We start from the raw sequence: 72,089 nt of genomic DNA, 5'->3' as shown, positions 1-72,089 counted from the left end.
TTGAAGACCACAAAGATGAATATAGTAGCTTGTCAAATAAGTTGATATATGTAAATAAGAATGTACTAAACACTGTACAGAAAATAGTATGATATATTCATGGTTTTATATATATATGTGTATATATACATATATATATATAGAGAGAGAGAGACAATAATGAAAAATGAAAGACACATAATAGGACTATTATGGATATAATTGGTATAAAATTGCTTTATTGTCTTTATATTTATTTATATATTTTTCACATTTTCTGCTTCTTTTTGTTTAACTGAAAAAGACAAACAGATTCCCTCATAGAGTCTCTCATTCATCTTTTTCTGCTTTAATTCACTTAGCATAATATATTCTAGTTCCATCCACATTGTTGAAAATGGCAAGATTTCTTTTTTTGATCACCGAGTAGTATTCCATTGTGTGTATGTGCGTGTGTGTGCGTGTGTGTGTGTGTGTGTGTGTGTGTGTGTGTATAACCTCTTCTTTATCTATTTATAAGTTGATGGTTATGTGGGATCTTTCCATAATTTGGCTATTGTTGATAGTGCTCTATAAACATTGGGTATGATGTGCCCCTTCAAATCAGCATTTTTGTATCCTTTGGATAAATACATAGCAGTGCAATTGCTGAGTCATAGGGGGGTTTATATTTTTTATTTTTTTGCGAAACCTCCATACTGTTTCCCAGAGTGGTTGCACCAGTTTGCATTCCCACCAACAGTGCAAAAGGGCTCCCCTTTCTCCATATCCTCACCGCATGTTGTTTCCTGAGTTAATTTTAGTTATTCTGACAGGTGCGAGGTGTTATCTCATTGTGGTTTTGATTTGTATTTCCCTGGTGATGAGTGATGTTGAGCAATCTTTTCATGTGTCTGTTAGCCATCTGCATATCTTATTTGGAAAAGTGTCTATTCATGACTTCTGCCCATTTCATCATTGGAGTATTTGGTTTTTTTGGTGTTCAGTTTGGTAACTTCTTCATACATTTCGGTTACTAACCCTTATCTGATATGTCATTTGTAAATATCTTCTCCCATTCTGTTGATTGCCTTTTTAGTTTTGTTGATTGATTCCGTCAACATACAGAAGCTTTTCATCTTGATGAGGTCCCAATAGTTCATTTGCTTTTGTTTCCCTTGCCTCAGGAGACATATCTAGTAAGAAGTTACTGCGGCTGAGGTCAGAGAGGTTGCTGCCTGTTTTCTCCTGTAGGATTTTGATTGTTTCTTATTTCACATTTAGGTATTTCATACATTTTGATTTTTTTTGTGTGTATGGTGTAAGAAAGTGGTCCAATTTCATTCTTCTGCAAATCACTGTCCAGTTTTCCCAGCACCATTTTCTGAAGTGACTGTCTTTTTTGCATTGGATACTCTTTCTTGCTTTGTTGAAGATTAGCTGGCCATACATTTATGGGTCCATTTCTGTATTATCTATTCTGGTCCATTAATATATGTGTTTATTTTTGTGGCAGTACTATACTGTCTTGATGATTACAGCTTTGTAAAACAGCTTAAAGTCTGGAAATGTGACGCCTCCAGTTTTCCTTTGATTTTTCAACATTACTTCGGCTATTTGGGGTCTTTTTTAGTTCCCTAAAATTTTGGGATTGTTTGTTCTAGCTCTGTGAAGAATGCTGGTGTTGTTTTGATAGGAATTGCATTTAATGTGTAGATTGCTTTGCGTAGTATCGACATTTTAACAATGTACGTTCTTCTGATCCATAAGCATGGAATGCTTTAACATTTCTTTGTGTTTTCAATTTCTCTCATGAGCTTTCTATAATTTTCAGCATACAGATATTTCACCTCTTTGATTAGGTTTAGTCCTGGGTATCTTATTGTTTTGGGTGCAATTTGGGATCGATTGCTTGATTTCTCTTTCTGCTGCTTCATTATTGGTGTATACAGATGCAACCAATTTCTGCATGTTGATTTTACATCATGCAACTTTGATTAATTCAATTATCACTTCTAGCAGTTTTTTGGTGAAATATTTTTGGTTTTCCATGTAGAGTATCACATCACGTCATCTGCAAAGTGTCAAAGTTTAACTTCTTCTTTGCAAATTTGAATGGCTTTTATTTATTTTTATTTTCTGATTGCCGAGGAAAGGACTTCCAGTACTATATAGAACAATAGTGGTAAGAGAGGACATCCCTGTCATGTTCCTGACCTCATGGGGAAAGCTTTCCATTTTTCCCCATTAAGGATGATATTTGCTGTGGGCCTTTCATAATGGCTTTTATGATGTTGAGGTATGTTCCTTCTACCCCTTTTTTCTTGAGGGTTTTTATCAAGAAAGAATGCTGTATTTTGTCAAATGTTTTTTTTCTGCATCTATTGTAAGGACATTTGTTTGTTTATTTGAACAAATTATAGATGAGAATTTCTCTAATCTGGGGAAGGAAATAGGCATTCAAGTCCAAGAGGCACAGAGAATTACTTTCAAAACCAACAAAAACAATGAACACCATGACATATTATAGTGAAACTTGCAACATATAAATATAAAAAGAAAATTCTAAAAGTAGCTAGGAACAAAATGTCCTTAACCTAACAATGGTTGACTCATAAGGTAAGTAGCAGATCTCTCCATTGGAATTTGGCAAGCCAGAAGGGAGTGGCAGAAAATATTCAATGTGCTGAACAGGAAAAATATGCAGCCAAGAATTCTTTATCCAGCAAGGCTCTCACTCAGAATAGAAGGAGAGAGATAGACTTTCCAGACAAATAAAAACTAAAGGAGTTCATGACCACTAAACTAGTCCTGCAAGAAATTTTAGGGGGACTCTCTGAGTGAAGAAAAAAAAACACACCAAAGCAGCAAAGACTACAAAGACCAGAGAACATCACCAAAAACACCATTTCCACATAACACAATGATACTAAATTCAAATCTTTCAATAATCACTCTGAATGTAAATGGTCTAAATGCTCCAATCAAAAGGCATAGGGTAGGGGGACCTGGGTGGCTCAATTGGTTAGCATCCAACTTGCCTCAGTTCATTATCTCGTGGTTCTTGAGTACGAGCCCTGTGTTAGGCTCTGTGCTGACAACTCAGAGGCTGGAACCTGCTTTGGATTCTGTGTCTTCCTCTCTATCCGCCCCTCCCCTACTCTCACTTGGTCTTTCAAAAATAAATAAGCATTTAAAAAATTTTAAAAAATATGATATCACAATGAATTAAAAAAACCAATATCCATCAATATGCTGCCTACAGGAGACTCATTTTAGACCTAAAGACACCTGCAGATTGAAAGTCAGGGGATGGAGAATCATGTATCATTGTAATGGACTTCAAAAGAAGGCCAGAGTAGCCATATTTATATCAGACAACCTAGATTTTAAAACAAAGACTGTAACAAGTGGAAAAGAAAGGCATTATATCATAATTAAGAGGTCTATCCATTAAGAAGATGTAAAAATTGTAAATATATATGCCCCCAACTTGGAGATATCCACATATATAAATCAATCACAAACATAAAAAACCCACTGATAATAATACCGTCATAGTAGATTTTAAACCAACTTACAGTAATGGACAGATCATCCAAACAGAAAATCAGCAAGGAAACAATGGCTTTGAATAACAACTGAAGCAGATGGAGTTAGCAGATATATTCAGAACATTTCATCCAAAAGCAGCAGAATACACACTCTTCTTGATAGCACATGGAATGTTCTCCAGAATAGATCACATACTAGGTCACAAATCAGCCCTCAACAGGTACAAAAAGACTGAAATCATACTATGCATATTTCAAATCATAAAGCTATGAAACTTGAAATCATCAAAGAAAAAATTTGGAAACCACTACAATACATTGAGGTTAAGGAACATTCTACTAAAGAATGAATGGGTTAACCAGGAAATTAAAGTATAAATAAAAAATAACATGGAAGCAAATGAAAATGAAAACACGTCATCCAAACACTTGGGATGCGTTAAGTCCAGGTGTAAGAGGCAAATACATTGCAATTCAGGCCTATTTGAAGAAGCAAAAAAGGTCCCAAATACACAATTTAACCTTACAATTAAAGGAGCTAGAAAAGGAGCAGCAAATCAAGCCCAAAGCCAGCAGAAGAGGGAGATAATAAAGATTAGAACAGAAACAAATGGTATACATACAAAAAAACAAGAAGAGATCAATGAAACTAAAAACTGGTTTTTGAAAAAGTAAACAAAATTGAGAAACACCATGCCAGACTTATCAAAAAAGACGACCCAAATAGGTAAAATCATGAATAATGAGGAGATCACAACCAACACCACAAAAAAAATCAAACAATCAAAAGAGAATATGATGAAAAATTATATGCTGACAAACTGGACAAGATGAAGAAATGGACAAATTCCTAGATACTCACACACTACCAAAACTCAAACAGGAAGAACAGAAAAATTTGTTGTGGCTTTAATGTTAATTTTAGGACCACAAATACATACTGCACAATTGTAATGTACCACAGTCCAACTGCAATACATGGGTGACACTCATGGACCACAGTTAGTGATACAAATATCACATTAGTGAAACTTCCATTTCCTTCCATTTACCTTCTCCCCACTCTGGTGTTGGTGCTGTTTTAGATTAATGTCTGCTGTTATCTACTGAGATAACATATTCAACAAGGTATTGTTATTACTTTCACTGTGTATGGTCATTTACCTTGTAGAGACATTTATGGAATGGAAATTGTTTTCAATCTCTTCCTGTTTCATTTTGTATAGCTATCGCTCCATGTTCACTAATGTTTTCTTCTTCACTGACATCTCTGCAAGTAATACCATCCAGTGCATTTTTTCAGCCGAGAAGTAGAATAGTTCAATTCCATATTTCAATTTAGATTTTAACAATTCTACTGTGGCCCTACTTAACCATTGTAGTGCAGCAGTACTACCTCTTCTGATGACCAAGGTAAATTACTTACAAGATAGTGACACCTTTCATTGTCATGATGTCTCTGGGAAAGGAAAACATAAAGTGATTGAGTCGCAGTGAAGCTTGAGGTTAATAGAAATCTTACTGCATCACTGGTGAAAGCATATCCCAGAACTTCTGGAACTAGAGAGCCTGAAGCTGTGGGAAAAGAAAGCATAAATTCTACAAGTGTTTTATAGAGTTTGAAGACATACAGAGAATATCCGTGTTCTTAACCCTACAGATTCTGTTTACTGGGAACAAAATTACATCTAATGTCATTAAATAAGAGTATACACTACATCCTAGAGGATGCCATCTCAAGACACCAGGATACAATCTAAACACCGTGATGCTCAAAGTCAGTCTTAATATAAAATGATGCAGGGCATGATGGACACCTACATCTCCATAGTCAATTGAACCTCCATGGTCAGATGGTCCATACCTATGGGGTTTAGTAGAATGTCAGTGGCTAATTTCCAACTCATGCATAGTTCTCTGCTGCACATGGCATACACATGCTATGATCCTGTGAAACTACATTGTGACTCTCCTATTAGAATGTGGAAAAAAACTAATGAATGGTTTATTTCTCAGGAGAGATAACTTTAATACTGTATGATTAACCTGGATAAATGGCCCTAGGGGTAAGGCTACTTTTACTTTGTTCTAGATCTGATAAGATGCCTCCCCTGAACTAAGTTTACAAAACTGGAAACCTCATGTCGATCAATAAATATTATATACAAGTTGGAATACACTGCCTCTAAAACTTGGAGAAGACTACCAGACATTATGCTTTCTTCTTAGTGGCACAGCGATGGTACAAGATGCAATACTTTAACTTTTAAGGAGATGCCTCAGCATCCTTGCCCTGGATAAACTCTCCAAAATTTCACAAATGTGGCAAGACCCTGCCATCCTAAATGATAATGGTTTTTGTCCTCACACTTGATTCGTCACAGTGGCTTAATCTGGGAAGAAAAAAGTGTTGTTTGTCCTATGCCCTATCTTAGGAATATTGAAAATTTCACTTAACTTCTCTTTAAGTAAGTGCACATCACATGTCCTTGACCTAAATTTTTGGTCTGCCTTTAACCAGCCATGATTACAATGTTATAATTAAATTAGAGCTTTTATTTTCTAGTGTAAAACAATTATAGCATCTTAGTCCAGTGTATGTGTAACAGTGCCACACTATCAACGGAGACTCCAAAACCCCATGTATGTATGTTCATTTTTAAATAATTTCTCCCAAAATGTCTGTAAAAATTCCTCACACATTTATACTCCAGAAAGACTAAATAATAAAAGGATGTGTGCCATTATAGTCCCATTTTCCTTCCAATCCATCCTTTTTCCATTCTATAAATTTTCTCTTATTACAGGAAGCCCTGATTCATGAAGACTGCATTTCCAGCACCCTAGCATTTCTTGACCTCCAGATGGTTACAAATGGATACCACTGTTAGATTAATATAGGGTGGGAGGAAAAGAAAACGAATACACACACACACACACACACACACACACACACACACACACACTCTGCCTTAGCCCAAATATCTTCAGTAGTTCTCTGGCTCATTCTAGAACTCAGCAACACTTCCATGGCTCTAGCTCTCCTCGTGAAATTGGCCACTACATTTCCCACCTTTGTGTATAAGCCGTTATACTCAGAATAATCATCTCCCAAAGAGGTCCACACCCTAATATTGGAACTTGTGAATATGTCACCTTACATGGTAAATTGAACTTTGACAATATGATTATTTATAAACCTTGAAATAGGGAGGTTATCCTAGTTAATGTGGGTGGCCTCAATGAAATGCATGAGTTTTTAAAAGCATTGAACTCTTCATGGATCTAGAGAAAGAAAAAAGAAATCCAGAAAGGATGGATCTTGAGGAGGATTTGATTCAATATTTCTGGCTTCGAAGAGGAAGAAGATGTGACCAAAGAATACAGGCAATGTATAGAAAGTGAGAATAATGTCTGACAAAGATCAGCAAGGAAGTGGAAATGTTATTCTACAAACACCTGGAACTAAAGTTGGCCCTCAGCCAGGCTGAGTCTGGGAGTAGTTTCTTCCCCCAAAGCCAATAAGGAATATCGTCCTGCCAACAACTTCATTGTATCCCAGAGAGAGAAAAGTTGGATTTCAGACTTATCCAACTATGAGGTAAGAAATTTGGGTTGGATGAAGCTTCTAGTTTTGGGGAAATTTTTTGAGGGAGAAGAAGAAAATGAATGCATGTCATTACCCTGGGGCTGTGGTAAGACTGTGTCTTCTCTTGCTGCTCCAGATTGGATTTGGTGGTAGATTCCATTTGATGTTCATCTTTGGTTTCCCCAAACATTTCCTATTAGCATCTCAGCCTTCATGTCACTAGTTTAATGAATTAAACTCCTCCTGCTTTGTATATGTTTAACTGATAGCACTGAACTGTAAATATTTATGGTACTTAATGCTAGTATAACAACAACACTATTGCAATTAGACCTGAGGAAATATGGAGCTGAGGATAGGCAAAGTGCTTGACTCTACCAGAAGTCAGCTCCTCTAAAGAATTTTCACCAGTAGCTGCCTGTTAATACTATTTACTTTCATGTTATTTGCCACTTCTGTCACATGGCAGGCTTCACAATGCCACTTAATGAATTCAGACATCTGTTTTGAATGAGGAATGGGGGAAGACTACTCAGCGGAGTCTCTTACACTGTCTGTACTAACTGCTAAACTGGTGAGGAAAATTAAACAGTGATTGCCACAGTGTAGTGAGATGCAGCTTTGTGGACAGGGTTGGAGACTCCATGGAAGTTGATAGACACCCCATCCCACAAAATGAGCTTTGGGGGCACCTGGGTGGCTCAGACAGTTAGGCCACTGACTCCTGATTTTGGCTCATGTCGTTATCTCACAGTTGTAAGATCAAGTCCCACATTGGAGTCTGTGCTAAGCATGCAAACTACTTGGGATTCTCTCTATCCCTCTCTCTCTCTGCACCTCAACTGCTCCTGCTTACTCTCTCAAAATAAATAAATAAACTATAAAAAAAATAAGAAAATGATCTTTCATTTTCAAGAAAGAAGGAAGGGTCATGTTTGGGAAACTATAACAAATTCTGCTATATCCAGTTGTCATCACTGTTTTTCAACATTACTGTCACCTTTTAGTTAATGGAATAAGGCACAGGAAATGTATAAGAAGAAAAAAAAAGTTATTAATGTCTGTAGATCATTTTGCCAGTACCTTCAAGAAAATAGGACACTGAACTGGCAAAAAAAAAATGACAAAAGAGATTTCCACAATGATACCATGTACCACATAAATATATAATAAATGGAAACAATAGCAATAAAGCAAATTATGTTAAAGAAAAAGATCATAGAATAGGAAAGTAGGAAATATGCAAAATTACACTGAACAAAAAATATGTTACCAAGATTAGAAGATTAGAATGTATTGTATCATAAAAGTAGGCAGACATTTAGAATGACATTAAAATCCTTCTGGATGAAAGACTCAATTTTGTAATTCTGTTCATTTTTTTCTACTTTTCTTATAGGTTTAATACTGTGATATTAAGATACCAATGGAACTTGTTTTAACTTTAGAAAATATATTTATTTAATTCAGAATAAAATATATAAGAATAAGCAAGAACACTCTGAATGAATAAAGCAATGATAACAGATTTGCCCTTCCATACATTAAATATACTGTAAACTAATGACTAGTAAAGTAAGTAGTAACACCACAAAAATTATCCAGGAAAACAAAACAGGAAATGAGTACTCCCAAAGAAGAGCCTGATTTATGAGCAAATTTGAAAGGTAATAAACAAAGCATAACAAATTCTTAGTGGAATGAATTATTATTTAATTGGAATGATGAAATTTATTTCACATTATTTCTGAAAAGTTCAGAAAGATTTGAGTTTATGTGAAAATCTCAGCCTTAATACAATGTAAAATAAAAATAATCTAGATCATTTATATTTTTCCTAAATATCACATTTATGAATGCTTTTTGTAGAAAACAAACTACTACAAAAGAAAGAACATCATATAAAATTCTCATTATTCAACTCTAGTCCTATCTCTCCACTGCCTGAGTATGGATTATTGCCTTTAAAGTATTATCAATTTTATAGGTGAAAAATGGTATCTTCTTTCTGCAATGTCAAAAGTCTTTTTTAACAATCCCAATTACTTTCTTACTACTGGTCTCTGAGGAATCTAAAACAATCAAATGAGTTCTCTCCTTTGTGCCTCCTACCAAGAGATACACTTATATACTGCTGTCTTTTGAAGTCCAGAGAAGAAAATAAGTCACTGGATGATGAAGATTAAGTACCCATTTCATACGGATGTTACCTCTGAAGTCCAAGTGCAAACTGGTAGGTTACATAATCTTGACATGCTACTCTATCTACATACCACATCGATCACATTATTCTCATTAATAACATTAAATGTATCCATAAGTGTTGAAACAGTGCCAAATGAAACTGAGAGGAAGGCTCAATGGATTTCAAAAATTAATCTGGAACAAACATAATCTTGCTACAATTGGAAAAAAAATACAAAAATCAGAAAACACTATACCAATGATTATTGGAAATTAGATTATAATAGCAGTCCAAGCCAATAAATTATTCTTAGACTAAAGAAATCTGGGTATGTTCAAATTCTTCGGTTATACTTATCAGTTTGAATGATTTTATTCTTTAAATTATAGCAGAAATATTGAGAAAGTGCCTTTGTTGTTTTAGAAATGCAATTATTTTTAAAAGAGACAAATGACAGAAATGTGAGGATAAAACGCCTGATTCAGAGCTTTGAAAATCATAGAATGTCACCACTCATAAAATATTGATGCCATCATTATACTTGTTAGGGATTGCTAGAAAAGCTTATGAGAAAATTCAACTTTCCTATGGTAACAGTCTGAAAATGGCCAAATAGTTAAAACACTGAGATAGCATCTTGTCTAGGACTCTGTCTTTGCCACACCCATGTGCACCTGCAAGTAAACCTATTAAGTGCTTCAAGGAAACACAGAAAGTCCAGGGGCTATAGTGCAGATGAGATCATTGTTCTACAGTTAAGAGTACAAGGCACAAAGAAGAAATACAGATTCACACCTGTGAATGAGAACTATCAAAGATGTGCATTTCCTGTTTTATTACCTTCTGAAAGAAGGACGTTTTTATGCTACTTTGGATGATAGTGTCAAACATAATGGAAAATTATGGGCCGTTACAAGAACTGTGTGTCTTGGTGACAGTAACCATGCAGAGAAAAGAGCATATGATTAAGTATTCACTATGGTTACCCAGATATACAATTTTAAAATTTTGAACTATGTAACTAAAAGATTACATGTATCCCCAAATCACGTATATTCTTTTGTTTTTTTTTTTTTGTTTTGTTTTGTTTTGTTTTGTTTGGTGACAATCTGTATTAGCCTTTGGTCTAGGCTCTCATAAAAGCAAGGAAAAGACTGAAGATGAACAACTTGCCTGAAATAAGACTTGAAAAAAAGAGCTAAAATCATCCAAACAAGGAAGGTCTTAACCAGGTGAATTTATATAGAATGAGCACTGACCTATTCCCTTTATTTGTGTGTCTTTTTTAAAAGTTCATTTAGCTTGCCTGAATCCACCTCAGTCAGCAACATATCTCTGACTTTTTTTCCATCTTTGACAAAGTCAGAGATTGAAAGAACTTTAAGGGAAATAATTGTGAAGAAGGATAGATCCAAGGAGGCTAAGTAACCCAAGATAGTACTCTTTTCAAAGAATATATCACATTTAAAGTCTTGTTAAATCATATTTACAAAGGTAAATGATTCACCTTACTCTTTACCCCTCACTAATGGAGGAAAGTGGAACAAGATTTAGGTGTTTCTATATACTTATATCTGTGAAGTCATATGACCTAGAAAGAATATCAGATAAAAATAGATCTTTGTTCATGTTTGCAACAACTGGAGAAGAATGCACAGTTGGGACACACTTTACGTCTGATCACGTGAACTGAAGAGTCTGGCAACGTGTAGATGAGTATCTGTGGTTTTGACAGTCTAGTCTAAATAACTTAATCTTTCCTCAGTAATTGGGTTTGATCTCAGTTAATTAGATAACTGTCTCAACATGCAACTTTCTATCAACAATATGCTCATGGTCTATAATCAGTTCTTTTCAAGAATCATAATGCACTTCATATAATTTCAGCAATATTTATGGCAAATTTTTACTGCCTTTTGAGAATTTCATAAAAATGTGTCAGTAAATGCACCTCCTGCAAGTGATAAAAATCACTTTTGCTGATGCCTTCCAAAGTCTTCTCTATTATTCTAGTAACTTATGAATTCACACAGTCTGCTCTACAGCTGAACAAGGGAGAGGTTTTCTCAAATACCTAACTGACCTTGCCCCTATTAATCAACATACATATTTCATTTAGTAGGCTCAATTCCTTCCACTATCAACTGTCATGTGGTCCTGTGAAATACCTCCTGCTAAATATCTATGAAGTAGTCATCGTGTCATACATTTGTTTGCCTGCATAAGAGATAGGATGGAAATAAAGACAAGGTTTACAGACTTGCCAGTCCCTATGACATCCTGTGTGTGTTTTTTTTTTCTCTTCTAGGCAACTTCTGAAATTCATTACAAGGATGAATGGATCTCCTGAACAACAGATCAAGTGTGTCTGAGTTCATCTTGCTGGGACTTTACACTTCTCAAGAAATTCAAATATTCTTTTTTGCAGTCTTCTTCCTTGTCTATGTAGCCATCATAGTAGGAAACCTCCTCATTGTGATCTCTGTGATAGTTGATATGCATCTTCACTCCCCCATGTATTTCTTTCTGGCAAATTTATCATTTTTTGATTTATGTCTTTCTTCTGTTACAACTCCCAAAGTGATTGCAGACCTCCTTAGAAAACACAAGACCATCTCCCTGTGGGGCTGCATGGCTCAGATGTTTTTTGTGCACTTCTTTGGGGGTGGAGAGATGTCTCTTCTGATAGCTATGGCCATAGACAGGTATGTTGCCATATGCAAGCCCTTGCAGTATCAGACCATCATGAATCACAGGGTGCTCATCGGGTTTCTGCTGCTCTCATGGGCAATTGGATCCATACATACCACAAGCCAGATGGTTTTCACGGTAGGTTTACCTTTCTGTGGTCCCAATGTTGTGGACAGCATTTTCTGTGACCTTCCCCTGGTCATCAAGCTTGCCTGCACTGAGACCTATATCCTAGAGCTCTTGGTGATTGCAAATAGTGGACTCCTGTCCCTGATCTGCTTCATTCTCCTGCTCATATCCTACATTGTCATGCTGGTCACCATCTGGCAGCACTCCTCCAGTGCATCCTCTAAGGCAGTGTCCACACTGTCTGCTCACATCACTGTGGTCACTCTCTTCTTTGGCCCCACTATCTTCATCTATGTTTTCCCGTTCAAGAGTTACTCTGCAGATAAGTTTCTTTCTGTTTTTTACTCTATAATCACTCCCCTCCTTAATCCAATTATTTATACTCTGAGGAATCAAGAAATGAAAGCAGCCATTAAGAGACTCACAAGCTATCATATTGGTTCCTGGCTCACTTTCTAAATAAGTCTGTAACAGCTGACTGTTTTGTGTTGTCTGCTATTTGGGGTTTTGAATCTTAAATACTTAGCAGAAAAATTAAAATAAAATATTAAATAGTATCAACACTCTTCCCTCAGAATTAATGGAATATTTAAGATCAGTTTTATTAAAAATCTAATGGAAAATATTCATAGAACAGATTCAATACATAAATAAGTGTACACTCATTATTTCCTTTTACTTCCTTGTCCTAGAATTCAGGGAAACAACCCTGATCAATGTTTAAAGTATCTAATCATATGTCTTTTTTCAAAAGCTTTATCAATTTGCAATGGCTTAGTATATAAAAATATGTTTAGTTTCAATTTTTATTTATAAAGTTGTATTTTGGGAGTTGAGAAGATGGTGGCGTAGGACGACGCTGGGCTCACCGCGTCCTGCTGATCACTTAGATTCCACCCACACCTGCCTAAATAACCAAGAAAACCACCAGAAGACTAGCAGAATGGACTCTCTGGAGCCAAGCATAGACAAGAGGCCCATGGAAGAGGGTAGGAAGGGTGGAGAGGCGGGTGCACTACATGGACTGGTGGGAGGGAGCCAGGGTGGTAGAGTGGCAACCCGCCTGGCAAGGCAGAGCCCCCGAGTCTGACTTGCAAAAGCAGAGGGGCTGGACTGCGTGAGTTCTGACAGCCAGAGGGACTTAACATCTGGAATGCTAAAAGTCAACAGCTCTGCTTGGAGAGCGGGAGGGCGAGAGGACACCGGGAGGGAGAGGTGTTGGGCCCCGGAAGACAGACCTCAGCTTAGCGGGGAACAAAGGGGCTGGGAAGCACCATCTCCCTCTCCCAGCCCCCAGCCGAAATCCCAAAGGGAACCAGTTCCCATCACTGAACTTGCTTGCACTGCGCAAACACCCAACGCTGTGCTTCTGTGGATCCATCCCTCCAACAGATCTGCCTCCCTCCTGGTGCTGCAGGGCCCCTCCCACAGGGGAACACCGAAGGCAAAGCGAGCTGAGCCTGCCCCACCCGTCCCTGTGCACCTTGCAGATCCACCCTGGCTAATACGCCAGATCCCATAGAAGTAGTACCACAAGCCTGGCAGTGTACAAGTAGCCCAGACAGAGGCCACACCACTGCAAAGTGAGTCCTGCCCCTGGGAGAGGGGAAGATAAGGTACACACCAGTCTGACTGTGGCCCCAGTGGTGGGCTGGGGGCAGACATCGGGTCTGACTGCGGCCCCACCAACCAGCACAAGTTACTCTAGACAGCACAGGGGAAGAGCCCTGCAGTTCCATGCCACTCCAGGGACTATCCAAAATGACGAAATAGAAGAATTCTCCTCCAAAGAAACTCCAGGAATTAGTGACAGCTAACGAACTGATCAAAAACTATTTAAGCAATGTAACAGAACGAGAATTTAGAACAATAGTCATAAAATTAATTGCTGGGCTTGAAAACAGTATAGAGGACAGCAGAAAATCTACTGTAGAGATCAAGGGACTAAGAAACAGTCATAAGGAGCTAAAAATGCTATAAATGAGGTGCAAAATAAAATGGAGGTGACCGCAGCTCAGATTGAAGAGGCAGAGGAGAGAATAGGTGATTTAGAAGATAAAATTATGGAAAAAGAGGAAGCTGAGAAAAAGATAGATAAAAAAATCCAGGAGTATGAGGGGAGAATTAGAGAACTAAGTGATGCAATCAAGCACAACAATATGCGTATAATAGGGATTCCAGAAGAGGAAGAGAGAGAGAAAGGGGCTCAAGGTGTACTTGAACAAATCATAGTTGAGAACTTGCCTGATCTGGGGAAGGAAACAGGCATTGAAATCCAAGAGGCACAGAGAACTCCCTTCAGACATAACTTGAATCGATCTTCTGCACAACATATCATAGTGAAACTGGCAAAATACAAGGATAAAGAGAGAATTCTGAAAGCAGCTAGGGATAAACACGCTCTAACATATAAAGGAAGACCAGTAGGACTAGTGACAGATCTATGGACTGAAATTTGGCAGGCCAGAAAGAAATGGCAGGAAATCTTCAATGTGATGAACAGAAAAAAATATGCAGTCAAGAATCCTTTATCCAGCAAGTCTGTCATTCAGAATAGAAGGAGAGCTAAAGGTCTTCCCAAGCAAACAAAAACTGAAGGAATTCATCACCACTAAACCAGCCCTACAAGAGATCCTAAGGGGGATCCTGTGAGACAAAGTACCAGAGACATCACTACAAGCATGAAACCTACAGACATCACAATGATTCTAAACCCATATCTTTCTATAATAAATAAATAAATAATAAATAAATAAATAGATAAATAAATAAATGTCTATGTGCTGAATATGGGAGCCCCCAAATATATAAAACAAATTAATCACAAACATAAGCAACCTTATTGATAAGAATGTGGTAATTGCGGGGGACTTTAATACTCCACTTACAACAATGGATAGATCATCTAGACACAGGATCAATAAAGAAACAAGGGCCCTGAATGATACATTGGACCAGATGGACTTGACAGATATATTTAGAACTCTGCATCCCAAAGCAACAGAATATACTTTCTTCTTGAGTGCACATGGAACATTCTCCAAGATAGATCACATACTGGGTCACAAAACAGCCCTTCATACGTATAAAAAAATTGAGATCATACCATGCACACTTTCAGACCACAGTGCTATGAAGCTTGAAATCCACCACAGGAAAAAGTCTGGAAAACCTCCAAAAGCATGGAGGTTAAAGAACACCCTACTAAAGAATGAATGGGTCAACCAGGCAATTAGAGAAGAAATTTAAAAATACAGGGAAACAAATAAAAATGAAAATAAAATAACCTAAATGCTTCGGGATGCAGCAAAGGCAGTCCTGAGAGGAAAATACATTGCAATCCAGGCCTATCTTAAGAAACAAGAAAAATACAAAATACAAAATACAAAAATCTAACAGCACACCTAAAGGAAATAGAAGCAGAACAGCAAAGACACCCCAAACCCAGCAGAAGAAGAGAAATTATAAAGATCAGAGCAGAAATAAGCAATACAGAATCTAAAAAAACAAAAACAAAAACTGTAGAGCATATCAATGAAAGCAAGAGTTTGTTTTTTTGAAAAAATAAACAAAATTGATAAACCTCTAGCCAGGCTTCTCAAAAAGAAAAGGGAGATGACCCAAACAGATAAAATCATGAATGAAAATGGAATTCTTACAACCAATCCCTCAGAAATACAAGCAATTATCAGGGGATACTATGAAAAATTATATGCCAAGACACTGGACAACCTGGAAGAAATGGACAAATTCCTAAGCACCCACGCACTTCCAAAACTCAAACAGGAAGAAATAGAAAACTTGAACAGACCCATAACCAGCGAAGAAATTGAATCAGTTATCAAAAATCTCCCAACAAATAAGAGTCCAGGACAAGATGGTTTCCCAGGGGAATTCTACCAGACATTTAAAGCAGAGATAACATCTATCCTTCTCAAGCTGCTCCAAAAATAGAAAGGGAAGGAAAACTTCCAGACTCATTCTATGAAGCCAGCATTACTTTGATTCCTAAACCAGATAGAGACCCAGCAGAAAAAAAAAAAAAAAAAAAAGAACTACAGGCCAATATCCCTGACGAATATGGATGCAAAAACTCTCAATAAGATACTAGCAAATCGAATTCAACAGCATATAAAAAGAATTATAAAGTTGTATTTTTTAAGTTTATTTGGAGAAAGACAGACAACATGATTGGGGAGGGGCAGAGAGAGAGGGAGATAGAGAATCCCATGCAGTCTCTGCACTGTCAGTGCAAAGCCCGATGCAGGGCTTGAACTCATCTAAAGTTGCATTTATAACTTATTCTTGTTAAAATATCTATTACTATTTGTCAACCATATGGAGTCTGCACAGAGGTATTGTGATTTGAATGAGGATAAGAACACTTTCTCACTATATATCCTCAATACGCTAATCATCTTTATAATTTAAAAAATATGCAGAAAAATATATTTTCCAACATCTTTAGTATTCAAATAATTTTTGAAGAATCAGTATCAACTAAAATGCTAAAAACTAAAACCATGAACTGCTTAACATAGCTTGCTCAACCAGATAACATGTCGATGTTTTTTCAGCTGGAATAAGTCATTCATGAAACATCTAGAAAAATATTTACTAGGTACCAAGCACTGCCCAAAGCAATACAGATACGTGATTATAGACAGAGACCTGATGCCTGTTCCGGAGAGAATATCAAAGGGGAGGGGATCTGTGTTAGGTGTGGTGGTTTCAGAAGATCACTTTAAGAGGAGACATTTATACCAACACATTAAGCAAGCTCTAGAGTTAGACATCTGAGCAGGGGAAAGAGTACATCAGTAAAAGGGCCAGTGTAAATAGACATTGTGATGTGACAAAGAGTTTTAGGTTTTAAAGGTAGACCTTGTGAAGGAGACTTATGAATAAATGAGAGAAGACATATGCTGAGATATTATAGAAAGGAAGAGACCAGAGTTTTCAGGCACAGTGGATTCCTTTTTATCGTCAAGGTAAAGCCAATGAAGTGTTTTGAGAAAGGGAGGGATGGGATCCAGCAAACATTATAGTTTGCCATACATCCGTACTCTTAAGTAGAAAATACAATGCAGCAAAAGTGAGAGCAGAGGAAGAGTTAGTAGTCTGCTTCAGATAGTAAGCCTGTATTTATTAAGTAATACAGTGAGTCTGTGGAAACTGTAAAGATTTCCAAAGGAAAATAGAAAACCTAAAATTATCCAAACATCTTGGGGGCCACCTCTTTTGACGTCTTTTAAAAATTTTTATGTTTCCCTTTTAAAAATATTTAATTTTTTTTATTTTTATATGAATTTTTAAATTTGCATATAGTTGACACACATATTACATTAGTTTCAGGTATACAACATAGTGATTAGACAAATTTATACAGTATGCTCCTATGCTCACCAGAATTGTAGCTCCATCTGTCACCATAAATAACTATTATAATATCATTGACTATATTTCTTATGCTGTTTCTTTTATTCCTGTGACTTGTTTTTTCCATACCTGGAAGCCTGTATCTCCCACTCACCTTCACCTATTTTGCCCATCCCCCCACCTGCCTCACCTATGGCAGCCATCAGTTTGTTCTCTGTATTTATATCTCTAATTCTGCTCTTTGTTGTTGTTTTTTATTCATTTGGGTTTGTGTGTGTGTGTGTGTGTGTGTGTGTGTGTGTGTGCATGTTGATTACACATGAGTGAAATCTTACGGTGTTTGTCTTTCTCTGTCTGACTTATTTCACTTAACATGACACCTTCTAAGTCCATCCATGCTGTTGCAAATGGCAAGACTCCATTCTTTTTTATGGCTATAATATTACAGTGTGTATATACTATATCTTCCTTATCCATTCATCTAGTGATAGACACTTTGGTTGCTTCCATATGTTGGCTATTATATATAATACTGCAATAAATTTAGAAGTACATAAATCTTTTCAAATTAGTTTTTTGAATTTTCTTTGTTTAAACACCAAACAGTGGAAGTACTGGCTAATATGTTAATCCTATTTTTAATTTTCTGAGGTATCTCCATACTGTTTCCACAGTGGCTGGCTGCACCAGTTTGCATTCCCATCAACAGTGCAGAAGTGTTCCTCTTTCTCTGTATCCTAGCCAACATCAGTGATTCCTGAGTTGTATTCTGACAGGTATGAGGTGTTATCTCATTGTGGTTTTGATTTGTATTTCACTGGTGATGAGTGATTTTGAGCATCTTTTCATGTGTCTGTTAGCCATCTGGATATCTTCCTTAGAAAAATGTCTATTAATGTCTTCTGCCCATTTATTCACTGTATTATTTGGGTTTTTTGGTGTTCAGTTTGGTAAGTTCTTTATAGATTTTGGATTCTAACCTTTTATCCAATATGATATTTGCAATTATCTTCTCCCATTCCACCATGTGCCTTTAGTTTCTTTTTTTTTTAATTCCTTAGTTGTGCTGAAGCTTTTTATCTTGATGAGGTCCCAATAGTTCATTTTTGCTTTTGTTTCCCTTGCCTTGGGAGACATGTCTAGTAAGAAGTTGCTGTGGCCGAGATCAAAGAGGCTGCTGTTTGCTCCTGTAGGATTTTTATGCTTTCCGGTCTCACATTTAGGTATTTCATCCATTTTGAATTAATTTTTGGGTATGGTGTAAGAAAGTGGTCCAGTTTCATTCTTCTTCATGTCACTGTCCAGTTTTCCCAGTGCCGTTTGCTGAAGTTACTGTCTTTTTTGCATTGCATACTCTTTCTTGCTTTGTCAAAGATTAGTTGGCCATATATTTGTGGGCCCATTTCTGGGTTCTTTATTCTGGTTCATTAATCTATGTGTCTGTTTTTGTGGCAGTACCATAGTGTCTTGATTATTACAGCTCTGTAATACAGCTTCAAGTCTGCAATTGTGATGCCTCAAGCTTTGCTTTTCTTTTTCAACGTGACTTTGGCTATTCAGGATCTTTTCTAGTTTCACAAAATTTTAGGATTTTTTGCTCTAGCTCCGTGAAGAATGCTGGTGTTATTTTGATAGGGAGTGCATTGAATGCATAGATTGCTTTGAGTAATATAAACATTTTAACAATGTTTGTTCTTCTGATCCATGAACATGGAATGTTTTAACATTTCTTTGTGTCCTCTTCAATTTCCTTCATGAGCTTTCTGTAATTTTCAGTGTACTGATCTTTTACCTCTTTGGGTAGGTTTATTCCTAGGTATCTTATTGTTTTTGGTGCAGTTGTAAATGCGATAAATTCCTTGATTTCTCTTTCTTCTGCTTCATTACTGGTGTATAGAGACACAATCAATTTCTGTACATTGATATTATACACTGAGACTTTGATGAGTTCACACATCAGTTCTAGCAGTTTTGGGTGGAGGCTTTTGGGCTTTCCATGTAGAGTACCATGTCATCTGCAAAGAGTGAAAGTTTGACTTCTTTTTGCCAATTTGCATGCCTTTTATTTCTTTGTGCTGTCTGATTGCTGAGTCAAGGACTTCCCATACTATATTGAACAACAGTGGTGAGAGGAGACATCCCAGGCAAGTCCCAGACCTTACGGGGAAAGCTCTCTGTTTTCCCCATGAGGATGATATGAGCTGTTGGCCTTTCATATATGGCTTTTATGATGTTAAGGTATGTTCCTTCTACCCCTTCTTTTCTTAAGAGTTTTTATCAAGAAAGAATGCTGTATTTTGCCAAATGCTTTTCTGCATCTTTTGAAAGGAGCATATGGTTCTTATCCTTCCTTTCATTAATGTGGTGTATTATGTTGATTGATTTGCAGATAATGAACCAGCCCTGCTTCCCAAGATGAAATCCCACTTGATTATGGTGAATAATTCTTTTAATGTGCTGTTGAATTCAATTTGCTAGTATCTTGTTCAGAATTTTTGCATACAGATTCATCAGGAATATTGGCCTACAATTCACCTTTTTAGTGGGATCTTTTTCTGGTTTTGGAATCAAGGTAATGCTGGCTTCACAGAATGAGTTTTGAAGCTTTCCTTCCATTTCTGTTTTCTGTTCTCCAGTTCTGTTTTCTTCCATTTCTGAACAGTTTGAAAAGAATAGGTATTAACTCTTCTTTAAATCATTGGTAGAATTCCCTTAGGAAGCCATCTGGACCTGGACTATTATTGTTGACAGATTTTTGATAACGGATTCAATTTCTTAGCCGATTACTGACAGAGGGAGGACTTAAGTTAGTGGGGAAGTAGGGGGCTCTGGACTTCCTACGTCCCTCAAAGAAAGCTGTTGAGGTCAGATTACTTGGAATACTCAGGAAATGTACCTGCAGAGTGGTAGAAAGATCTCCACCATTGGAGGAGCCAGCTTGACACATGTGAGGTACATGGATGGGAGTTGGGGAATGTAAAACGGTGGAGCCATGAAAGGGAGCAGCCTATTTCATAGATAGAAAAAAAAAGTAGAGGTGTTGCGATAGTGCAGCATTGAGTTAGCACAAGAGGAAAACCTCTCTGGACCAGAGACTGGGAGCGAGACTGGGAGCACTGTGTCCCAGTTCTTTTTTTTTTTTTTTTTTTTTTTTGGCAAACAGCATGTGGAGCTGAAACTCTGAGATTTTCGAAGTGTGTGACTTTCTCTGGAGTGGAGCTGTGGTGTGTGCTCCTGGAAAGGAGGGAGCTGGCCGGGAGTGCCTACCCTGTTATAACAAATTCCAGGATGCACTGGGAAAGAACAGTCCCCTTCCTGGAGTACTTTGGAACAAGCTTTATTGACTCCTCAAGGACAAAAGACCCTGCAGGTGCCAGCCAAAGGCCTTTCATCAGCAGTGTGAGGGGCTCTTCTGGAGTAGAGGGGCCAGTCCACCTTGTGCTGGGTCCTTTAAGACTTTGGGTTTTGAATCCCATCCATGCACCAATAAGAAGGCAGAGGATAGTTGTGGTGCAGGGCATGCTGACTGCCTTCGCAATTCTGTAAGGCTGCCTGAATACCAGGGTTTGAGATCCCAGGTTCACTGAGAGATTGGGGTAGCATCATTTTCCCTTCAACACCAACACAGTGGGACTTTAGAGAGCAACACAGTGGCCCCCACTGTTCGTGGGACCTGCTTACACCGAACCCTGCCACTGGGTGCCTGGCAACTGCTTATAAACTGTAGAAAGACTGACTCCAAGTCAATACAGCTGGCCTCTTCTTCAGACCAGCAAAGCCACCATCCCCCGGGGACCAACAGGCAACACTTTTTCTTTTTCTTTTTTTTCCACTTAGTTATTTTTTCTTTTGGAATCAGGTTCATAGTTTCTGATTTGTTTTTGTTTTTGCTTTTGTCATTTCTTTTTATCTTTTCCTTTCTTTCTTTCTTTTTTTGTATCAGGCCTTTTTATTCTTTTCCTTTACCTTCTTTTTCTTCTGTATTTATTTCCCTTTCTTTTTCCTTGGAATCAGCTTTATAGTTTTTTATTCTGTTTGGTTTTCTTTTTTTCCCCTTCCTTTTCTTTTTTATGGGATCAGGCTTCCTCCAGGCTTTTCTCCCCCAAGGTTACTTCACAAACAAATCGAAGAACATCTAGTTACAGGTCCAAACACTCCACCACAGCAAGCAAGGAGGAGATCGCAGAGGGCTAACTGGTGGGAAAGAACAGCCAAAACACAACAGCAGAGCACACACATCATACACCAGAAACACTTCCTGGACTGCCAGGCCTGGACAGGGTATTAAGCCTCTTTAATCAGCAGTACTATCAGGTGCAGCAAACATAACAAGCTTTTAAAACATTCAAAAGAAAGGAACTTAGTCAAAACGACAAGATGGAGGAATATTCCCTAAAAGAAAGGTCAAGAAGAAATCACAACCAGGGACTTTCTCAAAAGTATATCCTGACCACTAAACCAGCCCTGCAAGAAATTTTAGGGGGACTCTATGGGTGGAGGGAAAAAAAGACCAAAGAAGGAAAGACTACAAAGATCAGAGAACATCAAACAATATACCTGAACAAGAATTTAGAATAACAGTCAGAAGACTACTAGGTGGGTTTGAAAAAATCATAGAAGATACCAGAGAAACCCTTCCTGCAGAAACCAAAGACCTAAGAACTAGTCAAGATGAATTTAAAAATGCTATAACTGAGATGCAAACTGACGATATAATTACAATAAGGATGAGGAATCTGAGTTCAGAATAGGTGATATAGAAGATAAAATCATGGAAATAAGAAGATGGAAAGAAAACTATTAGATCAAAATGACAGCCTTGGAGAACCCAGCAATTCCATAAAGTGAAATAATATCTATATCGTAGGAGTCCCAGAAGAGCAGGGAAAGGGGGCAGAATGATTAAACAAGTTCTAGCAGAGAAGTTCCCTAATCTCGGGAAGGAAAAAGCCATCCAAGTCAAACAAGCACAGAGAATTCCCTTCAAAATCAACAAAAACAGGTGAACACCATGACATATAATAGTGAAACTTATTATAAAAAGAGAATTCTGAAAGTAGTTGGGAACAAAAGGTCCTTAACTGAGAAGGGTAAACACATAAGGTTAGTATCAGACCTCTTCAGTGAAATGTGGCAGGACAGAAGGGAGTGGCAGGAAATATTCAATTGTTTAATTGGAAAGTATGCCACCAAGAATCCTTTTAACCACTGAGGCTATGATTCAGAAGAAGGAGAGAGAAAGACTTTCCAAGACAAACAAAAACCAAAGGAGTTCATGACAACTAAACCAGCCTTGCAAGAAATTTTAGGGGGACTCTCTGAGTGGAGAAAAAAAAAGACCAAAGCAGGAAAGACAACAAAGACCAGAGAATACCACCGGATGTACCAACTCTATAGGTAACACAATGGCACTAAATTCAATAATCACTCTGAATGTAAATAGTCTAAATGCTCCAAAAAAAGAAATAGGGTATCAGAATGGACAAAAACAAACAAAACAAAACAAAATAAGATCCATCTATATGCTGCCTACAAGAGACTCATTTTATACTAAGACAACTGCAGGTTGAAAGTAAGGGGATAGAGAACCATGTATCATGCTAATGGACTTCAAAAGAAGGTCATAGTAGCCATACTCATATCAGACAGCCTAGATTTTAAAACAACTACTGTAACAAGTGATGAAGAAGGGCATTATATCATAATTAAGTGATCTATCCATCAAAGATCTAACAATTGTAAATATTTATGGCCCTAACTTAGAGGACCCAAATATATAAATAAATTATTCACAAACATAAAGAAATTTATTGATAATAATACCATAGTAGTAGGAGACTTTAATAACCAACTTGAAGCAATGGATATACCATCTAAGCAGAAAATCAACAAGGAAACAATGGCTTTGAGTAACACACTGGACCAGATGGACTTAGCAACACATAGCAACAAGAAATACATATTCTTGTTGAGTACACATGGAACATTCTCTAGGAGAGATCACATACTAGGTCACAAATCAGCCTTCAATGGGTACAAAATGAGTGACATCATACCAGGCATATTTTCAAGTCATAATGCTAAGAAACTTGACATCACCACAAGAAAAAATTTGCAAAGCCCTCAATACATGGAGGTTAAGGAAGATCCTACTGAAGAATGAATGTATTAACCAGGAAATTAAAGAATAAATTTAAAAAATACATGGAAGTAAATGAAAATGAAAATATGACACTCTAAATCCTTGGGATGCAGCAAAGGCAGTCACAGAGAAAAATACACTTCAAATCATATCTAGCTCAAGAAGAAAGCAAGTTCCCAAATGCACAACCTAACCTTATACCTAAAGGAACTAGAAAAGGAGCAGCAAATAAATCCCAAAGCCATCAGAAGACGGGAAAAAATAAAGTTTAGAGCAGAAACAAACGATAAAGATGAAAAAAAAATCAGAACAGATCAGTGAAACTAAACACTGGTTTTTGAAAAAGTAAACAAAATTGAGAAACACCATGCCAGACTTATCAAAAAAGAGGACCCATATAAAATCATGAATAAATGAGGAGAGATCACAACCAACAGCACAAAAATTCAAACAATCAAAAGAGAATATGATGAAAAATTATATGCTGACAAACTGGACAAGATGAAGAAATGGACAAATTCCTAGATACTCACACACTACCAAAACTCAAACAGGAAGAACAGAAAAATTTGTTGTGGCTTTAATGTTAATTTTAGGACCACAAATACATACTGACCATTGTGATGTACCACAGTCCAACTGCAATACATGGGTGACACTCATGGACCACAGTTAGTGATACAAATATCACATTAGTGAAACTTCCATTTCCTTCCATTTACCTTCTCCCCACTCTGGTGTTGGTGCTGTTTTAGATTTATGTCTGCTGTTATCTACTGAGATAACACATTCAACAAGGTATTGTTATTACTTTCACTGTGTATGGTCATTTACCTTGTAGAGACATTTATGGAATGGAAATTGTTTTCAATCTCTTCCTGTTTCATTTTGTATAGCTATCGCTCCATGTTCACTAATGTTTTCTTCTTCACTGACATCTCTGCAAGTAATACCATCCAGTGCATTTTTTCAGCCGAGAAGTAGAATAGTTCAATTCCATATTTCAATTTAGATTTTAACAATTCTACTGTGGCCCTACTTAACCATTGTAGTGCAGCAGTACTACCTCTTCTGATGACCAAGGTAAATTACTTACAAGATAGTGACACCTTTCATTGTCATGATGTCTCTGGGAAAGGAAAACATAAAGTGATTGAGTCGCAGTGAAGCTTGAGGTTAATAGAAATCTTACTGCATCACTGGTGAAAGCATATCCCAGAACTTCTGGAACTAGAGAGCCTGAAGCTGTGGGAAAAGAAAGCATAAATTCTACAAGTGTTTTATAGAGTTTGAAGACATACAGAGAATATCCGTGTTCTTAACCCTACAGATTCTGTTTACTGGGAACAAAATTACATCTAATGTCATTAAATAAGAGTATACACTACATCCTAGAGGATGCCATCTCAAGACACCAGGATACAATCTAAACACCGTGATGCTCAAAGTCAGTCTTAATATAAAATGATGCAGGGCATGATGGACACCTACATCTCCATAGTCAATTGAACCTCCATGGTCAGATGGTCCATACCTATGGGGTTTAGTAGAATGTCAGTGGCTAATTTCCAACTCATGCATAGTTCTCTGCTGCACATGGCATACACATGCTATGATCCTGTGAAACTACATTGTGACTCTCCTATTAGAATGTGGAAAAAAACTAATGAATGGTTTATTTCTCAGGAGAGATAACTTTAATACTGTATGATTAACCTGGATAAATGGCCCTAGGGGTAAGGCTACTTTTACTTTGTTCTAGATCTGATAAGATGCCTCCCCTGAACTAAGTTTACAAAACTGGAAACCTCATGTCGATCAATAAATATTATATACAAGTTGGAATACACTGCCTCTAAAACTTGGAGAAGACTACCAGACATTATGCTTTCTTCTTAGTGGCACAGCGATGGTACAAGATGCAATACTTTAACTTTTAAGGAGATGCCTCAGCATCCTTGCCCTGGATAAACTCTCCAAAATTTCACAAATGTGGCAAGACCCTGCCATCCTAAATGATAATGGTTTTTGTCCTCACACTTGATTCGTCACAGTGGCTTAATCTGGGAAGAAAAAAGTGTTGTTTGTCCTATGCCCTATCTTAGGAATATTGAAAATTTCACTTAACTTCTCTTTAAGTAAGTGCACATCACATGTCCTTGACCTAAATTTTTGGTCTGCCTTTAACCAGCCATGATTACAATGTTATAATTAAATTAGAGCTTTTATTTTCTAGTGTAAAACAATTATAGCATCTTAGTCCAGTGTATGTGTAACAGTGCCACACTATCAACGGAGACTCCAAAACCCCATGTATGTATGTTCATTTTTAAATAATTTCTCCCAAAATGTCTGTAAAAATTCCTTACACATTTGTACTCCAGAAAGACTAAATAATAAATGGATGTGTGCCATTATAGTCCCATATTCCATCCAATCCATTCTTTTCGTTTCTACAAATTTGCTCTTACTATAGGAAGCCCTAATGCATGAAGACTTCATTTCCAGCACCCTAACATTTCCTGACCTTCAGATAGTTACAAATGGGTATCACTGTTAGATTAATACAGGGTGGGAGGAAAAGAAAACGAAGAATACACACACACACACACACACACACACACACACACACACACACTGTCTTAGCCCAAATATCTGTAGTAGTTCTCTGGCTCAGTCTGGAACTCAGCAACACTTCCATGACTCTAGCCCTCCTAGTGAAATTGGTCACTACATTTCTCACTTTTGTATATAAGGCATCATGCACAAAATAATGGTCTCCCAAAGAAGTCCATACCCTTATCATGGAACCTGTGAATATGTTACCTTACATGGCAAACAGAAATTTGACAATATGATTGTTTATAAACCTTCAGATGGGTAGATTATCCTGGGTAATCTTGTGGCTTCAATGTACTGCCTGAGTATTTAAAAGTATTGAACTTTTCATGGATCCAGAGAAAGAAAAAAAGAATCCAGGAAGGATGAATCTTGAGAAGGCTTTCATCCACTGTTCCTGGCTTTGAAGAGGAAGAAGATATGACCAAAGAATACATGCAGTGTCTAGAAAGTGAGAATAACCCCTGACTAAAAATCAGCAAGGAAATGGAGATGTTATTCTAAAAACACCTAGAACTAAAGTTGGCCCTTAGCCAGTATGAGTCTGGGAACAGTTTCCTCCCTCAAAGCCTCCAGTAAGAAATATTGTCCTACCAACAACTTCATTGTATCCCAGAGAGAAAAAAGTTGGATTTTGGACTTATACAACTAGGAGATAAGAAATTTGGGTTGGATGAAGCTTCTAGTTTTTGGGAAATTGTTTGAAGGAGAAGAAGAAAATGAATACATGTCATTACCCTGGGGCTGTGGTAAGACTGTGTCTTCTCTTGCCCCTCCAGATTAGATTTGGTGGTAGATTCCAGTTGATGTTCATCTTTGGTTTCCCTGAACATTTCCTGTTAGCATCTCAGCCTTCATGTCATTAGACATGTTCACTTCATGTTACTAAGTAGTTAAACTCCTGTTTTATGTATGTAGAATGCTAACCTGACAGCATTGAACTGTAAACATTTATAGTACTTTATGTTAGTATAACAACTAACACTATTCCAATTAGACCCGAGAAAATATAGAGGTGGGGAGAGGCAAAGTGCGTGACTCTATCAGAAGTCAGCCCCTCTAAAGAATTTTCACCAAGTAGCCAGCTGAAAATACTGTTTACTTTCATGTTATTTGCCACTTTTATCACATGGCAGGCTTCACAATGCCACTTAATGAATCAGACATCTGTTACTAAAGAAGAATGGGAGAAGGCTACTCAGCAGTCTGTTACACAGTCTATACCAATTATTAAACTGGTCACTGGTGAGGAAAATGAAGAACAGTGGATGGCTCAAGGTAGTGAGATGCAGTGTTCTGGACAGGGTTGGAGACTCCATGGAAGTGCATAGATGCCTCATACCATGAATGAGCAATGGGGCACCTGGGTGGTCAGACAATTAAGCCATCGACTTCTGATTAAAGCTCATGTCATTATCTCCCAGTCATGAGACCAAGCCACATGTCGGGCTCTGTGTTAAGCATGGTGCTTGCTAGGAATTCTCTCTATCCCTCTCTCTCTGCCCCTCACCTACTCCTGCTTGCTCTCTCTCTCGCTCTCTCTCTCTCTCTCTCAAAATAAATAAACTGTAAAAAAAAAAAAGTTAGAAAATGAGTTTTTGTTTTAGAGAAAGAAGGAAGGGTCATGTTTAGGAAACTAACAAATTCTGCCATAGCCAGTTATCATCACTGTTATTCAACATTAATCTAAACAGTTAATGGACTAAGGCACAGGAAATGTATCTGAAGAAAAAAATGTTATTAATGTTGTATATTATTTTACCAGTAACTTGAAACAAAGAAGACAAAGAACAGGGGAAAAAAATGACAAAAGAGATTTCCACAATGATACCATGTGCCATATAAATATGTAATAAATGGAACCAATAGCAATAAAACCAATTATGTTAAAGAAAAAGATCATAGTAAGTATATGCAAAATTACATTTAACAAATAATGTGTTACCCAAAAAATTGATAATGAAGATTAGAAAATATATTGTATCATAAAAGTAGGCAGACATTTAAAGAGACATAAAATCTTTCTGAATAGAAGACTCAATTTTGTAATTATGTTCATTTTTTCAAACCTTTCTTAGAAGTTTCATACCACGAGATTAAAATGTCAATGGAACTTGTTTTAACTTTAGAAAATACATCTATTTAATGTAGAATAAAAATATATAAAAATAACCAAGAACACTCTGAATGAATAAAGCAATGACAACAGACTTGCCCTTCTATACATTAACTATACTGTAAATTAATGAGTTAAGTAGTAACTCTTCAAAAATTATCCAGGAAAATAAAACAGTAAACAAGTACTCCCCAAAAAGAGCCTGATGTATCAGCAAATTTGAAAGGTAATTAAAAAAAAGCATAACAAATTCTTAGTGGAATGAATTATTATTTAATTTCAATGATAAAAAATAATTTCACATTGTTTCTCAACAGTCCACAAAGATTCAAGTTTAAATGTGAAAATCTCGGCCTTAATAAAATGTAGAATTTAAATAATCTAGAATATTTATATTTTTGCTAAATATCACATTTATGAATGCTTTTTGGAGAAAACAAACTACTACAAAAGAATGAACATCATATAGAATTCTCATAATTCAACTCTGGTCCTAGTATGGATTATTGCCTTTAAATTATTATCAGTTTTATAGATGAAAAATGGTATCTCCTTTCTGCAATGTCAAAAGTCTTTTTCAACAATCCCAATTACTTTTTTACCACTGGCCCCTAAGGAATCTAAAACAATTAAATGGGTTCTCTCCTTTGTGCCTCCTACCAAGGGATACACTCATATACTGCTGTCTTTTGAAGTCCAGAGAAGAAAATAAAGTCTCTGGATGATGAAGATTAAGCATCCATTTCATACTGATGTTACCTCTGAAGTCCAAGTGCAAACCGGTAGGTTACATAATCTTGACATGCTACTCTATCTACATACCACATCGATCACATTATTCTCATTAATAACATTAAATGTATCCATAAGTGTGAAACATATGTGCCAAAATGAAACTGAGAGGAGGGCTCAGTGGGTTTAAAAAATTAATCTGGAACAAACATGATCTTGTTACAATTGGGAAAAAAAACAAAAATCAGAAAACACTAAACCCATGATTATTGGAAATTAGATTATAATGGCAGCCCAGGCCAATAAATTATTCTTAGACTAAAGAAACCTAGGTATGTTCAAATTGTTTGGTTATACTTACCAGGTTGAATGATTTTATTCTTTAAATTATAGCAGAAATATAGAGAAAGTGCTTTTGTTTTTTAGAAATGCAATTATTTTAAAAGAGAGATAAATGATAGAAATGTGAGGATAAAATGCCTGATTCAGGGCTTTGAAAATCACAGAATGTCACCACTCATAAAATATTGATGCCATCATTATACTTGTTAGGGATTGCTAGAAAAGCTTATGAGAAAATTCAACTTTCCTATGGTAACAGTCTGAAAATGGCCAAGTAGTGAAAACACTCATTAAGCCAGAAAAAAATTAGAGATAACATCTTCTCTAGGCTCTGTCTTTGCCAGACCCAGGTGCACCTGCAAAGTATACCTATTGCGTGCCTCAAGGAAATACAGAAGGTCTAGGGGCTATAGTTCAGATGAAATAATTGTCCTACAGTTAAGAGTACAAGGCACAAAGAAGAAATACAGATTCCCATCTGTGAATGAGAACTATCAAAGATGTGCATTTCCTGTTTTATTACCTTGTGAAAGAAGGAAGTTTTTATGTTACTTTCAATGATAGTGTCAAACATAATGGGCTGATTATGTTTGGGGTTATAATGGGATGATTATGGCCATTTACAAGAACTGTGTGTCTTAGTGATAGTAACCATGCATAGAAACGAACATATGATTAAGTGTTTATTATGGTTATCTAGATATACATTTTTAAAAATATGAACTATGTAACTACAAGATTACATGTATCCCCAAATCACATACATTCTATTTTTTTTTCTTATAATCTACATTAGCCTTTGGTCTAGGCTCTCATAAAAGCAAGGAAAAGACTGAAGATGAACATGCCTGAAATAAGACTTGAAGAAGAGAGCTAAAATCAGCCAAACAAGGAAGGTCTTAACCAGGTGAATTTACATAGAATGAGCACTGACCTATTCCCTTTATTTGTGTGTCTTTTTTAAAAGTTCATTTAATTTGCCTGAATCCACCCAAGTCAGCAACATAGTATCTCTGACACTTCCATCTCTGACAAAGTCAAAGATTGAAAGAATTTTAAGGGAAATAATTGTGAGGAAGGATAGGTCCAAGGAGGCTAAGTAACCCAAGATAGGACTCTTCTCAAAGATAGGACTCTTTTGAAGTCTTGTTAAGTCATGCTCACAAAGGTAAATGATTCACCTTACTCTTTACCCCTCACTAATGGAGGAAAGTGGAACAAGACTACAATGGTAAACTTCACTAGTCTTACTAATAGTGATTTAGGAGTTACTTTATACTTATATCTGTGAAGTCATATGACCTAGAAAGAATATCAGATAAAAATAGATCTTTGTTCATGTTTGCAACAACTGGAGAAGAATGCACAGATGGGACACACTTTACATCTGATCACATGAACTGAAGAGTCCGGCACATGTAGATGAGTACCTGTGGTTTTGAGAGTCTAGTCTAAATAACTTAATCTTTCCTCAGTAATTGGGTTTGATCTCAGTTAATGAGATAACTGTCTCCACATGCAACCTTCTATCAACAATATGCTCATGGTCTATAATCAGTTCTTTTCAAGAATCATAATGCACTTCATGTGATTTCAGCAATATTTATGGCGAATTTTTACTGCCTTTTGAGATTTTCATGAAAATGTGTCAGTAAATGCACCTCCTGCAAGAGATAAAAATCACTTCTGCTGATGCCTTCCAATCTCTTCTCTATTATTATTCTAGTACCTTATGAGTTCACACAGTCTGATCTGCAGCTGAACAAGAAGGAGAGGTTTTCTCAAATGTCCAACTGACCATGCCCCTACTAACCAATATACCCATTTTATTTAGTTGTCTCCATTCCCTCCAGTTTCTATACCATGTGGTCCAGTGAAATATCTCCTGTAAAATACAAAAGAAGTAGTCATAGTACCAAAAGGGTTGTTTGCCTGGGTAAGAAACAGTATGTGAGTAAAGATCAAGTTTATGGACTTGTCAGTCCCTATGACATTCTGTGTGTTTTTCCCTCTTCTAGGCAACCTCTGATAAACTCATACGAAAGGATGAATGGATGTCCCCAACAACAGATCAAGTGTGTCTGAGTTCATCTTGCTGGGACTTTCCACTTCTCGAGAAATTCAAATATTCTTTTTTGCAGTCTTCTTCCTTGTCTATGTAGCCATCATAGTAGGAAACCTCCTCATTGTGATCTCTGTGATAGTTGATACGCATCTTCACTCCCCCATGTATTTCTTTCTGGCAAATTTATCATTTTTTGATTTATGTCTTTCTTCTGCTACAACTCCCAAAGTGATTGCAGACATCCTTAAAAATGCAAGACCATCTCTCTGTGGGGCTGCATGGCCCAGATGTTTTTTACGCACTTCTTTGGGGGTGGAGAGATGTCTCTTCTGATAGCTATGGCCATAGACAGGTATGTTGCCATATGCAAGCCCTTGCAGTATCAGACCATCATGAATTACAGGGTGCTCATCGGGTTTCTGCTGCTCTCATGGGCAATTGGGTCCATACATACCACAAGCCAGATGGTTTTCACTGTAGGTTTACCCTTCTGTGGTCCCAATGTTGTGGACAGCATTTTCTGTGACCTTCCCCTGGTCATCAAGCTTGCCTGCACTGAGACCTATATCCTAGAGCTCTTGGTGATTGCAAATAGTGGCTTCCTGTCCCTGATCTGCTTCATTCTCCTGCTCATATCCTACATTGTCATGCTGGTCACCATCTGGCAGCACTCCTCCAGTGCATCCTCTAAGGCAGTGTCCACACTGTCTGCTCACATCACTGTGGTCACTCTCTCCTTTGGTCCTGCTATCTTCATCTACGCTTTCCCATTCAAGAGTTACTCTGTAGATAAATTTCTTTCTGTATTTTATTCTATAATAACCCCCCTCCTTCATCCAATTATTTATACTCTGAGGAATCAGGAAATGAAAGCAGCCATTAAGAGACTTAGCAGCCAGCATATTGGCTCTTGGCTCACTTCCTAAATAATGTTTATAACAGCTGATTGTTTTGTGTTCTCTGCTTTAGGATTTTGAGTCTTAAATATTTATCAGAATAATTAAAATGAAAATTTTAAATATTATCAATTTTCAGTCGGAATTCATGGAATTATTAAGATCAGTTTTATTAAAAATCTAATGGAAATGTTCATAGCATACATTCAATACATAAATAAGTGTGCATTCATTATTTCCTTGTACTTCCCTGTCTTAGAACTCAGGGAAACAACCCTGATCAGTGTTTAAAATATCTAATCACATGTCTTTTTTTCAAAGACATAATGGCTCAGTATATAAAAATAGTTAACTTTCATAAGATAGCACACTATATGATGTTTAGTTTCAATTTTTACTTATAAAGTTGTATTTTTTTAAGTTTGTTTCGCCAGAGACAGACAGCATGATTGGGGAGGGGCAGAGAGAGAGGGAGATAGAGAATCCCATGCAGTCTCTGCACTGTCAGTGCAAAGCCCAATACAGGGCTTGAACTCATCTAAAGTTGCATTTGTAACTTATTGTTGTTAAAATATCTATTACTATTTGTCAACCATATGGAGTCTGTACAGAGGCACTGTGATCTGAATGAGGATAATAATACTTTCTCACTATATAGCCTCAATATGCTAATCATCTTTAGTAGAATTTAAAAATACACTGAAAAATAAAGTTTTCCAACATATCTTTAGTACCCAAATAGTTTTTGAAGAATCAGTATCAACTAAAATGCTAAAAACTAAAACCATGAACTGCTAGCAAAGCTTGCTCAACCAGATAACATATCAATGTTTTTTCAACTGGAATAAGTCATTCATGAAACATCTAGAAAAATATTTACTAGGTACCAAGCACTGCCCAAAGCAATACAGATACATGGTTATAGACAGAGACCTGATGCCTGATATCAAAGGGGAGGGATCTATGTTAGGTGTGGTGGTTTTAGAAGATCACTTTAAGAGGAGACATTTATACCAACACATTAAGAAAGCTCCAGAATTAGACATTTGAGCAGGGAAAACAGCATTTCTGGCAAAATGGTCAGTGCACATAGACATTGCGAAGTGAGAAAGAGTTTTTAAGTATTAAAGGTAGACCTTGTAAAGGAGACTGATGAATAAAAGAGAGAAGGCCTATGCTGAGATTTTACAGAAAGGAAAAGTCCAGAGTATTCAAGCATAGTGGATTCCTTTTTATTGTCAATGTAAATTGAAGTGTTTTAGGAAAGGGAGGGATGGGATCCAGCATACCTTATAGTTGGGTGTACCTCAGTCCTCACAAGTAGAGAATATAATGCAGCAAACGTGAAAGCAGGGGGAATAGTTATTGGGCTGTTTCAGATGGTAAGCCTTATTTTATTAAATAATACAAACAGTGAGTTTGTGGAAACTGTAAAGACTTCCAAAGGCAAATAGAAAAGCTAAAATTATTCAAGCACCTTTGGAACCAACTCTTTTTATATCTTTAAAAACATTTTTAAATGTCTATCTTTAAAAATTGTTTAATATTTTTTGTTTTTCATTTGTCTTTCTGTTGCTTCATTGTTAGTGTATAAGAATGCAACTGATTTCTGCACATTGATTTTGTATCCTGCAACTTTGCTGAATTCATGTATCAGTTCTAGCAGACTTTTGGTGGAGTCTATCGGATTTTCCATGTATAATATCATGTCATCTGCAAAAAGCGAAAGCTTGACTTCATCTTTGCCAATTTTGATGCCTTTGATTTCCTTTTGTTGTCTGATTGCTGATGCTAGAACTTCCAGCACTATATTGAACAACAGCGGTGACAGTGGGCATCCCTGTCGTGTTCCTGATCTCAGGGAAAAAGCTCTCAGTTTTTCCCCGTTGAGGATGATGTTAGCTGTGGGCTTTTCATAAATGGCCTTTATGATCTTTAAGTATGTTCCTTCTATCCCGACTTTCTCAAGGGTTTTTATTAAGAAAGGGTGCTGGATTTTGTCAAAGGCCTTTTCTGCATCGATTGACAGGATCATATGGTTCTTCTCTTTTTTTTTGTTAATGTGATGTATCACGTTGATCGATTTGCGAATGTTGAACCAGCCCTGCATCCCAGGAATGAATCCCACTTGATCATGGTGAATAATTCTTTTTATATGCTGTTGAATTCGATTTGCTAGTATCTTATTAAGAATTTTTGCATCCATATTCATCAGGGATATTGGCCTGTAGTTCTCTTTTTTTACTGGGTCTCTGTCTGGTTTAGGAATCAAAGTAATACTGGCTTCATAGAATGAGTCTGGAAGTTTTCCTTCCCTTTCTATTTCTTGGAATAGCTTGAGAAGGATAGGTATTATCTCTGCTTTAAATGTCTGGTAGAACTCCCCTGGGAAGCCATCTGGTCCTGGACTCTTATTTGTTGAGAGATTTTTGATAACCGATTCAATTTCTTCGCTGGTTATGGGTCTGTTCAAGCTTTCTATTTCCTCCTGATTGAGTTTTGGAAGAGTGTGGGTGTTTAGAAATTTGTCCATTTCTTCCAGGTTGTCCAATTTGCTGGCATATAATTTTTCATAGTATTCCCTGATAATTGTTTGTATCTCTGAGGGATTGGTTGTAATCATTCCATTTTCATTCATGATTTTATCTATTTGGGTCATCTCCCTTTTCTTTTTGAGAAGCCTGGCTAGAGGTTTGTCAATTTTGTTTATTTTTTCAAAAAACCAACTCTTGGTTTCATTGATCTGCTCTACAGTTTTTTTAGATTCTATATTGTTTATTTCTGCTCTGATCTTTATTATTTCTCTTCTTCTGCTGGGTTTAGGCTGCCTTTGCTGTTCTGCTTCTATTTCCTTTAGGTGTGCTGTTAGATTTTGTACTTGGGATTTTTCTTGTTTCTTGAGATAGGCCTGGATTGCAATGTATTTTCCTCTCAGGACTGCCTTCGCTGCATCCCAAAGCGTTTGGATTGTTGTATTTTCATTTTCGTTTGTTTCCATATATGTTTTAATTTCTTCTCTAATTGCCTGGTTGACCCACTCATTCGTTAGTAGGGTGTTCTTTAACCTCCATGCTTTTGGAGGTTTTCCAGACTTTTTCCTGTGGTTGATTTCAAGCTTCATAGCATTGTGGTCTGAAAGTATGCATGGTATAATTTCAATTCTTGTAAACTTATGAAGGGCTGTTTTGTGACCCAGTATATGATCTATCTTGGAGAATGTTCCATGTGCACTCGAGAAGAAAGTATATTCTGTTGCTTTGGGATGCAGAGTTCTAAATATATCTGTCAAGTCCATCTGATCCAATGTATCATTCAGGGCCCTTGTTTCTTTATTGACTGTGTGTCTAGATGATCTATCCATTTCTGTAAGTGGGGTGTTAAAGTCCCCTGCAATGACCACATTCTTATCAATAAGGTTGCTTATGTTTATGAGTAATTGTTTTATATATCTGGGGGCTCGGGTATTTGGCGCATAGACATTTATAATAGTTAGCTCTTCCTGGTGGATAGACCCTGTGATTATTATATAATGCCCTTCTTCATCTCTTGTTACAGCCTTTAATTTAAAGTCTAGTTTGTCTGATATAAGTATGGCTACTCCAGCTTTCTTTTGGCTTCCAGGAGCATGATAAATAGTTCTCCATCCCCTCACTCTCAATCTAAAGGTGTCCTCAGATCTAAAATGAGTCTCTTGTAGACAGCAAATAGATGGGTCTTGTTTTTTTATCCATTCTGATACCCTATGTCTTTTAGTTGGCGCATTTAATCCATTTACATTCAGTGTTATTATAGAAAGATATGGGTTTAGAGTCATTGTGATGTCTGTATGTTTTATGCTTGTAGTGATGTCTCTGGTACTTTGTCTCACAGGATCCCCCTTAGGATCTCTTGTAGGGCTGGTTTCGTGGTGACAAATTCCTTCAGTTTTTGTTTGTTTGGGAAGACCTTTATCTCTCCTTCTATTCTAAATGACAGACTTGCTGGATGAAGGATTCTCGGCTGCATATTTTTTCTGTTTAGCACACTGTAGATATCGTGCCAAGCCTTTCTGGCCTGCCAAGTTTCAAAGGAGAGATCAGTCACGAGTCTTATAGGTCTCCCTTTATATGTGAGGGCACGTTTATCCCTTGCTGCTTTCAGAATTTTCTCTTTATCCTTGTATTTTGCCAGTTTCACTATGATATGTCGTGCAGAAGATCGATTCAAGTTACGTCTGAAGGGAGTTCTCTGTGCCTCTTGGATTTCAATGCCTTTTTCCTTCCCCAGTTCAGGGAAGTTCTCAGCTATAATTTGTTCAAGTACCCCTTCAGCACCCTTCCCTCTCTCTTCCTCCTCTGGGATACCAATTATGCGTATATTATTTTTTTTTTAGTGTATCATTTAGTTCTCTAATTTTCCCCTCATACTCCTGGATTTTTTTATCTCTCTTTCTTTCAGCTTCCTCTTTCTCCATAACTTTATCTTCTAGTTCACCTATTCTCTCCTCTGCCTCTTCAAGCCGAGCCATCGTGGATTCCATTTTGTTTTGCAATTCGTTTAAAGCGTTTTTCAACTCCTCGTGACTGTTCCTTAGTCCCTCGATCTTTGTGGCAAGAGATTCTCTGCTGTCCTGTATACTGTTTTCAAGCCCAGCGATTAATTTTATGACTATTATTCTAAATTCACTTTCTGTTATATTATTTAAATCCTTTTTGATCAGTTCATTAGCTGTTGTTATTTCCTGGAGATTCTTCTGAGGGGAATTCTTCCGTTTGGTCATTTTGGAGAGTCCCTGGCGTGGTGAGGACCTGCAGTGCACTTCCCCTGTGCTGTGGTGTATAACTGGAGTTAGTGGGCGGGGCCGCAGTCCGACCCGATGTCTGCCCCCAGCCCACTGCTGGGGCCACAGTCAGACTGGTGTGTGCCTTCTCTTCCCCTCTCCTAGGGGCGGGATTCACTGTGGGGTGGCGTGGCTGGTCTGGGCTACTTGCACACTGCCAGGCTTGTGGTGCTGGGGATCTGGCGTATTAGCTGGGGTGGGTAGGCAAGGTGCATGGGGGCAGGAGGGGCAGGCTTAGCTTGCTTCTCCTTAGGTGATCCACTTCAGGAGGGGCCCTGTGGCAGCAGGAGGGAGTCAGATCCGCTGCCGGAGGATTGGCTCCGCAGAAGCACAGAGTTGGGTGTTTGCGGGGAGGGAGCAAGTTCCCTGGCAGGAACTGGTTCCCTTTGGCATTTTGGCTGGGGGATGGGCGGGGGAGATGGCGCTGGCGCCTTTGTTCCCCGCCAAGCTGAGCTCTGCCGTCCGGGGGCTCAGCAGCTCTCCCTCCCTTTGTCCTCCAGCCTTCCCGCTTTCCGAGCAGAGCTGTTAACTTATGACCTCCCAGACGCTAAGTCGCGCTTGCTGTCGGAACACAGTCTGTCCGGCCCCTCCGCTTTTGCCAGCCCGACTCGGGGGCTCTGCTTGGCCTGCGAGCCGCCCCTCCGTCCCGGCTCCCTCCCGCCAGTCCGTGGAGCGCGCACCGCCTCGCCGCCCTTCCTATCCTCTTCCGTGGGCCTCTAGTCTGCGCTTGACTCCGGAGACTCCCTTCTGCTAATCCTCTGGCGGTTTTCTGGGTTCTTTAGGCAGGTGTAGGTGGAATCTAAGTGATCGGCAGGACGCGCTGTGAGCCCCGCGTCCTCCTACGCCGCCATCTTCCGGAACCCCTCTAATATTTTTTGTTTTTTATATGAATTTTTTTATTTGAGTATAGTTCACACACATTAGTTTCAGGTGTACAACACAGTGATTTGACAAATTTGTACATTATCTACTATGGTCACAAGAACTGTAGCTCCATCACCATACATCACTAATATCCTTGACTATATTTCTTATGCTGTTCCTTTTATTCCTGTGACTTTTTCTTTCCATAACTGGACGTATCTCCCACTCATCTATTTTGCCCATTCCCCCACCTGCCTCACCTCTGGCAGCCATCAATTTGTTCTCTGTATTTATATCTCTACTTATGCTTTTGGGTTTTTTTTATTCATCTGTTTTTTTTTTAGATTCCAGATATGAGTGAAATCTTACGGTATTTGTCTTTGTCTGAATTATTTCACTTAACATGGCACCCTCTAGGTCCATCCATGTTGTTGCAACTGGCAAGACTCCATTCTTTTTTATAGCTTAGTAATATTCCATTGTGTATATCTATCTTCCTTATCCATACCTCTAGTGATGGACAATTTGGTTGCTTCCATACCTTGGCCATTATAAATAATGCTGCAGTAAATGTAGGGATGCATAAATATTTTCAAAGTAGTGTTTTCATTTTCTTTAAATACCCAGCAGTGGAATTACTGGATCATATAGTAATTCTACTTTTAATTTTTTTGAGAAATCTCCATACTTTTTTCCAGTGGCTCTGCCACTTACATTCCCACCACAAGATTCATTTTTCTCCACATCCTCACCAACACTTGTTATGTCTTATCCTTTTGATTCTAGCCATTCTAACAAGTGTAAGGTGGGTGAATATCATTGTGGCTTTGATTTACATTTTCCTGATAATTAGTCATGGTGGGTATCTTTTCATGAGTCTGTTGACCATCTGTATGTCTTCTTTGGAAAAGTATCTTCGCAGGTCCACTGCCCATTTTTGGCTGGATTGTTTGGGTTTTTCTAGTGTTGAGTTATATGAATTCTTTATATATTTTAGATGCTAACCCCTTATTGGATATATCAGTTGCAAATATTTTCTCCACTCAGTAAGTTACCTTTTTCTGTTGCTGATGGTTTCCTTTTCTGTGCAAAAGCTTTAAAATATACCCTGAATATCAAACTTACCTACTTTCCCTCCTTATCCCCTTCTCCTTTTTAAGTATATCTTCCCTACTTGAGTTTGGTCCTAGACCATGTGCTTCTAACACTGAAAAATTCTATGTGTACCATGCTTACCAACTGGTTTGGGTAATCAAATCAGGGCATCAAATATTGTTCTAATATTGTATTTCTAATTTCTATATTTAAGAATCCTTTTCTTTCTTGCAAGATCTCAAATGCCACACTAAACTGTGACATATATCTTCTCAGCAGAAATATTTTTAAAAGACATTTTTCATGGCAATTCTAATTGGTAATAGCTGCATGGGGAAAATAAAATTTTTTATAAAATTCCTAGATTCTGTCAAAAAGAGTGAGAAATCTGTTAGCAATGTCTGCTATGCCTTTCTCAGTGTAGGCTATTATATTAAATATATTAATTTTACTTGAATAAATTCATTCAATTACTAACTATAAATATTGAGATTGATAAAATAATATTAGTAGAATTATAATTTCAAGTCTATCATCTATGATAGATCCATTTTCTGTTAATGTGTTCATCCTTCCCCAACCAAAACACTTGAATTAGTGCTTTTTCTGAAAAGCACTTACTAGTGAAAGTTCACATGGCTGATACACTTCACAAACTCACAATCCACTTAAATAATGAGAAAGTAAGTCCTTGCTCTGAACTCTAGGTAACACCAGCACGTTTATTTTAATGATTCCCTTTGGGGGTTGATCACCAGTCTGCATCTTACTTATGTTCTTGTCCTTTTTTTCTTTCTGTACCTACCAATGATTGTCAATTCATGGAGGTTAAAAAAGATAATATATATTCAGGATCTCACTGTATCTTCACATCTTTGAAGAGGCCACTCTTCAGCTAGAACTGGTAGGTTTCAATAGCAGTGCTAAAGAAAACTGCAATTGCACACTTTAATAAAGGAGAAGACATTTTATAAGAAACTTAGAACTAAGTGAAAACCATATTATTCTGATCATGAGGGCAATAGTAAAAGATAATTTTGGTCAAATAGTAACTGAACACTGTATCTACTTTCAGTAAGAGTAAGAGCCACATTCCTGATCTGAGGGATCAGTTTTATAGCTTGAGTTCATGTTCAGGAATATAAATTTGAATTAGTTTAATCCTTACAGGGTAAAAATATAAAATAAAAAATAATTTAGGATATTATAAAATAATGGAACAACTAGGTTCTTCCTTGGCTAAGTTTAGCATCTGTGACAAGTCTGAAATGTAAAATAATAAAATATCATATCAAGAAAATGAGAAAAGGTGATTTCATATTATTTATCTATGTTTTACTTCCCCACATTGAGTATTTCAACACAGAAAACACATAATATGCTAAGATAATGATTAATTTAAATCATTTTTTTATTTTAATTTTAATTTTTTTACATTTATTTTACAGAGAGGGACGGAGGGAGGGAGAGAGAGAGCAAGTGAACAAGCTGATACAAGTGAGCAGGGCAAAGGCAGAAAGAGAGGGAGAATCCCAAGAGGGTTCCATGCTGTCAATACAGAGCCAAATGGGGGTTCCATCCCATGAATGGTGATATCATGACCTGAGTTAAGTCAAGAGTTGGACACCCAGTTGGGTGAAATTTGGCAGAGGACAGATAGTGCGATTTTTTTTGTCATGTTAATAAAATTAGGCCTGAGTCATGCAGGTTCAATTTTTTAAATCAATTTTTAAAAAATGTTCCCCTCAAGTACACTTACTTTGTTCACTGAAGTCATATAACCTTTCAATCAATACAATTGTCCAAGTGTACTGCTAATGTATTTGTTTTGGTAATTTTGCAACCCAAGGTCTATTTCCTATTCTTCTGCACCCACTGGCCTTTTTCCTACCTACCTTTAAAACAATTATTTTAATATTTTAAACTTGATCAATATATGAGCGTGAAGCCCTTTGTCCATCTATAATGCTGAGCCCTTTACTATCAAATATACACATTTTTTAATTAGAAAAATATTTATAGTGGCCATTTTGTCAGCAAATCTTTTACATTTGAAACATTTTTTGTTGTATTTTTTTTAATGTTTATTTAAAACAGAGAGAGACAGAGCATGCGCAGGGGAGGGGCAGAGAGAGAGAGGGAGACACAGAATCCGAAGCAGGCTCCAGGCTCTAAGCTGTCAGCACAGAGCCCTATGTGGGGCTCGAACCCACAGACCGCAAGATCATGACCTGAGCCGAAGTTGGACGCTCAACCGACTGAGCCACCCAGGTGCCCCCCAAACATTTTTTGTAGTGAGTGAATATCACCTGTGATTTATCCAATCTGTATATGGCTTCACCCTCTCATAAGAAAGATTGATAGAAAACCCTCAAGTTCAATAAAAACTGCATAGCATTTACTCTCACTAAAAGAACTATTTAAGTACATTTGTGGAAATGTATGGAAAAAGACTTTTTTACTGAACATAGACACACAGTATTGGACATCCCACAGCTTTTCTTCCTCAGGTAAGCAACCTCAGTGTAAAGAAGTACAGTAAGTTTTCATCCTTTAGTCACATAAAAAACACAGGAAAAAGTCAGACTCTCCAGTCATAGGTCATCCATCCCATTCTCAGACAAATTTCCTTCTAGAGAGAAACCAAACCATGCCCTATCTACTTTATCTGATTATTTTTCATTTCTTTTCAGTTCATCGTGTTTGTATAGTACACACCATACAAAAGCTTAAGCTTTCCATTTGAGGTTTAACTGTGGCGTAAGTTAGGAAGAATTCTTTTGTTTCTCATACTCTATTTTTGCCTGTGTCTGAGTAGAAAACTATGTATTTTAAAGAGAGTTCATCTTCGATCATTTGTACAAATCCACATGTTGAATGATTTTATCTATCATAACATATTTGAATCCATCTCTATGTACACTTGGCTGGAGATATTTTATAAAGGAGTTCATAACATTTCAAAAATCCTAAATTAATATTGTTCTTTGCTTTTAATTTTCCAATTTACATATTAAGCTATAAAAATTACTTTTAGAATTCTCAATATTTTTCCTTTAGTATTTTGTGACTGAGGACTATATGGTTTTAAAACTATTCATAACTAGTATGTAACTCATTGACTACATGAACTAGAATACCAATGGTGATAATAAATCTTTGTAATGAAAACAATTAGGTAATTATATCATTTAAATTTAAAAGAGAAAAATACATTTATTTACACGAAGTCTTCTTTACCAAGTCTTCCATTGTAAAATTCTCCTGTGGTTCTTAACTGGTTTGAAACTCTATAATCACCAGAAAATGAGATAATGCTAAAAACAGAATTTTGTGAATGCACACACCTACCATGTATGTACAATAAAATATACAAATATATTCCATATATATTATCCTTTGGAATCTCATAACAACCTGTAATTTGCAGAGTAAGTATAATTTATTCTTACAACAAAATAAATCCATGTTCAAAGGAGTTAAAGAGCATATTTCCCTCGTAAATGTTGATGACAGGACTAGAATATAACTCTTGACTCTTGGTTCAGTTTTTTTCCTTACTCTAATAGTTGGGCTAAACAATAACACCTGAATATTTCATGAACTATTAAGCCAAAAACTGTATATTCAGAGTAAATTTTCCACAACCTGTTCTGATGCTCCAGAACTAGAATGTGGTGTAAGTATATGTATTTGTGTTTACGTGTATATGTATGATTCTGTATCTGTGTCTGTGTGTTTGGTGTGTATCACTAATAATTTTTCAAAAAAGTAAAAAACAAAACAGAAAATAAAAGCTGTGACCAAAAGGTATAAGTAAAATGAAAAAGTGTATAAAAATGAGCCATCAGTCAGTCCAACATGGGAACACATATAGAGTACAAGTGTCAAAGATATATGAGAGAGTAAGACTCAAGAATCAGTCTGCAGACAAATGTGAAATATCAGAGGAAAGCACTGGGTACAAAGAATAATGGTACTTATTAAAAAATTGCTGGTTGTTCAGAGTCCATCTATATATTAAATGCAAAGGGACAAGAAGGCAAACTCCAGCCAGGAACCCAGCAACAATAGATTCATGCAAATAGGCAAAAAGTCTCAACACTCTAGGTCAGCAGTTTGTCCAGAAACGAAAGTATTAAAGAGCATTTAAAAAGATCATAAAGGAGGAGGAGGAGGAGGGAATGAGAGAGAAAAGAAGGAAGGGAAGAAACAAACATGGTGGTGGGGAGGAATAGAGGAAGGAGAGGAAGGAGAGGAAGGAGAGGAAGGAGAGGAAGGAGAGGAAGGAGAGGAAGGAGAGGAAGGAGAGGAAGGAGAGGAAGGAGAGGAAGGAGAGGAAGGAAGGAGAGAAACAAACCAGTACATTGAGGAATATTTGTTTCTGCCCAGAAACTAGGAAGCCTGTTTTATTATTTATGGTTTTTGTGGGCGACGGTAAGAACATATGACAGGCTATAGCCAGTTTAAAGCTTCACGAAGAATTTGCTAAATTCCTAAAGTTATTTGCTTCGTGGCAATATAATTAAACTCAATGCACATACATGAATATTTCAAATAATAGGTACCACAAAGTTATATGACCATATTACTATCCACTTGAACTAATTCATTTGACTAATGGCCATTTGGTTCCTCTAGTCATTGACCCATTGAACTCATGGTTCATAAACTCATGATAGAAACAACAAATCCATGTGGAGACACAATCTATGCCTGAAAAATATGTTTATAAAATTTTACAATAAGCTTCTCTTTTGTGACTATCTGGCTTTAAAAAATGCAGTAAAGTGAATGTTCCTTGAATTAATCTATTAAAATGCATTTTCCAGAAATGCCCATCTTCTCTTTTTCTATGTGAATCAAGCACTACTCTCTATATGGCCATACCTTCAAAACTATCAAAACTTAAATGGTCACTTTTTCCAGATTTTCTACATTTTAATGACTTTGAAAACTCCTACATAGACTAGATAATGAATAACTCAGTGGTAACGGAGTTTGTTTTGTTAGGACTCACCAACACTTGGGAACTTGAAATTTTCTTTTTTTTCATATTTTTGTTGGCCTATGCAGCTATTGTGGCAGGAAACTTTCTCATCGTGGTCACCGTAACCTTTGACTCACATCTGTACTCCACACCAATGTACTTCCTCCTTGGAAATCTCTCCTTTCTGGATATGTGTATTTCTACAATCACAACCCCTAAGATGGTCACAGATTTTCTCAAGGAGAACAAAACTATTTCCTTGTGGGGCTGTATGGCTCAGATGTTCTTCCTCCACTTTTTAGGGGGCAGTGAGATGACTCTTCTCATAGTCATGGCTGTTGATCGGTACATTGCAATATGCAAACCTCTTCACTACACATCCATCATGAACCGCCGGGTCCTCATGGGCTCTGTGCTGCTGTCCTGGGCAGTTGGTTTTGTGCATACGATGAGCCAGATGGTTTTTACTATCAACTTGCCCTTCTGTGGTCCCAATATAGTGGACGATATTTTTTGTGACCTTCCCCTAGTTCTAAAACTTGCCTGCACTGAGACCTATGTTCTGGAGTTGCTGGTAACTGCTGACAGTGGACTGTTGTCTTTCATCTGCTTCATACTCTTGCTCGTTTCCTACACTGTCATTCTGGTAACTGTCCGACGTCGATCTTCTGGTGGACTCTCCAAGGCTCTGTCCACACTGTCCGCTCACATTACTGTGGTCACTCTGTTCTTTGGGCCAATTATCTTCATTTATGCTTGGCCATTCAGTAGCTTTTCAGTGGATAAATTTCTTTCTGTGTTTTATTCAATTATTACACCTTTACTGAACCCCATTATTTACACTCTAAGGAATCAGGAGATGAAAGCAGCCATTAGTAGACTGAAGACCAAACACACCCACAGAATAAAGTGGTATTAATTCGTCTGTAGACTTTTAAAAATATTCATCATGTATATTGAAATTATCGCATGTTCCATCATTACACAACCATGACGTATTTAGGTTTTTTGGGAATTATTTTCGCTGAAATTTAACCCAGTTGGGGTTAATAATTTTTTAATGTAATAAAGAATTAAATAGAAAAAAAATGTCCCACTAAACTATAGTTGAAGACCCAGAAATGTTCAAAACTAGATTTCATCAAATAAAGAGAAATCAAATATAAATTGATCTATTTTTAATTCAGAAATAGGGATCTTTCAGCTCAATTCTCTAGTTGGGTAAGTATGCATAAAATTGCATGAACTCTTCAACTCACAAGTACACACAAATAAACTCATTTTTATGGATCTTAATATGCGTAAGAATTATTACTCTCTTTGACAAGGCAAATAAGCTAGTTTCTATGAGTGGGTATGTTCAAACAGTAACTGTCATGTATGACAGGAGAAGAGGCACATATTTCTTTCTTAAGAACATAGAAATTCCATCTGATATATAGGTGAAACACAACTCATTTTACCTTATTCCTTCATTCTTGTTTGTATTCATATTTGTTCTCACAAAACTTTCCCAGAACCAAGTAAGAACATTACTACTGCATTAATCCTCATAGACAAGGAAAAAGGAAGAAGTTTCTATATATCCCAGGCATTCACTTCACAACAAAACAGGAAATATTCAACCTTATTAAGTTGTATAAAGTTTAGTCAATTATAAAGGTTAATTTATGGTCCATGGTCATTAGAATAAAGACATTCCATGACCTCTATGATATCAAATTCAAATGCTCTGCTTTTGCTCACTTAGGGTCCCTTTTATAACCTATCCATTTTCTTCATTGCCTCTTAAGCAAATAAGTATTAAGCATATGCTCTTAATTATATTTGTGTAATATACTACCTGTAGACCAAAGGGTGCTTTAAAGATGTATTCCTAGCCATATGTGCATGACATATTTTAGACTAAATTTCTATTTTAAAAAACACATTAAGGAGGATAGTAACCAGGTCCCTAAGAATCATTGGGCATATTTGTATCTTTTTCTTTTGAGCTATTTTAATCATAAGGTGTAGACACCTTATGTGGCTTAGTAGAGATAATCAAGACCTCTAAGCAACCATCTATACCCAGTTATTTTACTGTAGCAAAGATCATCACTATCATCAACTCCAGAGGCATCATTCCTTTTCATGCTTTTAAAATTATTTCTCTCATTTTTCATACATTGTGCATAAAATATATTTTTTGTGTGTTTTTACCCTGATATACATGGAATCTATATATGCTATTATTGTAAAAGCTATTTTTATCTCTGTTTAGTGTCTTAAAGAGTTATCTCTTTTGTGTTTCTCTGGTTCATTATTTTTTACTATGAAAAAAACATGTAACATCTTAACCATTTTTTAGTGTACAAGTGTCAACTTTGTGTACCCTGTACAACAGATTTCTAGAACTTTTTCATCTTGCAAAATAAAAGCCTATATTCATGGTTCTAGAATTCCCCTTTCTGCCTCTAGCTAGCTCCTGGAAATCACCATTTTACCTTCCATTTAAGGGTTTAGCTGTGTTAGATACTTCATGTAATTGGATCATGCAATATTTGTCTTTTTGTGACTGACTTGTTTCACATAGAATAATTTCCTCAAACTTCAACCATATTGTAACATATGACAGAATTTCCTTCTTTTTAAGGCTAAATACTATCCCGTTGTATGTATATGCCACATTTTCTTTATCCATTCATCCGTAAAAGGATATTTAGTTTCCTGTCTCCTCTTGGCTATTGTAAATAAAGCTGTAATAAACATGTGTGTGCAAATATGTCTGCCAGACTCTGTTTCGGTTCTTTCGGATACATATCCAGAAGTCAGACTGTTGTATCATATGGTAATTCTATTTTTAATTTTTTGAGGAACCTTCATACTTTTTTCTAGAGTGGCTATACCATTTTACATTCCCCTTAACAGTGAAAAGGTGTCCAATTTCTCCGCATCTTTACATCCTCCTCTGTACTTGTCATTTTCTGTTTTTGTTCCTGTTTTGATAGTGGTCATCCTAACAGGTGTGAAGTAATATTCTGGTTTTGATTTACATTTCTCTGATGATTAGTGATTCTGCGCTTTTTTTTTTCATATGTTTGATGGCTTTTTGTGTATTTTCTTTGGACAAAAGTTTATTCAAGTTCTTTGCCCATTTTTTCATTGGGTTACTTGTTTTTTTGTTGTTTAGTCAGGGGAGTTCTTTTTATATATATTATGGATATTAGCTCCCTATTAGATAAATGATTTGCAAACATTTTCTCTCATTCTGTAGGTTGCCCTTTTACCTTGTTGATTATTTCCTTTGCTGCATGGAAGTGTTTAAGTTTGATGTGGTCTTATTTGTCTGTTTTTCTCTTGCTGCCTTAACTTTTGGTGACACATCCAACAAATAATTGCCAAATCCAATGTTTTAAAGATTTTCACCTATGTTTTCTTCTAAGAGTTTTATAGTGTCAGGTCTTACATTTAGGTATTTAATTCGAGTTAACTTATGTATATGGTGTATGGTAAGGGTTCAACTTCATCTTTTACATACAGATATCCAGCTTTCCCACCATCATTTATTAAATCTAGTGTATTCACTTTAATGTCTACAGAATCTAATTTTAAATAGACTAAAATTTATTTAAACCTCCTCCTCTTGGGAGACATTTAGAGCTCTCACATTATTTACTCTTTTAACTAATGGGTCAATTTAACATACATCTATGTATTTCTTTGTGCACCTATGATAATTTCTCTAGGATATGTACTCAGAACTGGAAGTGCTGAGTTTTAATTAAAAACATTCTAACTTTATCAGAAATTACTAAACCTTTTTCAACATTGCAGATATTTACATTCTATGAAGAGTCCTAATTTCTCCATCATTTTGTCCATACAGGATTTTATAAGGTTTTTTTCTCTCCCAGTTGGATGAGTTTAAAAATATTTTATATTTATTGCATTTCCTTAGTTAATAATGAATTTGGACATTAATTCAAATATTTATTGCACATTTTGTTTTGTTGCTCCAGTTCATACTTTTGTTGATTTCTCTTCTGGGTTCTTCTTTTTAAACTGATTTTTATAACTGTATACATGTAGTTATAAATATACATATTTTATAATATACATATCCACACATAGATTGAACTGAAAATATCTTCACTCTTACAGATTGGATTGACATTTTGATGTTTATACATACACAAAATTTAATATAGCTGCATTTGTCAACCATTTTTGGTTTGTCATTTTATGTCTTATGTAATACATCTTGACAGCTGATAGCCCAAAATATTGTTTTTTTTCTTTTTTCTATATTTCTTTTCTTTTCTTTTTTCTTTTCTTTCTTTTCTTTCTTTCTTTCTTTCTTTCTTTCTTTCTTTCTTTCTTTCTTTCTTTCTTTCTTTCTCTCTCCCTCTCCCTCTCCCTCTCCCTCTCTCTTTCTTTCTTTCGAAAGAGAGGGGGAGAGGTGGGGGAGAGGTGCAGGCAGAGGAAGAGGGAGAAGGAATCTTAAACAGGCTCCTCTCCCAGCAGGGAGCCTGACAAAGGACTTGATCTCATGACTGTGAGATCATAACCTGAGCTGAAATCAATAGTCAGATGCTTAGGGGCACCTGGGTGGCTCAGTCGGTTAAGTGTCCAACTTCACCTCAGGTCATGATCTCGTGTTTCATGAGTTCAAGCCCTATGTCGGGCTCTGTGCTGACAGCTCAGAGCCTGGAGCCTGCTTCAGATTCTGTGTCTCCCCCTCTCTCTGCCCCTCCCCTGCTTGTGCTCTCTGTCTCTCAAAAAAATGAATAAATGTTAAAAAAAATTTTTTTTAAATAGTCAGATGCTTAACTGACTGAGCCACCTTGGTGCCCTTGTCTTTCTTTTATAATTTTAACCTCTTTTTTTTTATTTTTCCTTCCCCTCCCCCATGGGTTTCTGTTAAGTTTCTCAGGATCCATATAATTTTAAACTTTTATTTTTTTCACATTTGGTTATTTAATCCAACTGGAAGTTACATTTTCTATTAGTATCTTATAGGAATCAAATTTATTTTTATATGAATATAAATGATCATCCAAATACCATTTACTGAATAACTTTTCCCTACTGACTGTAATGTCATCCAAGATACATGTAAAGTATCCATTCATCCATGTCTGTTTCTGGCCTCTGTCAGTCCTTCCACCAGTAATTTTGTTTCTCAGAGAGAACACTACACAGTGTTAAATATAGTTGCTACTGTCATTTGTCTTAAATGCTCTGCTTTAAGCATATACCAGTTCCATCTGTCAATCAACTCTTCTAGATGATTTCTGGATAAGTTGTCAAATGCAAATAATTTTAGGATAGCAATTGAAATTGGATAGAATTTATTGATTAATTTGGGAAGAATAGATAACTTTATGATTTTGATTATTCTAATTCATCAACCTAACATATCTCTTTATGTTGTTACATTTTTATGTAACATTTTATATACTATTTTCAAAATTTGGTAATATTTTAATTGATTTGTCATCAGGCATCATATTTTGTTATTATTACAATGGAATCTCTTTGGTGCTATATTTTAGTAGGTTGTTACTGATGTAGAAAAATATATTTTTGTTTGTTGATTGCATATACAGCAAATTTATTGAACTTTCATACCATTCATTCTTATTTTGTTTAGATTCTTTTAAGTGCACTAATTAGTTTATCTAGAAATCAAGTAGTAATTTTTTTCATCATTCTTTCCAAACAAAGTGTTTGCTGGTTTTTTTCATTTTGCAGTATTGCATTTGGTTAGAACCACCAGTACAATGCTGAAGGGAAGGAATTTATTTTCCAGCATTATAGTGTCTCTTTCTAAAATATTATCATGGGCTATATATCCTTCTTCAAAATTAAGATATGCCTTTTCTATTAATTTCCAATATTTTATTAAATCATCAATGATTGTAGAATTTATTTAAAAATTTATGCCCACTTTAAGATGATTGCATCTTTTCTCAATTCATCTGTTAATACTAGTGGATTGACTTAATATTGTTAACATTTCCTTGACTATGTAGTTGAAACTCCAAGTTGTAATAATATGGCTTTTCTTTTGCTTTTCATGTCTCCAGATTTAATTTACTAATTTTCTTTTCATTTGTTTTATAATTGTTCATTGTATAACTTTCTCTCTTTTTCTATTGTCTGAAACAGTTAAAAATATATTAAGGATTTTGTTACTTATTTTTAGAAGTAACAGATGAATATGGGGGAAAAAGAGGGAGACAAACCATAAAACAGAGGCTTAACTATAGAGAACACACTGAGGGTTGCTGGATGGGGAGGTGGGTGGAAGGGAGGGATGGGTTAAATGAGTGATGGGTGTTAAAGAGTACACATGTTGTGATGAGCACTGGGTGTTGTATGTAAGTGATGAATCACTAAATATTATACCTGAAACTAGTATTACACTATATCCTAACTGGAATTTAAATAAAAACTTGGAAGAAAATAAAGAAGTAAATAAAAGTTGAATATAAGCTCCCTCACCTACCACCATCTGCTCTAAACTCACACCTGTTCACTTTCACGTTTTCCAGAGTGGCTGCACCGGTTTGCAATCCCATCAACAGTGTAAGTGGGTTCCCATTTTTCCACATCCTCACCAGCACCTATTGTTTCTTGTATTGTTGATTTTACCTATCCTGACAGGTGTGAGGTGGTATCTCATTGTAGTTTTGATGTGTATTTCTCTGACGATGAGTGATGTTGAGCATCTTTTTATCTGTATGTCTTCTTTGGAAAAATGTCTATTCATGTCTTCTGCCCATTTTTTAAATTATATTATTTGTTTTTTTGAGTGTTGAATGTTATTTACATATTTTAGATATTATCCTTTATCAGATATGTCATTTGCAAATATCTTCTCCCATTCCATAGATTGCCTTTTTGTTTTGTTGCTTGTTTCTTTATATCATGCAGTGAGGAAAAGATTTAGAGCACCAGATGATATATATTGGCCATTTTTCCTATATCTTTTCTATTCTAACCCTTACATAGCATCAAGATAAAAACAATGTCTCAGTTTATTGTATACTAGAGTCTATTTATGTTTCTTCTAAATTCTTGACTGCAATTCTCTTCAAATAGTCACTCATCCTAAATGGATTTACTATCTCCCTTTATATATGTTAATTTCCTTATAAAATAGGAATGACTATTCTATGAATGTATATGATTTATTTTACAAAATGCCATTCTATGTTCTTTTCCTCTCAATACAATTCATATTGTTTTATATAAGTGGAGTTCTTACTTCAAAGTGTTACTATTATCCAGTAGCACCAATACCAATCACCTTACTACCTATTCACCAAATGACAGCTAAACTGCTTCTGATTTCCTGTTACCATAAAGTATTTCTTTTTTTAAATGTTTATTTTGGAGAGAGAGAGAGAGGGAGAGAGGGAGACAGGGAGACAGGGAGAGGGAGAGAGAGAGAGAGAGGGAGAGAGAGAGAGAGAGGGAGAGAGAGAGAGAGAGAGAGAGAAACAGAGACAGCACAAGTGGGGGAGTAACAGAGAGAGAGGGAGACACAGAATCCAAAGCAGGCTCCAAGCTGTCAGCACAGAGCCCAACGCGGGGCTCAAACTCACAAACCGTGAGACCATGACCTGGGCCGAAGTCAGACACTCAACCAACTGAGCCACCCAGGTGCCCTGATGATTTCATGATTAATAACTGTCCAACAGTCCTATGTAGGTGAAACAACTTCTCTAAGATAAACACCCAGAAGTGAAAAGAAATGGACATAAAGCATTTACCCACTTAATTTCACTAAATATTACAGACTGCCTTCCAGAATGATTGTAACTCCACCTACAGAGGAGGATCCAATTGCTCATGTCCCCACTACAAAATAATAATTTGCCTTCCTAAATTTTGTTTGCATATAGAATAATGTCTTATTGCTTTAATTTGCCTTTTTCAGGTTATCATACCTATTAGTTATTCAACTTTTGTATGAATTACTCTTTTAAGATCTTGGTCCACTTAAAATGGGTTTTCTGTGCTTTTCTTGTTGGTTTGCATGCTGTACCTATGCATTGCTCAATACATTAGCTAGTAACTTATATGTCTGTTTAAATTCTAGTTTAAATGAATTAAAATAAATAAAATCCAATGCATATGCATGCATATAAACATACATGATTTCCGTTTCTATTAACCTCCACTTTTTGTCTTTTATTTTACCATTACCTTGCTATTTTGGTAGCATCAATTGGTATATGGCTTCATATCTAGTTATTTTCAACTTGCAAATATCATCTTAAGTTTGCCTATTATAAACAATAAAGTAATTTTTGCTATATTATTAATAATATTGAATATTGGTCTTATATGTATATATAAAGATATACAAATATACAGATAATATATTTACATGAATAGATCTATGTTTATACAAGGTATACAGATAGGTAAATATATTAAATTATATTTCATAATATAGATATACATGATTATATACATGTACAGACATATTAATATGTATATGTTACATATGTATTATATATACACATATAATTTTATTTCTGAACTTTGAGAGTAAGTTCTAGACATAATACTCTTTTACCTCTAGCCACCTCAGTGTCTATTTCCTAAAACAATCTAATTTTCAAAAGGAAATCAACATTAATATAATATAAATAATATATCGACCTTGTTTGACTTTTTGGCCAATTATGAGAATAATGTTCTTTTAGAAAACAAAGTATCTGGTCCAGGACCAATTCAGGATCACAAGTTGTATTTCATTGCCATATCTCTTTTTTACTTAATCTTCAATAATTCCTCAATTTTCCTTTAATGTCCGTCAGGGCAGAAATCTCATTGCTTAGTGGTGTGCTTCCTGTGTTTCATTTTGCCCAAATGTGCAGATATATGGTTCCTTCCCCTCTTATTCTCCTTTTTGCTTGCTTACTATAGACATTATTTTGGTCTTTTCATTTAACAATGTATCTTGGAAATATCAGGTCATATGACCTCCATATCAGTTCATAAAGATCTTCCCCACTCTTCATCACAGCTGTGTGTGTCTCAAATATTCTAAAAAATATGGAAAAAATAGAAGAGAAACACAATTCAAATGCTCTTTGGCAGCTTATCATACAACCCTAACAAGTTCTCATGTGACTGGGACTAGAGTATTCGTGTCAGATCAGTGTTACCATAGGCTTCAGCAAGATATTCTCATAATCCTTAATCTAGTTTCTCAGATCATTCACTTTCTACTCATTTCTGTGTCATTGCTACGTTAGACTTCAATTAAAGAGGCTGCATCGCCTAATAGCTTGCTCTCAACTTGCCAGGAATAAAAGAAATATTTCTTTTCTTTTTACAGATTAACTCTTTATGTTCTGCTGGTGAGGTTTGATTCTGTAATTGATTCAAGGTACAAACACAAGGATGCTCAGACAAGGAGGGATTGAACCACATTTAAATTCAATGGAAGTAATCCAATCACATCTTCCCTGGGGTAAGGAGGTGACATGTTTCTGTATTTACATCTGAGGTCACTGCAAATGATTTATATGTAGAGACTTCTATGTTTTGTGGCTTCTTAAAAGCTTTGAACACTTTCACATTTTGGTAATACCATTAGAGTAATAGTGCCTTGCTAACAAAGGATTTTTTTAAAGATATATTTACCAAGCACATTCACTGCCAAAGTGCAGGTACATGGCTGACATTCCATCCATCTGATATCTCTATCTGTGGGAGAATTCTATTTTAAAGTGAGTCATATAAATAATAAGGATGGAAATAGTTATTCATTTTGCTGGCACAGGAAGCAATGAACTTTTCTTAATCTGATCATTTTGAAATCCAAAAATTAAAACAAAAATTAATGGTTGCATAGTCACTTGAAGAGAAGAAAGTAAGCCGCCAGCTCTAAAAATGTCCCTAATCTCCCTAGTAGGTTTTACCTCATCTGTCCTTTCAAATCGTTACTGCTCTAAAAGATAATACCATCACAAAACTGAAGCATTATTCTCTCAACAGACAGAATTCCTAGTAAAATCATCTACTGAAGATTGTGAGAATTTTCTAGTACATATTGGACATGACCTAATACTACCAGAAACTATATTCAGAAGTCTAGGTTGGAGTTTATACATCTTAGCAACCTGTTCCTTCTAAAAGAACTATGAATTCAAAAGATTCCCAGCCATCTAGAAATTTTCCCATCTCAACACGTTATTACTGCTTCTGAACTGATAAGCAAAAGAGATGTTGCAAACATAATAAAGTCAATGCATTTGCCTGTTAAAGCTCACATAAAATAGCAAATGTTAGCCGAGTTTGTTGTAATCAGTAGTGAAAGGCATGCTCGCAGGTTTGGAAAGATGTGTTAGAGACTCTGGAATATGAGCTAGAAGAAAATTTAACTGAGAGCTATGAAAATTAAGAGAGATAATTTACATGAAGTTCTACAAACAGCAGAATCTCAATAAATGAGTATATTTATTGTCATTGAGGAAAGATTTTTCTGCCAGGCAGCGTGCTAGGTGCTAAGAAGACAATAAATAAATTTTAAAAATTCATAATCTTGGAAGACAGAAATATATAAAAATAACTACATCACTAGTTATAAAGGCAGTACTGAATGCACAGAGAAGAGAAATATTCGTTCTGACTTTGTTAGGAAAAGACCAACTGAAAATGTATTATTTAATGTTGGCATTGAGGGCAAATAGATTTAGAAAGTCAAGAGGATTCATTTATGTAGATGCAGGTATTTCTTCTTGATGTGGGGTTAAATTTCCTGAAACCATCCTTTCTCCAAGTCTTTGTAAAGACAGGAAGGCTATGTCTAAATTAAACTATTAAAACATGTAGTCAACTCTCAATAACCCATGCTAATTTCAGAAAATCTAAGCATTTTTACATCCAAACAGGTAGTTGTATTTGGGATTTTCTTGTGGTGTGGTTGCTTAGGCTCCACCAGTTCCAATAAAGAAATTGTCAGAGCTATATTGCTGATTTTGGAAATGTTCCTGTGAGGCTAGGAAAAATAAAGAAGAGGTTAGAAAATACAAGGCTATGCTAGACAACAAATACAGAGCTGCCCTGAACTACTCTTAGAACCTGCATAAACAACAGAAAGGAGATCACCCGGGATAGGCTTTATTTCAGTGACCTCACCCATAACTACTTCCACTTTGCTATGCATGCGCTCACTTTTTTTGTTTGATCTGCTCAGCAGCCCGTCTAATTCCTGTCCCCAGTGGGAATAGCAACATTTCATTACCCACTTTCACTCCACTGTATATTGGGCTAGAAAACAAAGAAAAGTAATGGGGCTCTGGGAAGACTGGCTAGGTCAAGGTAAGGAAAACAAATTGGACCTTACCATTTATTTGAGGAGTGAGGAAAAGAATGGGAGTCAATAAAAAAGCAACATTGTGTTTGTAGTTGGGTGTGCTTGGGGGAGGCAAGGAGGGAGCACTTACTGAGAGTGGAGAAGTCCTAGTGAGGAAAGGGACTGAGGAATCTTGAAACCTGACAAGTGTCAGTTCCCTCTTATGAAACTATGAATTCAGAAATAAAGTGTTATCTTCTGGTGGGAATACAAACTGGGGCAGAAGATATATATATATATATATATATATATATATGCGCGCATATATACATACGTACGTATACATACACATATACATACCATGGAGTATTACTCGGCAATCAAAAAGAATGAAATCTTCCCATTTGCAACTATGTTGATGGAAGTAGAGGGTATTATGCTAAGCGAAATTAGTCAGAGAAAGACAAATATCATATGACTTCACTCATACATGGAATTTAAGATACAAAACAGATGAACATAAGGGAAGAGAAGCAAAAATAATATAAAAATATGCAGGGGACAAAACATAAGAGACTCTTAAATATAGAGAACAAACTGAGGGTTGGTGGAGGGGTTGTGGGTGGGAGGATGGGCTAAATGGGCAAGAAGTACTGAGGAAGACACTTGTTGGGATGAGCACTGGATGTTATACATAGGGGATGAAGCATTGGTATCTACTCCTAAAATCATTATTGCATTATATACTAACTTGGATATAAACTTAATAATTAAAAAATGAAAATAAAATTTGAAAAAATAAACAACAAAAAGAGAAAGAAAGTGTTAGTTCCTGCATTAAAACCAATACATTAGAGAACGCTTCTAAGCATACCTAGGAGATCCTGAGGTATGGTTCCAGATAATGAAAATAAAGCAAATATCACAATAAACCAAGTCACCTGAATATTTGGTTTCCCACTGCATAGAGAAGTTATGTTTACATACACTATACTGCTTAAAGAATTTAGACAGGATTATGTCTAAAGAATATATATATATATATATATATATATATATATATATATATATCTTAGTTAAAAAGATTTTATTGCTAAAAAATGCTAACCCTTATCTGAGCTTTCAGCAAGTCATTATCTTTGTGCTGATGGAGGGTCTTGCCTTGATATTGACAGCTGCTGACTGATCAGGGTGGTGGTCCCTGAAGGCTGGGTGGCTATGGCAGTTTCTTAAAACAATGAAGTTTGCCACATAAGCTGGATCTTCCTTTCATGGCCAGTTTTTCTGAAGCATGCAATGATGTTTGACAGCATTTTACCCACAGTAACACTTCTTATAAAATTAGAGTCAATCCTCCTCAACTCTGCTGCTTTATCAACTAAGTGTATGTAATATTCTAAATCCTTTGTTGTCATTGCCACAATCTTCACAGTATTTTTACCAGGAGTAGATCCTCAAGAAACCACTTTCTTTGCTCATCTAAAAAAAGCAACTCCTCATCTGATAAAGTTTTATCACAAGATTGCAACAAATCACTCACATCTTCAGGCTTCACTTATAATTCTAGATCTTTTGCTATTTCCACCACATCTGCTTTTACTTCCTTCACTGAAGTCTTGAACCCCATGAGGGTTAGAATCAACTTCTTTCAAACTCCTGTTAGTGTTGTTTTTTTTGCCCTATTCCCATGAATCACAAATGTTCTTAATGGCATCTATAATGGAGAATCCTTTCCAGAAGGTTTTCAACTGACTTTTCCCAGATCCATCAGAGGAATCACTATGTATGGCAGCTATATAGCCTTATAAAATGTATTTCTTAAGTAATAATACTTGAAACGTGAAATTACTTAATTCGTGCACTGCAGAATGGATGCTGCATTACCAATCATGAAAACAACATTAATCTCATTGTACATCTCCACTAGAGATCTTTGGTGACTGGGTGCACTTTCCACGAAAAGGAATCTCTTTTTCTGAGAAGCTGGTTTCAGAGTGGACTTAAACTATTCAGTAAACAATGTTTTAAACAGATTTGCTGTCATTCAGCTTTATTCCCATATTTATAGAACATAAGCAGAGTAGATTTGGCATAATGCTTAAGGGCCCTAGGATTTTCAGAATGATCACTGAGCATTGGATTCAACTTCAAGTCACCAACTACATCAGCCCCTAACAAGAAAGTCTGCTAGACTTTCAAGTCCAACAGTCCTACCAAGACAAGAAAGTCTGCTTGTCCCTTGAAGCTTTAAAGCCAGGCATTGACTTTCCCTTTCTACTATAAAAGTTCTAGATGGCATCTTCTTTCCATATAAGGCTATTTCGTCTACATTAAAACCCTGTAGTTTAGCATGGACCCCTTCATTAGTTATCTTAGCTAGATCTCGTGGTTGAATGTGCGGTAGCTTCTACATCAGCACTTGTTGCTTCACCTTGCACTGTCATGTTATAGAGATGCCTTCTTTCCTTAAAACTCATGAATCAACTTGTGCTAGCTTCAAAATTTTCTTCTGCAGCTTCCTTACCTCTCTCAACCTTTCCAGAATTAAAGAGAGTTAGGGTCTTGCTCTGGATTAGGCTTTGGTTTAAGGGAATGTTGAAGTTGGTTTGATCTATTCAAACCATTAAAACTTTCTTTGTATCAGCAAGAAGGCTATTTCACTTTCTTACTATTCATGTGTTCTTGGGAGTACCACCTTCAACTTCCTTCAGAAACATTTCCTTTGCATTCACAAATTGCCTGTTTGGCACAAGAGGCCTAACTTTTGGCAAATCTCAGTTTTCATCATGCCTTACTCACTAAACTTAATCATTTCTAGCTTTTAAGGTGAGAGCTGCATGGCTCTTCTTTTCACTTGAATGCTTAGAGGACATTGTCGGGTTATTTACTGGCCTAATAACAATGTTGTTTGGTCTCAGGGAATAGGGACCCCTGTGGAGAGATGTGGGGAGAACTAAAGATGTAACTATAGAAATGTGACCAGTATCTAGGGTAACAGAATTATGACAGAAGGTGAAAAGGATAATTCAGTGGTTCTTAACCAAGGACAATTCTGCCTCCTGATGGGATATTTGGCAGCTTATGGAGATATTTTTGTTTGCTACAACTGTAAAGGAGCTGCAGACAGCTAGCAGGTAGAGACCAGGGATGGTACTAAGTATCCTACAATGAAAAGGACAGTCCCTGAAACCATTAATTATTCAACCCTAAAGGTTAATAGTGCTGAGAAGTCCTGGACTGTGGGAATGTAATAGAGCAAGTCATAAAAATTTGGGTATGCTGGGGTGCCTGGGTGGCTCAGTCGGTTAAGTTTCTGACTTTGGTCATGATCTCATGGTTCATGGGTTCAAGCCCTACATGGGGCTCTGTGCTGACAGCTCCAAGCCTGGAGCCTGCTTCAGATTCTTTGCCTCCCTCTCTCTACCCCTCCCCTGCTCACACTCTGTCCCTGTCTCTCAAAAATAAATAAACAATAATTTTTTTTTTAATTTTGGTATGCTGAGATGCTTTCGATGGAATCTAAATTATTAAGTCAATTTTCACAAACACAATATCAGAGAGCAATAGTTCATGTGTTTTAAAGGAAGTGGCCTAACAGGCACATGAAAAGATGTTCAACGTCGCTCCTTATCAGGGAAATACAAATCAAAACCACACTCAGATACCACCTCACGCCAGTCAGAGTGGCCAAAATGAAGAAATCAGGAGACTATAGATGCTGGAGAGGATGTGGAGAAACAGGAACCCTCTTGCACTGTTGGTGGGAATGCAAATTGGTGCAGCCGCTCTGGAAAACAGTATGGAGGTTCCTCAGAAAATTAAAAATAGACCTACCCTATGACCCAGCAATAGCACTGCTAGGAATTTATCCAAGGGATACAGGAGTACTGATGCATAGGGGCACCTGTACCCCAATGTTTATAGCGGCACTCTCAACAATAGCCAAATTATGGAAAGAGCCTAAATGTCCATCAACTGATGAATGGATAAAGAAATTGTGGTTTATATACACAATGGAATACTACGTGGCAATGAGAAAAAACGAAATATGGCCTTTTGTAGCAACATGGATGGAACTGGAGAGTGTGATGCTAAGTGAAATAAGCCATACAGAGAAAGACAGATACCATATGGTTTCACTCTTATGTGGATCCTGAGAAACATAACAGAAACCCATGGGGGAGGGGAAGGAAAAAAAAAAAAAAAGAGGTTAGAGTGGGAGAGAGCCAAAGCATTAGAGACTGTTAAAAACTGAGAACAAACTGAGGGTTGATGGGGGGTGGGAGGGAGGGCAGGGTGGGTGATGGGTATTGAGGAGGGCACCTTTTGGGATGAGCACTGGGTGTTGTATGGAAACCAATTTGACAGTAAATTTCATATATTAAAAAATTAAAAAAAAAAAAAGAATGACAAAAAAAAAAAAAAAAAAAAAAAGGAAGTGGCCTATAAAATGCATTTTTCAATGATTTTGGGTTGCCACTGATACTGTTGTGTTGTAATGCACATGCTAGTTGACTGGACCAAGCCTTCTTAGAAGGGAAGTCGCTGTGCACGTGGTTGAAATGGATCCTCTAGGACTGCCAATCAGGGGTAAAGGTGTGTAGATAGATACTTATGGGACATGTACAGATAAATGAATGTATTTATGGGCTCTTTTCCATGAGCTTTATTCTGGTTATGTACTGTTGTATAACAAATGATAGCTCAGTGACTTAAACCATTTATAATTATATTTCATAGTTCTATAGGGTAATTATGTTCAGCTGGGTGATTTTACTTGGGCCCTTCAGTGCAATTACAGGTACATGATAGTTGTGGCTGCAATGAACTAAAGGCTAAACAGACTGGATTTCCAATGCTAGAAATTGATGTCTGCTGTCTTCTAGGAGTTCATTTGGGACTGCTGAGCAGAGCATGGATATGTGGATCTTCTATGAAGTTTGAGATTCTCATAGCATGGTGGCTGGGTTCCCAGAGGGGATGGCCCAAGAGCAAGTGTTCCAAGAAGCTCAGGCAGACCTCACAGAGCTCTTTATTATTAGACTTACAGGTCATACAACATGACTTCCACCGTATCCTATAGGTCAAGGGCAAATCTCTGGGCCAGTTAAAATTTAAGAGGAGAAGACCACACAAGTGATTAAATGCAGGGTGTACAACTCATTGGATGGTCATATTTGGAGATAAAATACCATAGTCTTGACTATCCTCACGGATTAGAAACTCACTGTCAAGGAATGATTTAATCAGATAACTTTAATAACGGGAGTGACTATGGGTCTGACAGTTGGAAGTGTGGGGATCATGTAAGTTAACCAGAGGATCTGAACTGAAGCTGGGAAGAAGTGTCAGGAAAAAGGAAGAAGGGTTTGGAGGGCATCTGTTAGCAGGCATTCATGTCTACCTGTTAAAACTCTATCACAGTATTTTTAACAAAGGGTTAGTACACTGTAGCTTTTTATAAAATATGTACTGATTTACAAACCCATAAATGTTTTATTTCCCACTGCATAATGGTTTTGGGTGAATAAAACTAAGTTGCAAGAACAAGACTTTATCAGTGAAAGCAATACATCCCTTCTCCTTTTATGAACTTCTGTATGCTATACAGCTGGGCACTTGGTAGATGTCTTCTTCCTTTGTTCTGTGATTGCTTATTACATGCAAGCATATTCCCTCAGTAAGTCTGGTGTGCTGATTAAGGTTAGAGGTCATAACCTAATCTTTTCATTCACCACACTCTCCCTCACATCCACTCTTTGCATTAACTAACACACAGTGTAAAGAAAGTTCTTTCAATCAACAGCCCCAATATCTCTGCTAAAATGGATCCTCTATTTCCTTTAACAATGGGTACTATGTTATTACAACTAGACATTTGTAACAAGGACTTCTTTTTTACTCCTTCTATCACTTGCCAACCAGCAGCTTTGTATTCTGAGTGTGTTCCCCCTATAATTCTTGTTCACCAAATCTGCTAGTCCCTAGAAATATTTTAACTATAGAGTTACACTATGTTTCAAACCACAGTCAAGAAATTTTGAGTACAGTTAAAATGTGGACCACTTAAGGTTATCCAGTAATTATACCATCTCCACTTTGGAAGTAAAGGAAAGAAGACATTGTAATCCTCCTGATCTGAGTGAGACTTGGATATTCTGGTAGAAAACACACACACACACACACACACACACACACACACACACACACACACACACACACAGCTGACTGTTTGCTGCCTAAAAAAATAATGTGTTACCATGAGAGAGACTTTGCATGTTCTAAGCCCACTATACTGTTTTAATAGTTCCATGTATATGTCTTCTTCCAGGTGCAGACTCTGCCTCTGGTGATGTAATCTACTTCTCTACAGAAGCATCCTATACCTCACCCTCACATTCCCACTGTCACCATGACCAGCCCCCCCCAATCTGTGAGCCTCAGACTGATCCTTAGCTTCAACTATCTCCTATATCTTTGTTACTCTGCAGCCCTTTGTCCTACTGCAGCTACTAATACTGCCATCAAGGTCCCAAAAGCCCTATGTCCCTGTTCCCCTGTCAGCAATTACTTTTCATTCACTTTCTTGCTTTCCACCAATAGAATAAGCCAACACCTACAAATGCAGAAGGTACCAGTGACAAATACATTACTAATCTTATCTCTTACTTGTATAGGATTTCAACCTCATGTAGCATGTCCATACTCTTTCTCATTTGCTCTCTACGGGATTTTTTAAGTTTTATTTAAATTCCAATTAGTTAACATACAGTGTACTATTACTTTTTATAGTTTCCTCAAGTTTTCACGGTGAAGTGATTTGTGTAAGGGCACAGTGCAAGTTATCAGTAAGGTTTAAGTTATGACACCACTTTAATTCTAGTCAAAGCTGTTTGCACTGCCCACACCTGTCACAACTGTGAAGTAACAGCTTGGCTATCTTTCTATTAATATAAAACATATCTAATTGTTATTTTCTATGTTTGCAAATAAATATATGTTTGATTTGTGAGGGTAAAAGAGAGTAGGACTCAATGAATCCTTTTTATAATTAATCTTCCTAACAATACCATCAAACTTAGACAAGGAGTTCTGAGCTCCAGATCTCATATTTCTTCAGCCAAACCAGTGGCTACTTACAGAACTTCCTTGGAAACCCTCAAGTATATTATTTCCTAAATTATGAATGACTGCAACAAGCTGGAAATAAACTAGGTTAAGGAAAAACAAGCTTGCCTGTTTTGTTTCATTATCCTTAATTTCTAGATCTTTACAAAACACTCTTACTTCAAAGATATCAATTTGAGGCCAAGTATTTTTAGGTTCCACAGGAATCCCACAAAGGGATATTTGGGTCTGGAAGTTCTTTATTTGCAGTTCACATCATAGCCAAAGTACCTCTGTTAATTGTTGTTACATTGCCTGACATCTTATAAAATAAATTATATATATATATATTATATATATGTGTATATTATATATATATATAATATACATATATATTATATATATATAATACACATATATATATTATATATATATATATGAGACCATATATCTCAAAATGAGATGATACTATACAAAGTGCATTGTAGATTTTAGATACTAGCCCTTTGTCTGATATGTCATTTGAAAATATCTTTTCCCATTCCACTGGTTGCCTTTTAGTTTTGTTGATTGTTTCCTTTGCAGTGCAGAAGCTTTTTATCTTTATGAGGTCCCAATAGTTCATTTTTGCTTTTAATTCCCTTGCCTTTGGAGATGTGTCAAGTAAGAGGATGAGTACTGGGTGTTGTATGGAAAACAATTTGACAATAAATTTCATATTAAAAAAACCTAAAGTGCATTGTAATTTGCCTTCTGTTCACTTAAGTAATGAAAATATTTCCCATGTTTTCTCAAAAATCATTTTATTGTTAATGAAATATTACATTGTAAAAGTCCTATAATTCATTTAAGAGAGTAAGCCCCAATGGTAAGACATTTAGATTGCTTCAAGTATTTTGCATATACTGTAGTGTTACTATGAAGACTTTATAGCATACACACAATCATTCCATTACAATGAATTCTGAGAAATGGAATCTGACTCAAATGTTCTGTACATCATAAGGTTTTGAAACATAGACAATAGAGAAATGATTTGGACTTTAAAGTACTTTTAGGGGAGGACAAAGAGAGATGACCAAGTGACATAAGTATTTGGGAGGAAAACAGTGAAGTAGGCAATGTTCAATGGGATCTAAAAGAATCCCTTGCCTAAAATCTTCACTCAGTACAGTTTGCCACATGACCTTTACTGTCCTTTTTGTTTCAGTCCTTTACTGACAAAACCATTGGCTTTTAATAAATTCATTATTTACATATTTAAAAATACAAATGGTAATATATTTGCTTGTTTTTAGTCACGCACATCATACCATGAATGAGTTTATTAATTCTTCTCTTCTATGACTACCATCTGAGGTCAAATCCCTACAGAAATGATGTCCTGATGAGTGTGGAGACCAGAAATAGACAGGGAAAAGGTAGAGAAAGAGGGAAAATGACCTAGGAAACACAAAGATTTTACACAATTTCTAATTTTTAGACAAGCTTTAATTATATTGTAATGAACTAAGAGTCAACCCCTGAAACCATTACTATACTCTAGGTTAACTAGCTTGGGTTTAAATAAAATTTAAAAAAAGAGAGAGAGAGCAACTTTGATGATTTATTTATGCAACAGGAAAATGAGTCTAACTATACAGCACTGCACCTGAAGATCTGGTGTCCTAGCTGGAGTCCCAGAATCTCCAATCACTGCTATCCAGTGCACTCACATTCTGAAAGGAATAGATTCCAGTAGACCCTTGAACAATATAGGTTGAACTACCCACGCTCACCTTTAGGTCAATTTCTTTCAAAAATTACAATATACTACTTTAAATGTATTTTCTCTTCCTTATGTAACATTTTCATGTTACATAACATTTTGTTAGTAACATTTTCATGTCTTTAATTTATTGCAAGAATACAGTATATAATACTAATAACGTATTTAATTTAACGTCTTTAATTTATTGCAAGAATACAGTATATAATATTAATAACGTACAAAATATGTGTTAATCAACTATTTATGTTATTGGTGAGGCTTCTGTTGAACACTAGGATATTAACTGTTAAGTTGTAGGAGAGTCAAACGTATACATGGATTTTTGACTATGTAGGGTGTTAGTACCCCTAACGTCTGCTTTGTTCAAGGGTCAACTGTATTGTCTCTATTCCACACAAAGACCTTGAAAATGTTCATAGAAGCTGAATTCATGATCACCAACACCTTCAAACACCTAAATGGATAAGCAATTGTGATGTATCCATATGATGAGCAATATAAAGGAATAAACTAAGATTGGCAAATCATCTCCTAAGAGACACAGCAATAAAACTAGAGGAAGTTTTCAGACAAAAATACCCACAACAAACTAAAACCTTTAAACTTTTGGAAGTCTATGGAAAATAACCAGAAGGCATACAACAAACTGAAAAATATTTATTTAAGAATCTCCATGAGTCTCTGACATTTAAGCCAGAGTCTGCTCCTATTTCTCCCAGCTCTGTGCTGTGAAAGTTCTTTGCTTTCTTACACAGATGCTGCATCCCATACACAGAGGCAGCTCCTATTGTCCCTCAAAGCTCCAGAACTGGGACAGAGAGATTATATCCCAGATGGCACCAAGGCGGGCCTTGACAACTGGTGGCTCCCATCTCCCCTCTTAGCTCTGGCTTCATGGTATGGAGATCTGCTCAGGGTAAGCATTACGGATAAGCAGGGGCTGGAAGCCTTTCCTGAGGGAGGTGACTTTATTTGGAGACAATTGCAGAAAATCTATGTCTAGGGCCTATTGTTTGAAACAATCACAGTCTCAGTGGAAACATCTTTAACAACCCTATAAAAATAAAACACATTTTAAAGGAATACTATGAAAAACTATATGCCAACAGAGTAGATAACTTATATGAAATGGACAAATGCCTAAAATAACACAATAAGAAATAGAAAATCTAAAGTGACACATAAGAAATAGAGATTTTGTTAGTATTTTTTAAACTTTCTAAAGGAAACCACCCAGTCCTGATGGCTTTACAGGTAAATTCTGCCAATTTTTTAAAGAAGAAATAAGACCAATTCTTCAAAAACTCTTCTATAAGATGAAGGCACAGGCAAAAATTCATAATTCACTCTATGGGGGCAATTTTACCCTGATACCAAAGCCAGACAAAGACAGGAAAAAAGAAGAAAACTACAGACCAATATCTCTCTCTTATAAATACAGATTCAACTATATACTACAGTATAGAAACCCACTTTAAATATAAAGATACAGATAGGTTAGGCATAAAAGGATAAGAGAGAACAAAGTCAGAGGACTGATACTACTCAACTTCAGGACTTACTATAAAGCTACAGTAACCAAGACAATATGCAATTGCCAAAAAATAGACAAACATCAATGGAATGGAATAGAAGTTCCAGTAATAAACTCACACAAATTTAGGCAACTGATCTTTGAAAGGGGCAGAGGCAATGCATACACCAAAGACAGTCCTTCTAACAAATTTTACTTGAACAACTGGACATTCACGTGGAAGAAAGAAAGAAAGAAAAAAAGAAAAAAACAAGAGAAAAAGGAATCTACACAGACCTTATAATTTTCACAAAATTTAACTCAAAATGGATCACAGACTTACTGTGAAGTGCAAAAATACAAAACTTTTAGAAGATAACATAGGAAAACATCTAGATGACATTGTGTGTGGCAATGACTTTTTATTACTATTATTTTTTAGGTAGCCTTCATGCCCAGTGTGGGAACCAATAAAGACCTTGAACTCACAACCCTGAGATCAACACCTGATCTCAGAGCAAGAGTTGGCCACTTAACTGCCTAAGCCACACAGGTGTCCAGCAAACACCAAAGATACAGTCCATAAAACACTAAAGGCACAGTCCATAAAAGAAATAACTGATAGGCTGGACTACACAGAAATTTAGAGCTTTTTCTCTGCAAAAGACAATGCCAACAGAATGGGAAGAGAAGCCACAATGAGAGAAAACATTTGCAAAAGAGATATCTGATAAAGGACTGTTACCCAGTATACTCAAATATCTCTTTAAAGTCAACAATAAGATGCTGGGGGCCAACATGGCGAATAAATAGAGGAAATCCATACATCCTGCATCTCTCAAACAAAGAAGTGTAGAAGCCAAAAGACTTTGAACACGAGTCTGGGAGGAAAAGACTCTGAGTCTACTAGGAAGAAAATGGGAAAGCTGGAAAAAAGATAGGACTACTCCAAGGAACAAATCAAAGCACACCTGGTGGAGGGTCCAAAATACTACTACGAGTAGGGCAATAAAATAACCAAAGTCACAACAACAGAAAGCAAGTAACAATCCCCAAAAAAACACCTCCTGAAGGGCCAGGCCCTGGACAGTGTATGACCCTCCTTGAATATAGCAGTGCTTGCAAGTGCAGAGCACACAAGCTTTAAAAAACATAAGTGACAGAAAACTAGACAAAATGATTCTTTCAGAAATGGAAGAATTCTCCTCAAAAGAAATTCCAGGAAGTAGCTACAGCTAACGAATTGATCAAAAACAATTTAAGCAATATAACACAAGAATTTAGAACAATAGTCATAAAATTAATCACTGGGCTTGAAAAAAGCACAGAGGACAACAGAGAATCTATTCCCACAGAGATCAAGGGGCTAAAAAATAGTCATGATGTATTTAAAAATGCTATAAATTAGGTGCAAAATAAAATGGAGGCAGCCACAGTGTGGATTGAAGAGGCAGAGGAGAGAATAGGTGAATTAGAAGATAAAATTATGGAAAAAGAGGAAGCTGAGAAAAAGAGAGATAAAAACATCCAGGAGTATGGGGGTGAATTAGAGAACTAAGTGATGCAATCAAACAGAACAATATCCGTATCATAGGAATTCCAGAAGAAGAAGAAGAGAGAGAAAGGGGCTGAAGGTGTACTTGAACAAATCATAGCTGAGAACATCCCTGATCTGGGGAAGGAAAAAGGCATTGAAATCCAAGAGGCACAGAGAATTCCCTTCAGACGTTACTTGAATTGATCTTCTGCACGACATATAGTGAAACTGGCAGAATACAAGGATAAAGAGAAAATTCTGAAAGCATAGGTATAAATGGGCCCTAACATACAAAGTTAGACACATAAGGGAAGTATCAGACCTATCTACTGAAACTTGGCAGGCCAGAAAGGAATGGCAGGAAATCTTCAATGTGATGAACAGAAAAAAAAATATGTAGCCAAGAATCCTTTACCCAGCAAGTCTGTCGTTCAGAATAGAAGGAGAGATAAAAGTCTTCCCAAACACACAAAAACTGAAGAAATTCGTCACCACTAAACAAGCCCTAAACGACATCCTAAGGGGGATTCTATGAATGAAATGTTGTAAGGACCACAAAGTACCAGAGACATCACTACAAGCATGAAACCTACAGACATCACAATGACTCTAAACCCATATCCTTCAGTAATAACACTGAATGTAAATGGACTAAATGCGCCAACCAAAAGACATAGGGTATCAGAATGGATAAAAAAAAAAAAAAAACAAGACCCATCTTTGCTGTCTACAAGAGACTCATTTTAGACCTGAGGACACCTTCAGATTCAAAGTGAGGGGATGGAGAACTATCTATCATGCTCCTGGAAGTCAAAAGAAAGCTGGAGTAGCCATACTTATATCAGACAAACTAGACTTTAAATTAAAAGCTGTAACAAGAGATGAAGAAGGGCATTATATAACAATTATGGGTCTATCCATTAGGAAGAGCTAACAATTATAAAAGTCTATGCATCGAATACGGGAGCCCTCAAATATACAAAACAATTAGTTACAAACATAAGCAACCTTATTGTTAAGAATGTGGTAATTGGAGGGGACTTCAATACTCCACTTACAACAATGGGTAGAACAACTAGACAAAAAATAAAGAAAAAAGGGCCCTGAATGATATAGTGAATCAGATGGGCTTGACAGATACATTTAAAACTCTGCATCCCAAAGCAACAGAATATACTTTCTTCTCAAGTGCACATGGAACATTCTCCAAGATAGATCACATACTGGGTCACAAAACAGCCCTTCATAAATATAAAAGAATTGAGATCATACCATGCACACTTTCAGACCACAATGCTATGAAACTTGGAATCAACCACAGGAAAAAGTCTGGAAAACCTCCAAAAGCATGGAGGTTAAAGAACACCCTACTAAAGAATGAATGGGCCAACCGTGCAATTAGAGAATTAAAAAATATATGAAAACAAATGAAAATGAAAATACAACAATCCAAATGCTTTGGGATGCACCAAAGGCAGTCCTGAGAGGAAAAGACATTGCAATTCAGGCCTATCTCAAGAAACAAGAAAAATACAAAATACAAAAATCTAACAGCACACCTAAAGGAAATGGAAGCAGAACAGCAAAGACACCCCAAACCCAGCAGAACGAGAAATAATAAAGATCAGAGCAGAAATAAACAATATAGAATCTAAAAAAACAGTAGAGAAGATCAACGAAACCAAGAGTTGGTTTTCTGAAAAAATAAACAAAATTTATAAATCTCTAGCTAGGCTTCTAAAAAGAAAAATATACCCAAATAGATAAAATCATGAATGAAAATGGAATTATTAAAACCAATCCCTCAGAAATACAAGCAATTATCAGGGAATACTATGAAAAATTATATGCCAACACACTGGACAACCTGGGAGAAATGGACAAATTCCTAAGCACCCACACACTTCCAAAATAAAATAGGAAGAAATAGAAAATTTGAACAGACCCATAACCAGTGAAGATGTTAAATCAGTTATCAAAAATCTTCCAACAAATAAGAGTCCAGGACCTGATGGCTTCCCTGGGGAATTCTACCAGACATTTAAAGCAGAGATAATACCTATCCTTCTCAAGCTGTTCCAAAAATAGAAAGGGAAGGAAAACTTCCAGACTCATTCTATGAAGCCAGCATTACTTTGATTCCCAAACCAGACAGAGACCCAGCAAAAAAAACAGAACTATAGGCCAATATCTCTGATGAATATGGATGCGAAATTTCTCAACATGATACTAGCAAATCGAATTCAGCAGCATATAAAAAGAATTATTTACCAGGATCAAGTGGGATTCATTCCTGGGCTGCAGGGCTGGTCAATATTCACAAATCAATCAATGTTACATCACATTGGTAAAAGAAAAGATAAGAATGATATGATCCTGTCAACCGATGCAGAAAAAGCATTTGACAAAATTCAGCATTCTTTGTTAATAAAAACCCTCGAGAAAGTCGGGATAGAAGGAACATACTTAACCATCATAAAAGCCATTTATGAAAAGCCCACAGCTAACATCATCCTCAAGGGGGAAAAACTGAGAGCTTTCCCCCTGAGATCCGAAACACGACAGGAATGTCCACTCTCACCCCTGTTGTTTAACATAGTGTTAGAAGTGCTAGCATCAGCAATCAAACAACAAAAGGAAATAAAAGGCATCAAAATAGGCAAAGATGAAGTCAAGCTTTCACTTTTTGCAGATGACATGATATTATACATGGAAAACCTGACAGACTCCACCAAAAGTCTGCTAGAACTGATAAATGAATTCAGCCAAGTCACAGGATACAAAATTGATGTACAGAAATCAGTTGCATTTTTATACACTAATAATGAAGCAACAGAAAGACAAAAAAAGAAACTGATCCCATTCACAACTGCACCAAGAAGCATAAAATACCTAGTAATAAACCTGACCAAAGATGTAAAAGATCTGTATGCTGAAAACTATAGAAAGCTTATGATGGAAATCGAAGATACAAAGAAATGGAAAAACATTCCATGTTCAAGGATTGGAAGTATAAATACTGTTAAAATGTCAATACTACCCAAAGCCATCTACACATTCAGTGCAATCCCAATCAAAATTGCACCAACATTTTTATCGAAGCTAGAACAAGCAATCCTAAAATTTGTATGGAACCACAAAAGACCCCAAATAGCCCAAGTAATATTGAAGAAGAAAACCAAAGCTGGAGGCATCACAATCCCAGACTTTAGCCTCTACTCCAAAGCTGTAATCATCAAGACAGCATGGTATTGGCACAAAAACAGACACATAGACCAATGGAATGGAATAGAGAACCCAGAATGGGATCCACAAAAGTATGGCCAACTAATCTATGACAAAGCAGGAAACAATACCAATGGAAAAAAGACAGTCTCTTTAACAAATGGTGCTGGGAGAAACAGACAGCAACATGCAAAAGAATAAAACTAGACACTTTCTTACACCATTCACAAAAATAAAGTCAAAATGGACGAAAAACCTGAATGTGAGACAGGAAACCATCAAAACCCTAGAAAAGAAACCAGGAAAAAACCTCTCCGACCTCAGCCGCAGCAATTTCTTACTTGACACAGTTCCAAAGGCAAAGGAATTAAAAGCAAAAATGAACTATTGGGACCTCATGAAGATAAAAAGCTTCTGCACTTCAAAGGAAACAATCAACAAAACTAAAAGGCAACTGACCAAATGGGAAAAGATATTTGCAAATGACATATCAAACAAAGAGATAGTGTACGAAATCTATAAAGAACTCACCAAACTCCACACCCAAAAAACAAATAATCCAGTGAAGAAATGGGCAGAAAACATGAATAGCCACTTCTCTAAAGAAGACATCCAGATGGCCAACAGGCACATGAAAAGATACTCAGTGTCACTCCTCATCAGGGGAATACAAATCAAAACCGCACTGAGATACCACCTCACACCAGTCAGAGTGGCTAAAATGAACAAATCAGGAGACTATAGATGCTGGAGAGGATGTGGAGAAATGGGAACCCTCTTGCACTCTTGGTGGGAATGCAAACTGGTGCAGCCATTCTGGAAACCAATGTGGAGGTTCTTCAAAAAATTAAAAATAGATCTACCCTATGACCCAGAAATAGCACTGCTAGGAATTTACTCAAGGGATACAGAAGTTCAGACGCACAGGGCCACTTGTATCCCAAAGTTTATAGCAGCACTTTCAACAATAGCCAAATTATGGAAAGAGCCTAAATGTCCATCAACTGGCGAATGGATAAAGAAATTGTGGTTTAGAGGACAGAGGGAAGATGGTGGCGTAGGAGGATGCTAGGCTCACCATGTCTTGCTGATCACTTAGATTCCACCTACACCTGCCTAAATAACCCAGAAAACCACCAGAAGACTAGCAGAACAGATTCTCCAGAGCCAAGAGCAGATGAGAGGCCCACCGAAGGGGGTAGGAAGGGCGGAGAGGCGGTACACACTACATGGACTGGCAGGAGGGAGCCAGGGGCGGAGAGGCAGCCTGCCAGCCAAGTAGAGCCCCCGAGTCTGGCTTGCAAAAGCGGAGGGGCCAGACGGAGTGTGTTCTGACAGCAAGCGGGACTTAACATCTGGAAGGTTATAAGTTAACAGCTCTGCTCAGAGAGCAGGAAGGCTGGAGGACAACTGGCGGGAGAATTATTGAACCCTGGACAACAGAGCTCAGCTTGGTGGGGAACAAA

The 72,089-nt window shown here is 36.6% G+C and overlaps 3 protein-coding genes across 3 annotated transcripts; all 3 read left to right on the top strand.

The window, feature by feature from the left end:
- Positions 1-11,623: 11,623 nt before the first annotated feature.
- LOC102966661 (olfactory receptor 4K13-like) lies at positions 11,624-12,565 on the top strand. Its single transcript, XM_015539943.2, has one exon. The coding sequence runs from the start codon at positions 11,624-11,626 to the stop codon at positions 12,563-12,565; it is 942 nt and encodes a 313-aa protein (XP_015395429.2).
- Positions 12,566-17,029: 4,464 nt separating this feature from the next.
- Positions 17,030-32,427, top strand: LOC102966951 (olfactory receptor 4K13-like). The gene is given in 5 exon segments (XM_015539944.2): positions 17,030-17,097; positions 29,027-29,144; positions 30,233-30,343; positions 31,455-31,751; positions 31,754-32,427. Coding segments are annotated over 2 exon segments (939 nt in total). The 5' UTR covers positions 17,030-17,097; positions 29,027-29,144; positions 30,233-30,343; positions 31,455-31,486.
- Positions 32,428-44,148: 11,721 nt separating this feature from the next.
- On the top strand, positions 44,149-45,084 carry LOC102967234 (olfactory receptor 4L1-like). Its single transcript, XM_007087481.3, has one exon. It carries the CDS (start codon positions 44,152-44,154, stop codon positions 45,082-45,084), a length of 933 nt encoding a protein of 310 aa, XP_007087543.2. The 5' UTR covers positions 44,149-44,151.
- The last annotated feature ends 27,005 nt before the right edge of the window (positions 45,085-72,089 follow it).

This window comes from Panthera tigris, chromosome B3, assembly GCF_018350195.1.
Source record: "Panthera tigris isolate Pti1 chromosome B3, P.tigris_Pti1_mat1.1, whole genome shotgun sequence".
NCBI lineage: Eukaryota > Metazoa > Chordata > Mammalia > Carnivora > Felidae > Panthera > Panthera tigris.
This window is presented reverse-complemented; position numbering and strand designations above follow the sequence as displayed.

What these genes read in the sequence shown, in the direction of transcription:
- LOC102966661 (XM_015539943.2), top strand. Translation starts at nt 11,624, where the DNA reads ATGGATCTCCTGAACAACAGATCAAGTGTGTCTGAGTTCATCTTGCTG.
- LOC102967234 (XM_007087481.3), top strand. Translation starts at nt 44,152, where the DNA reads ATGAATAACTCAGTGGTAACGGAGTTTGTTTTGTTAGGACTCACCAAC.